This window comes from Grampus griseus, assembly GCF_964374135.1.
Source record: "Grampus griseus genome assembly, chromosome: 19".
Lineage (NCBI taxonomy): Eukaryota > Metazoa > Chordata > Mammalia > Artiodactyla > Delphinidae > Grampus > Grampus griseus.
In genome coordinates, this window is record NC_139013.1 from 44,455,268 (window position 1) to 44,526,202 (window position 70,935).

At 50.6% G+C, this 70,935-nt stretch overlaps 1 protein-coding gene across 3 annotated transcripts; it reads right to left on the reverse strand.

Moving 5' to 3' along the window:
- Positions 1-26,512: 26,512 nt before the first annotated feature.
- CALB2 (calbindin 2) lies at positions 26,513-55,182 on the reverse strand (the record flags this gene model as incomplete). Of its 3 annotated transcripts, none has more annotated exons than XM_082677395.1 (11): positions 26,513-27,089; positions 30,573-30,644; positions 31,422-31,475; positions 31,707-31,746; positions 32,081-32,136; positions 32,671-32,748; positions 33,328-33,384; positions 38,396-38,476; positions 40,819-40,908; positions 44,003-44,079; positions 55,086-55,182. In XM_082677395.1, the coding sequence occupies 11 exons, from the start codon at positions 55,180-55,182 to the stop codon at positions 26,976-26,978; spliced, it is 816 nt and encodes a 271-aa protein (XP_082533521.1). In that variant the 3' UTR covers positions 26,513-26,975. The 3 variants fall into 3 exon arrangements, with proteins under 3 accessions (XP_082533521.1, XP_082533520.1, XP_082533522.1); XM_082677394.1 differs by having other exon boundaries at positions 26,513-27,092; XM_082677396.1 differs by lacking the exon at positions 40,819-40,908 and having other exon boundaries at positions 26,513-27,092.
- Positions 55,183-70,935: the final 15,753 nt, after the last annotated feature.

Consider the following 70,935-nt stretch of genomic DNA (forward strand, 5'->3'; position numbering starts at 1 on the left):
CTGCAGGTGGGCATCGAGGGTGCCCCTGAATGGTGGGAAGGGCCCTGGGGCGCGGGCAGGTGGGGAGAGGAGGAGGAGAGAGGAGGGAGGGGCGCAGAGCAGTTGGGGGCGTGAACTTGCCAGGCCCTGGTCCGGGATTGGGCGTAGAGGTGAGGTAGGAGAAGGGAGAGAAGATTCCAGAAGACTCTTGAATGTGAATTCCGTTGGAAAACGGAGGGAGAAACTATGGTTGTCTTGGACTTGCTATCTTAGTCGTTTATTCAACCTTGTGGTTCTGTTTGTTTCCTTATTACATATAGGGCCTCGCATTTTGAAGGGCAGAGGAGTAGCAGCAAGGTTTTAGATCTTTTCATAAGAATGCAGGGTGGATGGATGAATGGATGAATGGACAGATGAGCAGAACATATAACTATCTCTAAGAAAGCATTCCTTCCTTACTTCTTCAGGGGAATTTCTGTTGCTGATGCCCGGAAGGGATGACTACAAACGAATCAGTACCCGCTCCCATGTGTCCAACGATTATTATGGGGTAGGATTACTACCTTGGACTGGGCAGCTTATTCTTTTTGTGGAATTCTTGTGGAAGTCTGGTTTCCACCGGGGAAACAATGTATTTTCATATCTGGTGGGTCTAGCCCCTTTTCCCCACTTGCCCCTTTCAGGGGTTTGGTGCTCAGTTGGACACCGGTTTCAGGTCATCTCTTGGACAGCTGTTCACACTGATTCCCCCTTCCTGTTCTGATTTCCTAGGGCACTTAGTGATAGTATTGCATCCTGTGGTCAATTGTTCCCTGTATGTCAGTTCTGTCTCCTCTCTTGACTCAGTGCTCTGTGACTCACAGGCAGGATCTGAGCCACCCCTGGAAACACCATTTTCAGAAGCATGCTCGGGAGGTTCTGGACCCCACCCCCAAGCCACTCTCTGCTGACACCTCCTGCCTAGACTCAGTGCTGGAGGGGGCTTGTGCAGTGAGCAAAGAGCACTGCACGGGGTCAGGGCTTGGCATCTCTTCTCTCTCAGCCACTACCCAGCCTTGACCTTGTGGCTTCCCCTCCCGGTCATCCTGGGGTGGTACAAATTCTGCCCTGAGAACTGGAGGAAGAAACTGGCTGCAGGGCAGACAGCTCCCCCAAAGGGACAGGTTCTCAGGGGCTGTGAGAGCTGTGTCGCCAGAGCTCCCTCCTACCACCCCCGCCACCTTGAGAAGCTGCAGAGCAAAGGACACGGTTTGTTCCAGGAGTCTCTGTAAACACACTTTTCAAGGTGTCCCAGTCTTGAGTGGCTCCTCAGTGCCTTTGGGGAAATATTCGGCCGATAAGGCTACCCCTTAGCCTCTCAGCCGGATGAGTCAGGCCATGCGCTGACCTGCAGACCCACCCAGGGCCTTCCTGCCTCCCAGCCTCTGCTGCTGCCTTCCTGCCACCTACCCATGCCTCCTAATCTGATGTCAGTCACCCCCAAAGTCCCTCTGGCCTGGGCTCCCCTTGCACAGCTGCCCAGAACTAGCAGAGAATGTTTCCCTCTCCATCACTTCCTTGCACCTCTACTCTTCCCCTGAGATGATTTCTTTTTCTTTGGGGCAGAGGTTGGTTTGGAATTTTCTGGATCCTCTGCAGCAGGTACACAAGAACTAGTTTTAGCTTATTGATTGATTACCATAGAGATTTCTCTGTAGACAGGCCTACAAAGGACCAGAAGATCTGAGGGTTCAGGCTTGGGATTGAGTGACTGCAGGAGATGTGATCAAGGCCAGGTAGGGGAGGACCTGTGGAAGAGGCAGGTGCAGCAGGGGAGGGCGCTTTGTAAGGAGTCGGACATTGGTGGCTGGGCAGTGAGGGGCTGAGGGGAAGGGCAGGCACCAGGGAACATGCGGCGAGGCCCTGGCCCTGTTTTCCCTCTTTCCCCGGGAATTTTGTACCATCATCTTCAGTCCTGAAATCCTTTCCTCTTCACACTTAACTCAGATGTGATGCCCATGAGTCCCACCCTCCATTCTTTAGTTGGCGTCTGGTCCTCCCCTGCCTCCCCGTCCCATTCCAGCTCTCTGCTCACCACAGATTGTGTCTGAGACACCCAACACATCATAACCTCCATGTGGATAGGCAGGGTCACCTTCTCAGACTCTGTCCCCACGCACCCATCCCAGCGCCTCATATATGAAAAGCCATCTCTATCCGGGTGTTTCTTGAGCCAGTGATTTCAAGGATGCAGTGAGAGGAAAAACTACTTTGTGTATGCTAGACCCCTGATATGACTTCATCAACAGAGTCCTGGGGGGTTCTGCAGAGGGACACTAATAAAGAAGGAGAAACCCTCAGGGAGGTACAGGGTCAGGAAATCCATCATGCAGAGTGAAGCTGCCCAGGGTCTCAGGATAGGGATGCCTGCAGTTTTCCAGTATTTCCTCCAGGGGGCAGCCTTGCCTTGCCTCTAAACTCCTGAATGCCTTGCAGGTGGTTGCAAAGACTCCTGCTTAGAGGACCTGGACTCTGTTCTCAGCTTTGACACTGACTGGCTGTGATCTTGAGAAAGTCTCTTCCTTTTCTGGGTTTGTTTCTCCTTTATGAAACGACAGGGTCAATCCCTTCCTGCCCATTCTAGGATCCAGCATCACGTAACTTCACCCTGGGCTATGGCCATGCAGCGTAGAGAGTGGGACTTAGTGCTGCGCTTTCTACCTCTCATAATGTCATTAGAATCCAAGGTCTTGGAAATAAGGATGCATGGCTGCTGGAGTGACATGCCTCTGTTCACCCCAGGTCTGCCTTGATTGGTTGTCTTAACCTCTCTGTTCCCATAAAATGGTGATCATACCTGAATTTACCTCACTGGGCTGCTGGAAGATTGGAGGGAGATACCATTCTAGAGTTTGCAGAATACACCTAGCTTGGGAAGGCAGCTATGGTGACAGGTACTCATCACTGATGGTTTGACCACTCTCAGCTGGAGGACTCCCCTGGTCTTGCTGAGCCTTCCCTATTCACCGCCTGGTGTGGCGGGTTCAGCTGTTCGCTAGGACCCTGTTAGGGTGTAGGAGCACCCCTGGGGCTGCCAGATCCCTGTCCTGTCTGTTGTATTCCCCTGGTTCCCAAACCCGGCTGCGCATTGGAATAACTGAGAGACTCTTGCTAATCATCCATAGAAAAGGATTTATTTATAGTGTGAAGTTTATCACACTTAGAAATTAAATTCATTCATACTTACAGAGGTGGTAGGAGTTAAACTAAGAAGGTGATTCTGTAAATGATTCTATAGGTGGAAACAGTTTAGGCAGTGGTCTTTATAATGGTCAAACAGTTTTTTTAAACTCCAAGCCTCAGATTATTGTCTGCATATACCCCTTGGGCAAAAGGAAGTTCGTACTTGGGGGGAGCACAGATTGTATCTTCTCTAAGTAGGTCTAAGTGGAACCGTAGGTGGAAGGGTGGCGCAGAAGGTCCTCCTAGATAAGACAGCGGTCTTCCCTAAGACAGTGGTCTTCCCGGTGCGGCGGGCATCTTCGTCTCCATGTGATCATGGAAATCGTGGAAATGACAGGTGACCTGTGACATCGAGCTCTCTAGAAGAGAAGGGTTTCTTGCATCTGTTGGTGGGGCCCCGATGAACCAGCCAGGAGGCAGGCACTGCACTGGAGGGCTCAGGTGACCCCTGGGAATGGTTGTCAGGGCTTCCATTACGGGCCGGGCTCCCAGAAAAGGAAGAGTCTTAAGGCCCCATAGGTTGGCTTATTATTGATACTGGGAGCAAGATTTCACCTGTTTTTGGTGGCTGGGCCAGAGGAACTCTGGTAGTTGAGAGTGTCTTCCAGGAAGTTTCTGGTGGACTGCTTACTTCTTGGAGCTATTTTGTGGGGCACAGTTTGTTGATATTAAAGTTCATATGGAAAATAAACCTGCTAGGATATCCAGGGAAACACTGAAACAAAAGAGCAGGGCAGGGGCTGGAGGTGGTAGGTAGCTACCAGACATTAAAACAAACTGTAGAAGCATCTGTAATTAGGACAGAGTGGCCTTGGCACATGAATAGACAGACCAATGGAACAGAACAGAACATGCAGAAATAGACCTAAGTACAAATGGAAATTTAGTATATGACAAAGATGGGATCTCCAATCTCAGAGGCAGTGATAGACTTTTTTTTTTTTTTTTTCGCGGTACGCGGGTCTCTCGCTCTTGTGGCCTCTCCCATTGCGGAGCACAGGCTCCAGACGCGCAGGCTCAGCGGCCATGGCTCACAGGCCCAGCCACTCCGCGGCATGTGGGATCCTCCCCGAACCGGGGCATGAACCCATGTTCCCCTGCATCAGCAGGCGGACTCTCAACCACTGCGCCACCAGGGAAGCCCTAGACTTTTAAATAAATGGTGCTGGGACAACTGAGTAGTCTTTTCAAAAAAGATAAAAATGAATTCACAGCTCACACCATATAGAAGAATAAACTCAAATGGATCATGAATTTAAATGTAAAAAAATGAAACCATGGAAGTACTAGTGGAAAGAAAAAAGCGTTCCTGTTTTTATTTTAATGTATTTATTTATTTATTTTTGGCTGCTTTGGGTCTTTGTTGCTGTGCGCGGGCTTTCTCTAGTTGGGGCAAGCGGGCTTCTCATTGCGCTGGCTTCTCGTGTTGCCGAGCACGGGCTCTAGGCACGTGGGCTTCAGTAGTTGTGGCACGCAGGCTCAGTAGTTGTGGCTCATGGGCTTAGTTGCTCCGCGGCATGTGGGATCTTCCTGGGCCAGGGATCGAACCCACATCCCCTGCATTGGCAGGCAGATTCTTAACCACTGCACCACCAGGAGAGCCCAATTTCTTGGTTTTGATCATTGCATGACAGTTACCTGAGGGTTAATGTTTGGGGAAGCTGGGTAAAGGGTATTATGGGAACTTTGTTATTTTCAAACTGTTTTATAATTCTGAAAATTACTTTAAAAGGAAAAGTTAAAAGTTAAAAACAAATAAATAAAAGTGGAAGCCCTCAGGCCTTCCTTCAGAGATTCTGATTCAGTAAATTTTAGAAATGGTCTTGAGGATTGTACTTTTCACAAACTTCTTAGGTATTTCCAGTATTCAAGTGTAAATTCTCCCGGATCAGGTGACCATTAACATCTTCATTCATTAGCTCAAGAAGTAGTTGAATGAATAGTCAACAGACATCAGTGGGTGAAAACAGAATAAATGAATGAATCAATAAAAATAGGGCAGGTGTGCATGGCAAGGGGCAGGGTGATATGGGCTGTGGGAGTGGGCAGTTTTTTTTGTTTTTTTTTTTGCGGCACGCGGGCCTCTCACTGCTGTGGCCCCTGCCGCCGCGGAGCACAGGCTCCGGACGTGCAGGCCCGGTGGCCATGGCTCACGGGCCCAGCAGCTCCGCGGCATGTGGGATCTTCCTGGACCGGGGCACAAATTCGTGTTCCCTGCATCGGCAGGCGGACTCCCAACCACTGCGCCACCAGGGAAGCCCAAGTGGGCAGTTTTATAAGTTTCTGTGTTGGGAATACATACAACTTCCATGCTGTTAATTAAAAAAAAAAAAAAAAAAAAGCTCCCTCTGAATCAGACTTTCTGCTTTAACTAAATCCCCAAATTCTTTTACTCAAAATATGTTTATTAGTGGTTTTGTGTGCTAATTTTTGTGAATGGTGTCATGGGGACAAAAAATAAAAAGACACAGCTCCTGCCCCCAGAGAGTTTATGGTTCATTGCGTTAAGGTATACACTGGGAACTAACTCTAATAGGGGCCAGGGTGTGGTCAAGACTCAAGGGGGCTTGGATTTGGCCTGAGCTGGCAGGAGGGCGGGGAGCAGTTGGTCTGTTGGGAAGTGGGGGAAGGGAACAACCTAAGAGGCAGTTGGGAGGCGGTTCTGAGCAGAGAGGATATTGGGGGAATGAGGAAGCTGCTGGAGAGGGATGGTCCAGGGCCAAGTTTCAGGTCTTAAAGGACCAGATGCAGGATACAGTGCTGTGAGCCGAAATAGGAGAGCTAGGAGGGGACGCTGGTTGGAGGGATAGGTAAGTCCTGTATTGATTGTGCTTGGCTCTGCGAGAGGCACCTGAGGACAGATTCCTGCTCTCCAGGACCCCACACTGGGGATGGAGACCAGCATGGCCACCCTTCTGGATAGAATGAACTTAGGAGGTACAAGGCATGAGCTAACAGGCTCAGGCTAGAGGGAGGGGCTGGGAACTTGGGGTGGGTTAGGTTTCAGAGGAAGACAGACATCCATGTGGATCTATATCCCACTGGCCTTTGGAAATATGGTTCTGTTGATCAAAGGAGAAGACCAAGGCCGAAGACAAAAAGTTGAGATTGGTCCCTACAGCTGTCAGAGGAGGAATTGTGGAAGGAGAATGTGTAGCTTGAGGGTCATGGAGGAGCCATGGAGAGTCCTGGGCCATCTCACTTGGAGGCCATATGAAAGCGTGGTTAGGAGAGGGGTGCTTGACATGGTAACCCAATTCAAACCCTTCTTGTGTGCATGTAAAACTCTGTCCTTGAGCTTTCTCATCTTTAAATCAGGGAATGAATAGAACCGATCTCAAAGCATTATTGTAGGATGTAATGGGCTTGTGCTTTTATATGGGTACAGTACTCAACAGATGCTACCATTAATTACGGAAGGAGAAGAGATTGAAGGAGCAACTCAAAGGGATACCAAGGTGGTGCTAACTTTCTGAGGCCTTGGGAAGAGCAGGGGTTAAGAAGTAGAAAGTGTAAGGTCGGATCTTAACAAACGGCACCGCGAAACGGAGGAAAGCTTCAAGTGAGCTTTATTAGGGAGCGCTCCCGGCCGAGGTTCACTGGTCCGAGAGAAAGGGGCCAGAGAAGTCACTTGCCCCCGGGCGAGGGTTGGGCAAGATTTTATAGGGGAAGAAGGGAAAGGGGTGTGGTGAATCTGGGAGGGCGCAGGGTATTCCTTATTTGGTGGTCTTTTCGGGTATCCTGGGGGACCGTTAGTCCCGCCCCTCGAAAGGCAGGAAGGCTGGGCTGGGTTCAAAGTCCCCAGGTCAGTTCCTGGAACTGGGTGGTCCGGAATGTCTCCAGGGCAGTTACTGGAACTGGGTGGTCGGGAGAATTTCGGTCTGATGCAACCTGTGAATCTGATTTTGTTCCCCTGCCTCGGGCCAGTTGGCCTTACAGAAGGGAGTCCTCGTGTTATGGAGCAGCAGGTAGATGCCAGCTATGGAAAGTGCCTTATCACAGATAATTCGTACTAACCTTAAGAGGGAGTTTCTGTTATCATCCTGACTCTGTGGTGGAACAAGCCCAAGGTCACAAGAGCATGACTTAAATTTCCTGTTCTGATCTAGACCTTGAGTCTTAAATGGCCCTTGGGTGGAAGGCTGGCCTCCCATGCATATCGTCAGCTGGAGGAGACCTGCCAAGGCCAAGGCTCTACCAAATGCTGGTGACCTTGAGATGAACGAGCCTCTAGCCGTACCCTCAGTGAGCTCCCAGGATGAGGGTTCCTGTAGCCCCTTCCTCCATTGTACCATGTCCGATACACCCCAGAAGGCCTGTCCAAGGACCAGACTCCACCCTGGCTTCAATGCCTTCTATGGCTCACTGTGGCCTCCAGCCCAGGAACTGAATCAGCTCTACCCCGCAGTCCTCTGTCTGCTTTCAGGGCCTTGTCTGTGTTCTGAGCCACTCCCCCAACCCAGCTTTATTTCTCACTGCTGCCCAATCCTTACCTGGTGCCCTGGTCACACTGATCCCCTTCCTGCCTTATTAATACCCTTCATTCATCTTGGTCTTTTGGCCTGAAAGGCTGCCTCTGCCTCCACCAGCCACTGAAATCTCACCCACCCCCTCTCACAAGTCCAGCCTGCAGGAAACCTTCCCTGGCCACACATCAGTCCACACTGATCTTTTTCCCTTCTCTTTCTTCCTAGATTTAGAGATGGTCCCACAGCGTGACTCAAGGTGAGAGGTTATGCTTGGCTGATATCGTGTGTGTGTTTTGAGTTACATATGAGGATGGAAGTGCCTTGAGCCGGGATGGTAACTTAGCCATCTCTGGGATGCCCACAGTCCGCATGCTGAGAGCTATGGGGAAGTTCCAAAACCTCACCAAACTCGCGCCACTGTTTATGGCCATTTGGTGCCCAGGCCCAGCTCTGGGTGCTGTGGGAGAAAGAGTACTGGACCGGGAGTCAGGGTTTTGAGGTCTGTGCCATCCCACCCAACGCATCGCCAATGTCTGAGCAGATGGACTTCAACCTCTACATCTGTAAACCAGGTTTGGTGTAGGACTAGGATCTCCCCAAGGGCCCTTCTGGTTACTAAAACCAGCATTCCTCAAATCTTAATACGCAAACAAATCCCCTGGAGATCTGGTTGAAATGCAGATTCTGATTCAATAGGTTTGGGGTGGGTCCTGAGATTTTTGCATTTCTAACAAGCTCCCAGGTGATGTTGATGCTGGTAGTCTGTGAACCATGCTTTGAGTTACAGTGGTCTATCTAGCCCCGTGGTTCTCACCCTGGCTGAAATGTAGAATGGTCTGAGAGGTTGCTGCTTCTCCTCGTCTATACTTTCTCTGTTAAACAAAATTAAAGTTCTTGTGGGGAGACCAAAAAGTGTGATGCTGGCTTGCACCCCGGGCCAGTTAAATCAGAATTTCTGGGGGTGGGAACCTGGCGTCAGTGTTGTTTAAATCTCCCCAGGTGAATCTGATTTGCAGCCAAGGTTAGGAACGGCTGCTCTACCTCCTGGGCAGAGAATTTAACAAGTTAGCTGTTTTCAGGTAAAGCTTTGGTCTTCTGCTGCCCCCTGGTGGCAGCACAGATTTCTAGCTCAAGATGATTTCTTCCAAAGGAGACAGGAGTATCAGGATAATGCTGCTGTCCAGGGTGAATGGGTTTCCCTGCACCTTCAGGACCCACTCTGCCATGAGCGAGGGTGTATAACAGTCATAATGGCCTGCAGAGAATGTGCAGAGAAACTTCTCTCGGCACGACACCTTTGCCCCTTTTCTCCTTTCCTGGGATGAATCCTCTTTCTTAGAGACAAAGGATGGTTTCAACTTTGCTGAATCCCCTGCATAAGAAATACTTCCCACGTATTGAATTCTCAAGTGTCCAGATTGTGGATAGGCTTGTGCAGGATTCAGGAAACCAAGTGCTCCTTGGCAGGGTCAAAGTGTGAGGGCTGGGAGAGTCACAGGAATCCATTCAGACACGGACCTTGTCAGAGAGGGGAGCTGCAGCCAGGAAAGGTGGGTGGCTTCTCTAGCTGGACAGTCACTGTGACCCATGGTGAATTAGGAGGGGAGGGAGGAATAGGAAGCAGCTGGGACAAGGGACAAGTGAGGAAGGGTATTGGCTGTGTATGTTCCATCCCCCACAAATGCCTTCCCCTCTCTCCATATCTGTCTTCCTGTGTTTCCTCCTCAAAGCTCAGCTCAAACACCTTGTCTGCCATTAGAGCCCCTCCGACCCATTTCCCTGGTACTTTATCCTCCTTTCTACTCCCCCAGCCCACTGCACTCCATCAAATCTTTGTCTCACTATGTTTCCTTGGTTGTCTGCCTCACTCAAGAAATTCCATGGTGGGTGGAAGAGTGTCTTGTCATTTCCATCCCCAAAGTACTGGACCCAGTGGCTGGCCCGCATAAAGCCATCAATAGATGATGCTGGGTGGACACATTCAGGGAAGCAGTCAGAGAGACAAAGGGTCTTGTACACGGTGGACATGATTTTCTTATCGACTGGGATCTTGAGGGTTCCCCCAGGGGTGATGCAGAGCAAAAGGAGAATCTCCCCAGGAGGGGTTTGCTCTGAACCCAGCCCTCAGCTTTCCTGGGTGGGCACCACAAGAAATCTGACAGGTAGACCTAAGGTTTGGGTTACTTAGCAGTTAGCCACAGGGGGCGCTGTGGCTTCACCTAGATTCCTAGCTCTGGTGCCCTAGGCCTCTCCCTCTTGACCAGAATTGTTGATTTCTGGCTACAGTAGTGTCCCATACCAGTAAGAAATATCCAGAGAAGGGATGCTCTGGTTATATAGTGCTTGTCCCAGAGGGGGAGTGGGTGGCTGAAAGGAATAGCTGGGTAGTGGTCGGTGGGGGAGCTTAGCTTTAGAGTAATGTTTACTCATTTAAAAAACTGGTCTGGCGCTCATACGGCAAAGGGGTAACATCTGTAGAATCTGGTTGGCTGTTGTTTTCTGAAACAAAAATTTTAGATTTGAATATGTGTATTTGCAAAGTAGAAGAAAAAAATGTGCCTCGGAATATAGTTTGCCTGAATGCTGTCTCTTCATTGTCACAGGCCTCTGGATGCAAAGGTGCCCTGCTGGGTGGTTTTCAACAGGAACCTGTGGATCAGACTAAAGTGTGACCACCAGGAAATGAAGACACGGGACGAGCCCTGGGGCATGAATGTCCAAGTCCGGCATCAGTCTCAGCCAGAGGAGGAGAGTGACGTTGGTCCCTGCAGGACCGCTGGCCCGCCTCGTCCACAAGCAGCCTCTTGCTGTGAAACAAAAGCAGAGACAGACTGAGGGAACCGAGGAGCGGTTCAATGGAGGAAAAAATAAGGAAACCTCAGGGACTCGTCATTGCTCCTTGATTTCTAGGTATTGGCTGGCTGCTGGAGGGGCACAGAGAGGCTCCTGACGGATGTTGTGAGCGGGCAAGTTTGGGGGACCCTAAATGCACAGGTGATGGGCCTTGGAAGTGACTTGCTCCATGAACCAGTAGCTCCTACAGGTGCTGCTGGCCACGTTCGCACGTGAGCGTGGTTGCGCAGGAACGGGAGCTGGCCCGCCATACTGGCATCTGCGAGAACCCGCACGGCGCGAGAGGCGGGGCAGGGTCCTCTCTGCGCAGCCGCGGCGGCCCGTGGGAGGAGCTGCCCCTGCCCCACGCTACGTGTCCGCTTCACGTCCCAGGCCCCACCTCTGACCCCGAGAGCCGCCCTCCTTGGTGAGGGCCGTGCTAGAGGGCCGGCCCGGCGCCTTGGATGCCTTCACCTCCCAGCCAGGGAAGGGCAGCGGCTGCGGAGGAGGTGCGAGCCGGATGGAAGCAGGGCTGGGATCAGAACGCCCCCTTCCCCCGTCGGCTGGGACCCCACCGCGCAGTTCCACGGTGGCCTCGGAACCCGGAGGGCCCGGGCCTGCGGCTCTGCCACTCAAGGGCTGTTTCACCTTGGAAAAGTTACCTAAACCTTGTTGTGTACCCCAGTCTCCTCCTCTGTCGCTTGGTGATCCTGAGTCCCGACCCGACTGGATGGCTGTGAAGTTTAAATGAGGTAATAAGTGCTGAAGCTTCTTTTGAGCGGGGTTTCTTTTACTTAGAAGGATTTTTAAAAATTTGGAAGACTCTCTAAAAAGAGTACTTGAACTCAGCATCCCTGGGTGCCTGGCATTGCGGGGCGGGGTGTGGGGGAGAGTTCATGAGTGGGCATCAGGCATCGCTGGCACCCTTCCACCGCCCCTTCAAGGCTGCGAACCTTTGTGTCTGTGTGTATAAACCCCGCCCCCGCCACCAGGGACAGGGCCTACTGAGTGAGGTGCTCAGAGGGACTCAAGAGAGTGGATGCCTAGGGGGGTTCGCGTGACTTTAGGACTGGCACTTCTCAGCCTCAGCAGTACTGACACCTGAGGCTGGATCGTTCTTTGTCATGGTTGGGGTGGGGGGTGCCGCCCTGTGCATCGTAGGATGATTGGCAGCGTCCCCAGCCCTCGCCATGAGATGCCAGGAGCATCCCTTCCGATTTGTGACAATCAAAAACGTTTCCAGACATTGCCAGATGTCCTCGGGGAGGGGAGTTGGGGACAAAACCGTCTCTGGTTGAGAACTACTGCTTTGCGGCGGTCCCTGTGGGGTGAGCCCTCAGAAAGCGGCTGTTAGGTGCTGTGTTGAGTTTAGCGAGATGACTTTTCTGAACCTCGGTGGTCTCTGCCTACTTCTGTGACCATCTGGAGGCTCCCATGAAGCCACGGCAAGACGTTTTTTCAAAGTTGACGGACACAGACTTTTCAAACCCCAGCCCTTTCAGATATGAATTACTGGTTCCTAAAGCTGGTTGGGCAGCTGGATCGGCTGGAACTCGGTTTTTATTGTGTTTCTTTTCACTCAAACCCAAAGTTTTTTTTTTTTTTGCGGTACGCGGGCCTCTCATTGTTGTGGCCTCTCCCGTTGCATAGCACAGGCTCCGGACGCGCAGGCTCAGCGGCCGTGGCTCACAGGCCCAGCCACTCCGCGGCATGTGGGGTCTTCCCGGACCAGGGCACGGACCCGTGTCCCTTGCATCGGCAGGCAGACTCTCAACCACTGCGCCACCAGGGAAGCCCCAAACCCAAAGATTTTTAGAGCATTACACGCAGTGCTGTAAGTCACTCAGCCCTTTACTGTTAATTGACACCTGAGCTGCTATTAAAATTAAAGTTATGTGGCGAACAAGGTCTTGAGGTAATCTTCTTGTGTGGTGAATACATTTTTGTTTTTTTAAATCACAAACTTCAGCAGTGGTAGTTGCTCATTCAGGGGAGAGACCAGAGAAGGGTTTTAAGGAGAAGGCCCAGCAGGGAACGGATGTGGCAGGAGAATTGGAAGCATTTGAGGTCCCCACTGTTTAGGAGGTGGTGTACAAGCACTGCACTTGCTGTGCCCTCAGACCAGGGCATCCTGGATGCAATGAGGGTTTTGGGTCTTTTTTTTTTTTTTTTTTTAATGATGACTCATCCTCCACAGCCGAGTCAGACTCGTCTCTCCTTTCCCTGCTTAATTCCTGGTATACCTGCTCTGACAGCTCCCCAGGAATCCCAAACGACTCGAGGATGTGTTGCTGCTCAGGAGTGAGGAATGTTCCTCCAGACTTAGGAAGCTTTTCGTCTGAATGCTCACGTGGCCTGCTTCGGGCAGTCATTCAGTTGCGGGTCTACCAGCCAGAGATTCCCTCATTGTTGGGACTGTGATGCCTGGTACCAGGCAGCAGAAGCAAGCTTTGGAAATGCTGTGGGTGCAACAAGGAGCACCTCTGGGTGAGGGAACCGAGTGCTGGTTTTTGCCTTGAGTCGCCCCTGCGCTCTGTGGGATTTGGGGATCTTGGCAAAGACCCCAGGCGTCAGCATCAGCGTGAAGTTGGGCTGTGGGAGGTACGTGTCTGTAGCGTTGAGTGTGGCCATTTGAGTCCCCCTTCCCATTTTGTGGACCTGGACGGTCATCTGCCCAGCTGGCCCTGTGAGCTCGGTGATGAAGATTCCATCTAGTGCTTTGTGACACCACGGCTTTGCCACGATACATGTAATGTACGCAGAGGCATCTGGAGTTGGTAAGGTGTGTGCACCCTGGCAACGTTGCTGGCTGCTTTAAAGCATGGTGGTGGTTCTCTGCAGAGCGAATGTGGCCATTATCATGGGAGTCTCTAAACGGTGCCGCTAGGATGTTGAGGGCTGCGTGATATAGACCAAGTTGATGTTGCAGGTCATCATCAATGTGTGGGTTCAGAGATTCTGGTTTTCCATGTAAGTGTGGTAGCCATGGAGCTGGGGCTGTCAGGCTTGCAGTTAATTGCAAATAGCACCTCTTCAAGCTGGTCACACTGCACCAAGGATTGTGGTATGAATTGTCATAAGAGTGTGGAAGCCTCTCATTTGCTATGTAGACAGCAGAGCCGATGCTGGAGTATGTCCAGTCTCCACAGGTGGGGCCACAGTCTTCGAATTCTCACTGGGAAGAGCCAGGGAGGATTGCTGAGGAAGATGATGATTGAGTTGGCCCTGGCTTGGCTGTGTTTGTGGGAATCAAGTTGGTTCTCCTTTGATGCTGTGACACAGTGGCTCTTCTCCACGTATTTGCAGAAGTGAAAGGTTTCAGCAAAGCACAGATATGTGGTCAGGAGAGACCTCAGAGGAGCCCAGGACAAGGTGTAGGGGCTTCCTCTGCAGGCCCAGACCCAAGTCCAGGCTGAACTCCTCCAGTGAGGGATGAGGAGGGGCTTGTAGGCTGACTCATTGTTGGTGGTGGGAAGAGGCAGTTTAGCCAGTGGCCTTCACAGTGGTCAGACGGTTGTTTAAAACGCAAACCTCAGATTGTTCTTACTGGGCAGGCGGGGGAGGGGAGCACAGTTTGTATTTTCTCAGTAGGTCTAAGGCGAACCATAGGTGGAAGGATGCAGGGGGCACAGGAGGTCTTCCCGGGGGGCGGGCATCTTTGTCTCTGTGATCATGGAGATTGTGGAAATGACACGTGGCCTGTGACATCCATCTCTCTAGAAGAGAAGGGTTTCTCGCATCTGTTGGTGGGACTCCACTGAACCAGCCAGGAGGCAGGCACCGCACTGGAGGGCTCAGGTGACCCCTGGGAATGGTTGTCAGGGCTTCCGGTCTGGGCCGGGCTCCTTCAGCAGGAAGAGAAAGGCCCCACAGGTTGGCCTATTATTGATACTGGGAGCAAGACTTCACCTGTTTTGGTGGCTGGGCCAGAGGAACTCTCTGGTCGTTGAGGGCATCTTCCAGGAAGTTTCTGGTGGACGGCTTACTTCTTGGAGCTGTTTCAAGAGACAGGGCTTGTTGAAGAGTCTCTCTGTTTCTTGGAGTGCTTGTCCTAAAACATGTCTCAAGTTGGCAATTCCCACCTTCTCTGTGGCAAGAGCTCTTTTAACATCCTGTTCCCAGAACACGAGTTTGTGGCTTTCCTGCTTAAGAAGGCAGATGTACATTTTAGAGGACCTTTTCTTGTTTTTCTCATTTTTTTCTCCAGGTCTTGGATTTTCTGCTTATTCCTTTTCACTTCCTCAAGCCGCTTCTGCTGTTTCTCCACTCTGATCGGCTGTCTGTGCACCAGCACAGACTCGTGGCTGACGGCCTTCATTAAGGCCTGCGTGGTTTTGCCTTCATTTTCCAGAGGAGCATTGGCCAGATGCAGGGAACACTTGCCCCCTTCACTGTTCCCCTTCCTCTTCCAACACTTGCCTGCTGGACACATATCTCATCTGGGATTGGAAGGCTGCATCTTTTTCAAACCATTCCCTTTCTTCCTGATTTGCTTGTGTTGTAGAGCCATGACTTGCTGCCGGTGGCCTTCTGAAGGCCCATGTGACTCTCCTCTTGCTTTTTCGGCAGAGCGTGGGCTGCGCACCTTCCTTGTCTCTCTGCTGTGGCGCAGCGATGCCTCCTCTCTCCATCTGGATGGGAAGGAGGCTGCCTCCTTCGAACCACTGTGGGCAGTATTTTGTCTTGGGATCGTATTCGTCACGATGGGACTCATCAGACTTCGGATTTTCTCATCCTGGGATTCAACTGCCTTCTGACTTGGGGTGCATTGGACGCTGGGGTGGGGGCACAGGGCAGGGGGTGGGGTGTGAGCCATGGGAAATGGCACCAGGAAGTTGGGGCTTTTACCCACCGACTGCAGTCTCTCAGTTGAGGGATGCTCTGCAGGTGGTAACTCTCCGGGTCTTGTGGCCTCCCTGCCTTTTTGGGTCCATTTCTTTTCCCCTTTATACTTTTGCCTGGGGCTCTTCAGCTCCTTGCCAGTTAATCCGGCTGTGGTTTCAGCTGCTTAGTCTTTGATGCGATAACCTACTTCAGAGGAGTGCCTCCTGACTTCAGTGATTTTCATGAAACCAGAGGCCAAGAAAGGGGAGTCCTGAGCAGCAGCCGTCTTCCTTCGGGACTTAGAAAGGCCACCTTTGGGGTGAGATGAGCCATCCTCCTCTAGGCTGCGGCTCTGGGGACAGCTGGAGCCCCTTCAGTGTCATCTCTCTGTTTGCTGACATGTCCCTGGGGGACGTGCTGCCCTGTCCATACCTGCCCCAAAGCCGGGGCCTGCTATGCAGGCTTTTGTGATTCAGAGCGTAGTTTTGTGGTCACAGAGGACTCTTCACAGCTTCACTTTGGTTTATTAAAATTAATATTCAGGATCCTTGCTTTTCGTTAACCATTGAGTTCCATTTGCAATTTCTGCTCTAACAAGTGTTAGCGATCCCTTTTACGGGGCGTTGATGAGATTCTGGGCCCCGTTGGGGGCCGTTAGCGATGAGAGCCCATCCCCTGCTCATGACAAGCTGATGGGTCACAGACTGGGCTGCGCAGGTGGGCGTCTGTCCTGTTCTGCCCCAGGCTGGTGGTCGATGAGCTCGTTTATGTCTCCGTGTCCCGGGGGCAGGGGCTGGCTTTTGGAGTGTGCAACCTGAGCAGCCACATGGGACCCCACGCTTGGTGTAATGCTCTGCTGTCATTGCCTTGAAATTCTTCATGCTTTTTTGAAGAACGAGGCCCCGCATTTTCTTTTTAGCACTGAGCCCTACAGATCATTTACCTGGTTGGTCCTGAAGAGGGGCAGTTACAGACCACAGCGTGTCCCTGGAATATTACTGAGGGCAGTGAGGGAAGAAGAGGGGACAGGTCACTGGAGAAAGAGTTGTGCAGAGAGCCTGGGACTGCGGAGAGAGAGTGGAGGGTGGGCACAGAGGGACAGGGAGAGGGGCCGCCTTAAAATCAACGGGATGAATAGGATGAGAGGTTAGGCATTTTGTATGGGACTCAAAAAGGCAAGAACACCCCTGTGATTATTTGTCTGCTGGAAGTGTTGGCCATCCCCTCGACCGGGAGCCTTATCCGGGCAGGTCTGTTGTGGTTCTTCATTATATAAACCCCAGCGTGCGTGTAGCTCATAGCCTGTGGTTAATGCTCCAAACAGTAGTCGTCAAACAATGACAAACTTCGTAACCAAGCTGAATGACAGTGAAATCTGTTTCTTTGACAAGCAGCCAGGTCCCCGTTGTCGGCCAGGGCACTGGTTAAGCGGAAACCAGCAGGTCCTCCGGCGTTGATCACTGCTATTTCCATGGTTGGTTTGATGTGATGGAGCACATGCCCTTTGGGACATATCCATGGGATGTGAGCTGGTGGCACTGACCCCATGGATCGCTCTGCACCTTTTGAAGAAGTTTCCTCTCTCAGCTTCTGGCCCTCCAGTCTGGATTCTGTGTGTCTCTCCTGGGTTCCTTTTTCCTCTGCCACCCCTCACCGCAGGCACTGTGGCGCTCCAACTCATGCACCTTTTAAAAACATCCACTTAACAGGATGACAGACAGCGTGGTTGGTCCCTCCAGCCACTTTTGTCACTTCCTGCCTATTTCCGTGTTAGGTACAGGCTTCCCACCCGGCCAGCACTCCCACCCTTATCCCTGCAACTGAACAACCCCTTTGGTCCATGTAGGTGGTCTGTACATGATAAATATGCTTGCATTGCCTCTCTGGTATCTACCCAGTCCTACCTGCCTTCCCTCCCCTGGGGGCTCCTCCCTCCAAGGCCAGCTCTCCCTTGCTCCTCTCCATGTGTGGATGTGCTGGAGAAAATCCTCCAGGATGAGGCCCCTCCGGGAAGATGACGATGCTAGGAGCCAGGACAGGGTCTCTGTGTGGTGTCAGCTGTGTCCTGGGCAGCTGCAGCTTCCTGTGGGAGGGGACATGGGAGCCTCTGGGGCCTAGGGTGAATTTCAGCGCCCTTCTCGGTTTGTGGCAGTTTATTGTCTGTGCAAGGCCCCTGCCTTGTTTCAGGCCCTCTGAATGAGGTTTCCCACTCCCATGCCTCCCTCTCCCACCGTAGGCCACCCTTCTGGAACACTCAGTGGATGTCTTTTGGTTGTCTTAGTGCTCTAACAGAGCATCGATGCTGTCTTGTAAGTACTTTTAATTCGCATAGGTGGTATTGTTACGCCATTTCTTAATCTGTTTCCTTTTGCACTCAACACTGTTTTTGGATGTGGTTTTCCCCTCTACATTCTTAAAACTCATTTGAGATTACCCAGAGAGCTTTTGTTTATGTGGGTTAAAACTCTCGATACTACTTACCGCATTTGAAATCAGAATGGAGACATTAAAAAAATTACTTATTTATTGAGTCATTTGAAAATAGCAATGATGAACACATTGTATGTTAACATAAATAACATTTTATCATTATTATGAAAATAATTTTGACCCCGCAAACTCTCTGTCCTACAGTAAAGTATCAGTCTGTTCCAGAAAGTGAAAGGGCACCGTGAAGGACAAGGTCTGGAAAGTGAAAGTGAATTTCATTTGTATTACTTTATAATACCTTTGTCTGAAAAGAAAGGATGAAATATATTCTGTTTTAGCAAAGTTCGCTCAGGTTGGGTGGGCTTGCCTCCTTGGTTCACTGATTAATACCATTGCCTACAATACAGAAGGTTGTTCTCGATAGCAGAGATTCTGTATCCCACCAGAAAACTTTCTGGTGCTTTACGTTGAATTCGCTGTGTCCTAGAATAGACCATTTTACACCACAAGAAATAGAAACTCCTCACTTACGAACAAGCTATGTGTATAATTCTGTTTTTTCTGCTTAATTTTTTCACAATCAATGCCTGCATAGGCATTTTAAAAGAAAGTTAAGATATTATTCACCTTTGTATAGAGTGTAGGTCAGTGGGTTTTAGTATGTTATTAGGTTGTGCGACCGTCACCACTATCACCACTATCTAATTCTGCCTAATTCCAGAACATTTTCTTTTTTTTTTTTTAAAGACTTTTTTCGATGTGGACCATTTTTTAAAAAGTCTTTATAGGGCTTTCCTGGTGGCGCAGTGGTTGAGAGTCCGCCTGTCGATTCAGGGGACAAGGGTTCATGCCCCGGTCCGGGAAGATCCCACATGCTGTGGAGCGGCTGGGCCCGTGACCCATGGCTGCTGAGCCTGCACGTCCGGAGCCTGTGCTCCGCAATGGGAGAGGCCACAACAGTGAGAGGCCGGCGTACCGCAAAAAAAAAAAAAAAGGTCTTTATAGAATTTGTTACAATATTGCTCCTGTTTTGTTTTGGTTTTTTGGTCACGAGGCATGTGCGATCTTAGCTCCCTGACCAGGAATCCAACCTGCACCCCCTGCACTGGAAGGCGAAGTCTTAACCACTGGACCTCCAGGGAAGTCCCTCCAGAACATTTTCAGAATGAAACCTCGTTTGCATTAGCAGTCACTCCTCAATACCACCCCCCGCCACCCCGGCCCCCGAACCACTGCCCCAGCCCCTGACAACCATTAGTCTACTTTTGGTCTCAATGGATTTGTCTGTTCTGGACGTTTCATGTGAGTAGAATTACACGGTATGGGGCCTTTTTTGTGTAACTTCTTAGTATGATGTTTTTGAGGTTCATGCGTGTTGTAGCATGTATCAGTACTTCGTTCCGTTTTATGAGTGATTAATATTCCAGTGTATGGATACACCACATTTTATTTATCCATTCATCAGTTGATGGGCATTTGGTTTGTTTCCACTTTTTGGCTATTATGAACAATGCTGCTGTGAACATTTGTGTGCAAATTTTTATGTGGATGTATGCCTTCAGTACTCTTGGGTCCGTTTACTTTTATTTTATTTATTTTTTAATTTATTTTTGCGGTACGCAGGCCTCTCACTGCTGTGGCCTCTCCCGCTGTGGAGCACAGGCTCTGGACGCGCAGGCTCAGCGGCCATGGCTCACGGGCCCAGCCGCTCCGCGGCATGTGGGATCCTCCCGGACCGGGGCACGAACCCGTGTCCCCTGCATCGGCAGGCGGACTCTCAACCACTGCGCCACCAGGGAAGCCCGCATCTGTTTACTTTTAAATGTTGTTAATTAAGTGGGTAACCAAGGATTAAATTCTCAGGCACCCATGATCATATATTAATCAAGTGTCTATATCCCTTCTGGTAACTCTTTAGATTCTCCCTTTTCAAATAATTTAATAAATATAGAAAAAAAGAGAACACTTTCAAGGTATCTTTTACACCTACTATGTTCTTTGAGATTTCTCAGAGGAGCCCTGGGAAATCACAAAGATTTGTTTTTGCATCTTATCAAAAGAGAGTGCCAGAAAGAATTAGGTTTGTTTGATGTGTTACTCTTATAAGATTTGCACAAGAAGACTTGTCAGATCAGAGAACGTTTTTGGCCTTCCTGAGGTTATGCTTATACAGATGAAATGTTAATGTAAGTAGTTTAGAAATCGTGTGGTTTATGGAAGCTCCTCGTGATTTGTCAGGGCCTCACTGCCCATATATTTTTACCCTCAGGGGAAAGCCTCACCTAAAGTCTCATGAAATCATTCCGTACGATAGCCTGAGAGAGAAGTTTACTCTCCTCCATTTTGATCTTATTGGTTAGAGTAATCCATTAACCACAGCCATGAAGTCTGTGTCATCGTAGAGATGTTTTCGTTTAGTCTGGTGTGTGCCTGAAGGCTCTGCTTTAAGCTGCAGGGTGCGGCGTGTGTCATCAATTTAAAAGGACAGTCTTAGAGCCTTGTGATAAAAGACTGTACCAGGTGCTTCAAACCATTCATACTTTATATAAAGAAAAGACTCTTGGGTGCAGGCTTCTGAGCTGACGTCAGTTAAGCAGCTCTCAGACTATAAACGTGGATCGAGTCAGGATTTCCAGGACTCTTTTTGGTCCAGAAGCAGATGGCTTCATGAAAGCAGACTGCTAATCCAAGATCCAGTGGAACAAGAATGAATTACAGAGCACTGCATGGAGGGATGTGGGAATTTCATTGTGGTTATTTTTTAAAACTGTCGGTAATGTTGTTTTAACACTCAGCTTACTGGCTCTATGAGGAAGCCTTTTTTCTTCTTCCGCTCCCTGTCATCCGCAACAATTTAGTAGATTCTGCTTTTGTAAGCGGGGGTAAGACATGTAAAAATGATACTCAGTCTACACTGGTGTGCAGTGGGATCTCACAGTGGCATTTCCCTAATGGCTGATGATGTCAGTCGTCTTCGATGTGTTTGTTTGCCATTTATAAACGCTATTCAGTGAGATGTCAGGGGGTAAGATTTTGAAGGAGGCTTGCACACCGTTCGCTCCAAGCTTCCCATTCTACAGATGGGGAACTTGAGACCAACAAAGGGGCTGTCTGGCCAAGTTCTCCCGGTTGACTGTGATCTCTGAGTGGAAACAAAGGACAGGCGTAAGGAGGACGGAGCACCCTGATCCAGGCTTCTGGGTGGTTTCTAGGACCCCCCTCGTGGGCCTGGTGTGTGAGGTCAGCTCCTGGGCCCTGGCAGACAGAACTGTCCCTTGGGGTGTCTGCCAGGTTTGGAGGACTCCCATCCCCGAAGGAGGATGCGGTGCACCAGGTGGGCGCCTGGTGGGCGACTTCCCAAATTTGGAACCAGCTGGGTCCCCGTGAGTCCTGGGGCAGCCACAGAACACACAGCAGAAAGCGGAGGAAGCCTCCTGCGCTACGGCCACAACAAACATCATCCTCACGGCTGCCAGTTAGTGAGACCCCGTGCCGGGCACCGTGCGAAGCGTGTGTGTGACTAGCATCCGCTGGCTCCTCACAGAAACACTCGCAGGAAGATATATTCTTACCCATATTTCATAATGTGACAGGAGCACAAATACCGAGTAGGTGGGCCTCTGTTTTATGTTTTGTTTTGTATTCACTTCCTGTTGGCTGCTGTAGCCACTTACCACAAACTTGGTGGCTTAAAACGACACAAATTTATTACCTTACAGCTCTGGAGGTCAGAAGTCCAAAATGGGTTAAAATTGAGGTGTCGGCAGGCCTGCGGGGCTTCTGCAGGCTCTAAGGGAGAATGTTTTCCCGCCTTTCCTAGTTTCTAAACGCTTCCCGCTTACTGCATCCTTCTGACTCTGGGTTCTGCCTGCCTCTTTCACATCCAAGGACCTTTGTGATTACTCTGGGCCCACCTGGATAATCTGAGATAGTCTCCCTGAAGTCAGCTGACTAGCAACCTTAATTCCTTCTACAGTCCCAATTCCCCTTTGCCATGGAAAATAACGTATTCGCTACATCCGAGGATTTAGGGCTCAGACATCTTTGGGGCCACTATTCTGGGGAGCTGAGGGGTGCCAGGTGAGGAGGAGGCTGGAAGGAATGGTGCCCCCAGGTGTGTGGGTTGGGCAGGTGTGGGCAGGACAGTAGAGTGTGAGCACCGCCCTGGAGGACCTACCTTCTAGCTGGGGGAGCATCTGAACGCACGTCAGGGCATGTCGTCATGTGCTATGGGGAAAAACATTCCTAGTGGGGAGGGGTTATGGGGCATCGGGTGGGGGGTGAGTGGGTTGCAGTTTAATCAGGGTGGGCCTCACTGAGGAGGTGACGGTTGAGCCAGGACCAGAAGGAGAAGAAAGGAGTTGCAAAGCAGCCTGGGAAAAGAGAGTGATGTCCAGCCTTGCACAAGCTGGTCCTGTCTGGTCCTTGAGCTTTACCCTCTGAGCTTCTCCCCTCTGAGCTTCAGCTCTCAAGAGACTTGCAGTCCCCCCAGTTGAGCATGGCTTCCTCTGGCTCTGGTGCCACTGTGGACGCTGACGTTTTAACTGCCAGGCATTCTCACCAAGGAATTCACCCCCACCCCCAATCTAGGGACCTCTTCCTGTGCTTTCTTCTGACCTACCACTTACCGTGCGGACTTGCTAGTTTCCTCATCTCTCAGGCCCAGGAGCCTTTAAGTTCTCGGCAGCCAGGGACTCTCCTCTTCACTGCTGTGTCCCCAGCACCTAGCGTCTGTCTGTCTCATGGATGTTTGTTGAAGGTCCACAATGTGAATGTGCAGTCTGGTTTCCGTTGGTGTCCTGACAGACACCAAATGCCAGGCAGCGTGTCCCAAATCCCAGTTACCCCCCCGACCCATCCCCAAACCTGCTCCTCTCCTGTCTCGGTTAATGGCACCTACCACGCACCCAGTCGCTCCAGCTAGCAGCCTCGGAGTCATTTCTTGACTCCTGTTTTTCTCGCGTGTCACATATCTAGTCCTTAGCAAGCCCTTTTGATTCAATCCTAGAAACAGGTCCAGAATCTGCTATTGCTGTCACCTCCCCCAATTCCTTGGTCCAAGTCATCAGCGTTTCTCAGTGGCCCTGGTGCGTCAGCCTCCTAACTGGCGCCTCTGCTTTCTCCCTTGCCTCCTATAGTTTAGTGTTGACACAGGAGCCAGAGTGACCTTGAAAATAAATCATGTCACTTCTCTGATGATCTCCCCCCTCAGTGGCTTCCTTTGACACAGTAAGATCCGAAGTCCTTTTTGTTGTGGCCTCCACCTGGCCTCACCTGTTTCCCCAGCCCCATCAACTGTTCACCCCCTTCCCTCATTCTGCCCAGCCCCAGTGACCACATTTCTGAGCATGCCAGGAACTCTCCCACCTCAGGGCCTTTGCACTGGCTGTTTCCTCCATCTGGACTCCCTTCCCCAAGATGGCAGCAAGGTCCACTCCCTCACCTCATTCACATCTCTTCTTGAATTTCACCTATTCAGAGAACCTAAAATAGTGCCTCCCTCCCCTCTTCCTACCTCTTTCCCTTGTTGAACTTTAGAGCACGTATCACAACTTTATGAACATTTTAATCTATGTATTGTCTTTTTCACCTTAGAGTATAAGCTCCATGAAGGTACTCAACAAATACTTATTATTGAACGAAGGTGCCCATGGGAGTGGCACCCAAACTGGGAAGCCAGGGAGGGATTCCCAGAGGAAGGGGCAGTCCCTTTGTTGCTGCTGCCAAAGGGGGCGTGTGGGCCACACGTTCAAGGGTGCACCAGATACACAAAAGGGAGGCTCCTTGTGGGATCATGTGTTCCCCGAGGGTCAGGGCCATGCCCTCTCAGTGCCACCGAGCCTATCCGCTATGTCTTTGTCTTCCTTCTGTCTCCCCATGCAACCTGTGGTAGAAAGTAGTTGTCAGGAAAATTACATTATTGACAGTTTGCTTGGGGAAAGAACTGCAGTGGTCCAAACCATTTTGGGTTCTTCCCAGTGACCTGGCACCTTGTGGATTTGACCAGCCTGCTCTCTCGGCCCTGAGATGCAACTAATTCCAGCTAATCGAGTTAGCTGTGTGACACTGCTCTCTTCCTCGGGACTTACTAACTGGACTTGGTGTTCCTGGGCATTTTCCTTTTTCTTCATAGCCTGTTTCTGCTGGCCTTTGTGTTAGAAGGTGAGGCTGTTGATAGAGTTGCCTGGAGAAACTCAAGACAAGAGAAAGGTGCTGGACCTCACAGGGGTGGGGCCGTTCCTGGGGTGGTCCTGGGAGGCTAGGGTAGAAGACAGGTGTCCCCCTCCAAAATACAGAGTTAGATGGGTTTGTGCCTGGCTTTCGGTAATCTTTCCAAAGGGAATTTTGTGAATGGAGAATGTACCCGGGAGACAGTTGCCTTTAAGTTTGAAATCTCTGCGTCTGCCTGGGACTGCTCTATTTTGGACTTTGGTCTCAGGTCCCAAGGCTCTATGTGGAATGGGAAATTCCACTCAAGGGCATGGAGCTGGGCTAGGATCTTCCGCTGAAGGGTTGTGTTTAGAGCTCACCAGCTCCTAACGCACCTGTGAGTCAGGCAGCAACAAAGTCTGGTGTCCACAAGAGAGAAAGAAGAGGGTGAAATGAATCCCAGATGCCACCCCACGCTCCCTGTCACCCCAGCCCCTGTTCCCCTGGCGTGGGCTCCTAACACAGGAGAGAGTCAGCACAGCCCTGAGGACAGCACGGCACTGTGATGGCCTTAGCATCACCCTCCCCTCTCCCTTTGTCTCAATAGACAGATACCTGCATTCACAATGAACTAAACGGGCTTCTGAAAGACCAGGTGTCCCTGACGGCATGAGTTTCCCCTTCTGCTGAATAGAGATCGTGCCTGGGAGAAAGGGCTCCCAGGCCCTTTCCCTTTCCAGCAAATCTGGGTCCCGGAGTTGCAACCAGGTAGAAAAGGACCCACCTCTGCCCCTGCATGGATCCCAGGCTGTGGCAACCGCTCCACCCCATCTTGCCTCGGGGGCTTTGAGGGGAAGCCCAGGCAGAGCAGTGTGTGTCGGGAGGGCAAGTGTGAAGCTATAGACTGGGCTACAGCGCCTCATCCTGGGGGATGCTGGCCGAGGACACCTAGGGATGATAGGGTGGGGGGCTGCGCTTAGTGGACAGGAGATCCCCTGGTAGGATACATAGGGGTGGCAGGGAAGTCGGTATTAGGCAGTGCAACAGGGCCTCGTGGGAGCTGGTGGCTGGTTCCCCTTCCCCTCACTCCGTTTCTGTCTCTTTCTCTCTCTCTCAGTCTCTGTCCTTCCTCCCTTCCTTCTTTCCTGTGTTTTTCTCTGCATCTTCTCTCCACTACTCTCTGACTCTCCCGGGCTCTTGGTTCCTACTCTTCTCAGTATCACTTCGGGCTTGGTTTTGGATTGCTGCCGTGCCACCTCTCGCCCCCAAAGCTGTATCACCACCCAGCTTCAATGCCACACATACTGCCTGACAGCCCTGGCTCTCAACCTCAGATTCCAGGAGACTCTTAGGGGCCCCGCCTGGACCAGATGTCCACTCTCGGCCCCGTCAGCTGTGGGCAGGCAGACAGAGGTCAGGTGGCTCTCCGGCTGCAGCATCCAGGGGGTGAACAGGACAGGCTCTCTCAGAAAGGGGCGTGGCTGGGAAAGAAAGGAGGCGTAGAGTCGACCCACAGGGCTCTATTGCTCCAGGTGAGTTCCTGGTTATTGAATGGACACTTCCAAAGTGACTTAACGTCTTTGAGCTTTAGTTTCTTCATCTGAAAATCGTATCCATCGCAAGGATTGTTGCGACGTTAAATGAGGTAATGTCAAAACAGTCAGTATCTGATAGCATTAAAAAAAAAATCAGGTATCTCTCTGTTCTAGGATCCCAAAGAGTTCTGTGCACCCAAAGGCCATGCTGGCCCTATACCAAGGGGCATCTGATATGTGGCTGTGGGGCAAATTGCATTTCGAGGGGGAGAAGTTAAGTTCGTGGTGCCTGGAACTCCTGGGTGGAGGTCCCCCCTGCTGGGTGGAGATCACCTCGTCCCACTGTTGCCACAGGCCATTGGTAGCCCTACTGTAAAGAATGTGGATCCAGGGAATTCCCTGGCGGTCCAGTGGTTAGAACTCCGAGCTTCCACTGCAGGGGGCTCGGGTTCAATCCCCAGTCAAGGAACTAAGGTCCTGCGAGCCATGCGGTGCAGCCAATTAAAAAAAAAAATGTGGATCCAATCCTCGGGATTCATACCCTGGCTTTGCGCCGCCAACTGGCCCTAAGACATGGGGCTCGTTACTTGACCTCTTTAATCTTGAGTTTCCTCATCTGTACGCTGGAGACAATCACAGCACCCCTCTCAAGGGACTAAGAGAGATACGGCAGGCAAACTGTTTTGCATAATACCTGGCATTTAGTAAACTTTCAATGAACTGATAACTGCTGTTATGATTTCAGAAACGTGGAAACAAACATGGAGCAGAGAAGTGACAGGCTGATGGAGAGAAGGCAGTGAGTGGCAAGGGAAAGTACAGCGTCCCGGGGTCCCACACCCTTGCTTCTAGCGGTTATGCCCCAGTTGGGTGGTCCCCTCACTCTCCCCACTCACTCGAGAACAGGCTCTCTCTTTGTCAGGGACTAGCGGCAGAGAGAAAGTTGACCACTCAGCCAGAACTGGGAGAGCTTCCACAGGAGAACATTTCCTTTTTATTGTCTGTAAACTCTTCTTTGGTAAACAAGAAACCCAAAGGGAAAGGGAGCACGCTGAGTCAAGGACAGGGCCGGTGCCCGCCACGAACAAGGAGCTCTGAGAAGACAGCTACACCACTAGCGAGGTGGGGCATGGAACCCGGGGGTTCGGGGTGGCTGGTGGCATGGGGGAGAGGCAGAGGGGAGGGTGCACTCTGTTGGACATAGAAGCCTAAATCATACAGCGAATGAGCTCATGCATCACAGCGAAGAGAAGGAGGGACTCCCCACCTGTGCCCCCGCCCACCTTCTGTGCGGTTGGTGCCCCTCTGCATGCAGAGCGCTGTGACTGGTCATCCAGGGTTGGGTTGGAGGGGGCCCCAGGGGGCCCGTCAGCAGCCCCTTCTCCGTCTCTTCTTTCCTGCTCTGCAGGCTGGGGTGTGTGCAGATGGCAGGGGCAGTGGGAGGGATGCTCAGGATCTCCGGGTCTGGGTGGAAGTGGCAGGGCAGCAGGGGCAGGTTTGAGGGGAGGTGGAGAAGCAGCCCCCATCCCCCCTTTTACATGGGTGGCTCACTGCAGAGGACAATCTCCAGGTCCTTGCGGTAGAGCCTCCCCGCCTCGGCCAAGGACATGACGCTCTTTTTGTAGCTGGTGAGCTGTTGGATGTTCATTTCCTAGGAGACAGAGAGGGAGAGGGTAAGAGGCTCAGAGGACGGCCCCACCTACACGGCCCAGCTGTTCATTCAGCCAGAACCTTTCCCTTATCCCATCTCGGTGCAAGTAGCTTAGAGGCACACAAAGCATGGGCCTTGGGAGTCAGAAAGCCCTGGATGAAAAACACTCTCCCTTTCACTTAGTGGCTGCATTGCTTTGGGGAAAGTATTCAACCTTTGCTGAGTCTCAGCTGCCTCATCTGTAAAATGGGTACGGTAACGAGCCTGCCTCATTGAGGTGTTATGATGATTCCGTGAGGAAATGAATGTAAACAATACTTAGCACAGTACCTGACACACAGCACGCACTCCAAACAGTAGCTGTTGATGACAGTCATTACCTATGCACAGCTTCTCTAAATTCCTCTACCTCAGTGAGCCTCCCTTTACTCGAGCTGCTGGGTCCCTGCAGGTGAGGAGGAGAATGCCAGGGGAGCTCCCTGGTTTCGTCTTCAGGCCCCTTGGATCATGCTTCCCTAAAAGCCTCACCCAGCGAAACAAGGGATTCTAACTCCTTTCTCCTCCAGCGGCAAGCCTACCAGCCTACTGCTTGTTCACTGGCTCCTTGTGGCCTTGAGGGGCACTAAGACAGGTGACCCACAGACATATGCCCAGAGGCTCATACAAAATGGAGACCAACATGTGCAGAACACCAACAGCCCACATGCCTTGTGTTGCCTTGGATGGAAATAGCCGAAAGTTCTGAAATAGAGCAAAGTCATCATCAACGTTGGAAACTCACTAAACAAGTGTCTTTTTCTTTCCCTCCTCCTGCCTCTTCCTCCTCCTTTTGTATGGAACATGTCGGCAGATCTTTTCTTTTTTTTTTAAATAGTTCCCCTTCCAGGCTGATGGGTCATTATCTCCATTCAGCTAATGAGAAAAGTGAGGTGTAGAGACTAAGGTATTGGCTAAAGGATGGGACCAGCTCTACAGCCATAAGGAGTCTTGGTCCCCTGAGTAATTCTTCACGTGGCTCACCTGCCCTCGGTGCTCCAAGGTCAGTCTTTTATTGCATCGTTTGGTGACATCCCCTCACGTTACTGATTCCTGGGTTTGTGCCACCACCCAGCCCCAAGGCACTTTGCAGGCATCTCTAGCTTTGAGGGGCATCTTCACTAAAGTTGTGAAGTTCCTGGAAAAAATGTCACCTAGTCCATAACACCAGGGTGTGCCTGAGCGACCTACCACTCAATTAGGAGCTAAGGAAGTGACCCCATATATCAAGCCTGAGCTTGACAAAACCCTCCAGTTCAGTGTGGCATCAAGAGTTTTAGCAGAATGGACAGACGGGGCTGCTTACTTTCTGTGTCTAGAAGTATTGCTTGAAGCTGAGGATGGCTTTAGCAAGTTGCAACTGTCTTAGGACTGCTAGGAAATGTCGAAGTTTGAGCCCATCAGCCTGTCCCTCAGGAGCCTCAAACATAAATCTGCTCAGAAACCGAATCACCGTCCGTGAAGGCACCATCAAAATGGCATACGCGGACTTCCCTGGTGGCGCAGTGGTAAAGAATCCGCCTGCCAATGCAGGGGACACGGGTTTGAGCCCTGGTCTGGGAAGATCCCACATGCCACGGAGCAACGAAGCCCATGCGCCACAACTACTGAGCCTGCGCTCTAGAGCCTGCGAGCCACAACTACTGAGCCCGCGTGCCACAACTACTGAAGCCTGCGTGCCTAGATCCTGTGCTCTGCAACAAGAGAAGCCATCGAAATGAGAAGCCTGCACGCGGCAATGAAGAGTAGCCCCCGCTCGCCGCAACTAGAGAAAGCCTGCATGCAGCAACGAAGACCCAACACAGCCAAAAATAAATAAATAAAAAATAAATTTATTAAAAAAAAAGGCATATGCATCTGCCATGTGGGCTCACCTAAAAATGGCCATTCCCCTCCCAACTCAGGGGCTGTTATTTACAAGCATGCAGCTCTCTCTACTGATTCATTCACTCAATCCCCATGTGCTAAATCTGGAGCTTAGTACAGGTGGAAGGCTCCCAGGTAAACAATTTTATTAATATCCTTGTTCTCTAATCTTCAGAGTTGTTTCCTAGCCCCAACACCTGACTCTTTTTTGTTTCCACATCTCGAGTCAAGCTGTGTAGCCATATGAGTTGTCTTTTGTGGTAATCAAGAAAGAGCCTAGTTAGGTGATGACCAGGAAATTCGGGTCTCTCCCAAGATTTAATGCCTGCCTTCAAGGCCCATCAGCCTCAGGCATAAAGCAGGGTGATGTGGAGAATAATCATGCCTCATTAATACAATTACAGTTAAAGATATTTTCCATTACGATGCGCAACATTCCTTGGACACATAAGGATGCACAAATAATTTTCTCCTAGAGTTTGGTGCCAGGAAAACGTCTGCTGAGTTCAAACACTTGGTGAGTACTTCCTTTCTTCCTAGGAAGTATTCGCTTATAATTTGTTTTCTGCCTCTTTCAAAAAGCAACTGTAGGTAGTGTAAAGCAAAAAAATAAATTTAGGGTGAAAGAAATGAAGGATGATATTCAGGATAAAGAAGTCGGAAGGCAGTTGGAAAGGGAGACAGATAGACTCAGAGGCTGTGATGAATTTTTTGCCCTGAAATTGAGCATTATATTTAGCTCTAGCCCGATCGCCCAGGCAGTTAGACGACGCAAGGAATTATAGAGCGTTCCTCATCTAATTAAAGAAAGCAGCAAAACCATTTTCTCAGAGAAAGACATTTTGCAGGAGGTGGAGGAAAATGCCGCCAAGACTCATCTCCCGGTTCCTGTAAAAAAGTCTTTTGTTGGCCATGTGGCTGACACTTCCAAGAACTGGGCCACATCAAAACTGCCATGGCCTCATAGCTGCGTTATTTCCATCAGCCAGCAGGCAGAAGAAACCCAAGTGTCTGCCTGTGAATGGACAGATAAAATGTGGGATAGACACACCACGGAATGTTACTGAGCCTTAAAAAGGAAGGAATTTCTGACATGTGCTACAACATGGATGAACCTTGAAGACGGTTACGCTGAGTGAAATGAGCCAGACACAGAAAGATAAATACTGTATGATCTCACTTATATGAAGTATCTAGAGCAGTGAGATGCACAGAGAAAGTAGAATGATGAGTGCCAGTGGCCGGGGGCAGGCAGCAAGGGGGAGTTATTGTTTAATGGCTACAGAGTTTCAGTCTGGAAAGATGAAAAAGAGTGCTGGATGGTGGTGACAGTTGCACAACATCGTGAATGTAGTTAATGCCACTGAACTGTACTTAAAAATGGTTAAGATGGCAAACTTTTTTATGTGTATTAAAAAAAAAAAATCAGTCAATTCAACCAGAAGAAAACCAAACCAAAAAACTGCCGTTGCCTTGTTAGGGGGTGATCAGAGAGGAGCAAAACGCACTCCTCGGCCTTCCTTCCCACCCCCATCCCGCCTCCAGGACAGCACCCCACCTCCGGGCTCAGCCACTCACCTTCTTGTTTTTCTCATACAAATCCTTCAGGAGGGCGTCCAGCTCATTCTCATCAATGTAGCCACTTCCATCCTGGCGGGGAGCAGAGGGTCAGCACAGAGCCTCAGAACTCAGGCCCCATGACCCCCGACCACAGTCTAGCTTTGCTAACGGTCTTTACTCTGAGCAAAAGAGGTGCCCAAATAACGTGTCACTTCTGACTTTACCAGTCACTGCAGGAATGGGAGGGTCCAGGGAAAACTGTTGGTAACCTTCCCTTCTGGTGTTTTTCATTCGCACTGAAATTGTAAGTGAGGTTCAAGAAGCATTTTGCTAACTCCCTGGGTGTCGAATCCCACAACAAGATGTCAGGATGAACACAGGCTATTTAAAGTTTACCCCCACGCCTACAGTTCTAAGGAAAACCATTGGAGTCACCTACACAGGGGCAGCTAAGGGAGGGGCGACATTGGTACGGAGGGCCTCTCACTCCCCACTTCCTAGGAAGACAGCAAGATTATGACCTGGCACCAGGGGAGCAGTACTGAGCACCTCCTCTCTTTGGGTACCAACAATGTAATCACACCCTAGTTCCAGGCATAACCCTCTTCCATGAGCTGTTCTCTCCTATACTTTTAAGGAACCAAAACCTTGGGTCCCACAGGCCACACACTGAAGGACATTTATCTTCTCACAGCAGAAGATGCTGCAGGGAATCCAAAGGGACAGGAAGAAAGTGCATGGCTCAGATTGCTGCTCCGACAGCTCCTTTACGCCTAAGGACCAAGGCGAGCCATTCTGGTGGGGTGGGGGGGAGGGGGGGCTGGAACGGGCCTCCTGCTTTTCCATCCACACCGTCCTCTGTCTTACCTTGTCGTAAAATGTGAAGATTGCGTTGAACTCCTCCGAGGTCAGCTTCATGCCCTGGAAGGCCCAAGGTATTAAAGACAGAAGCCAAAGCCCTGCAGAGAGTGAGTGTGTGTGGGGGGTGTGTGTGTGTGTGTGCGCGCGTGCGTGCGCTGAGGAGGGGTGAGCTCAGAGGGGGGAGGGGAAGGGGGGAGGAATTGAAGAAAAGCGTGTGTGTGTGAGGAAGGGTGAGCTCAGGGGTGAGGGGAAGGGAGGAGGAATTGAAGAAAAGCGAAGAGGCTATTTTACCTGAAATTTAAGCAGGAAGTTTTCCTGTACAGGCAAGAGTCTGGAAAGAGAATGTTAGAGCAGCGATTAGGAGACAGAGCAGAAGCAAGAACAACTCGGACCGGGGGGAGGGGATGCAGAAGGAGCATCTGTAGTTATGGAAACGATCTCTGAGCACTTAATAATCAGGTGTCAGTGGAAAGTTCTAAAAAGAGGGAGACGGAACGTTGAGGTGATGATGATCATGATTTGACCTAACTTTGATTTGTGCTTCAGGACACCTGACCTGTCGCCTTCCCCACTGATTGATCTTGGCGATAGGGACGGTAGCACAGGGATGATCTGCAGGGATCTTGTGAAAAGTGATGCTGGGGTGAGTGAGGGCAGGCACTTACCGGGACATCTCCGAGAGGCCCAGTTTGCCGTCCCCGTTCAAGTCAAACATCCGTAGCTGTTGGGGACAGAAAGCGGTGCCTGGGTTATTTGCTTTGACTTTCTCTCATGTCGGACCTTGGCCCGCCATCCCCTGTACTGGAGAGGAAGGAGGATGGGGGAGTATGCGCATGCGTCCTCTGAGGTCACCTGGTGGCAGGGACCAGCATGGACTGAATCGGTCACTGGGGAGACAGCAGGGACTTGGTCATGGCTCCCCTCCCCCTTTCTCAGGGACAGGGCCGCAGAAGACAGCAGACCAGCACCGAAGGCCCACCCTCTCCAAGTTTATCTTCTCCTGGAGCTGTGGAGGCTGTCATGGAAACAGATGCTCCCGTCTTACGCTGTCCCAGGAGCATCTGGCTGAGTGGGGACCTCAAGAGAGAGGGTGCAGGGCCCGTGAACTAGCATCCCTCTTGCTGGCTGCCACTGGGAGTCACCTCTCCTGGACCTGAAGAATCAGCCAACTAGCAACCCCCCAAACCCCGAATCCCACCGATTTGGGGCCCGTGTCCTGCACCCCTGGGGAGGAGGGATACTTCCAGCCACTCACTATGGTTTGGGTGTACTCTTGGAGCTTAGGTTCATCATATGGTCGGTTCGCCTTTTTCAGCAGGTCAGACAGGAATCCCTGGAATACCAAAGTCCTCTTCAGAGCTCCCAGTTCAGGCTGTCTGTCCCTGACTCACCTGCTCCTTCAGACGGTCACTCAGCACTGTTTTCCGGGGCACATCATTTGCGTAGCTTGCAGCCCTCACAATTCCCTCACCCCTTAATGCTTGTGGAGTAACCCTGAAGGGGGAGGGAGCTGCTGGATGCAACCTCACCCCATAGGCCAGGCAGTAGAAACTGGCTCTGGCTCCTCAGAGAGCCCAGGACACATGCTAAGCAGTGCCTGGGACTCCTTGGGTCCAGAGGAGTTTAGGGGTAGACGTGCAAGTAAGGAGGCCAGACTGCTGGAATGCCTGTCCTGGGCACTGACGTGCAGAGGAATGTGGACTGGTTGAACTCCTGCAGCTCTGTGTTGCTGATTTCACATGGCTGAACATGTCTAACCATTCAGAGCCGGGCCTGAGTATCCCAAAGCAGACCACACACCTACTTTCCTCACCCACCCTCTCCTCCCTCCCCAGGTTCCTTGAACCCACCACCACTTTGGTCTCAGGCCCATTCTCTGCGCCCTCCATGCCCTCTCCAAGGCTCATCTTACCTTGAGTTCGTTGGCTTCGATGTAGCCGCTTCTGTCTGTGTCATACTTCCGCCAAGTCTGCAATGGGAATGTCAACCTAGTCACAAAGATTTATCCACACCTATAAGCTTCCCTCCATCTTCCTTTAACGGGCCAGGCTGGGTCTTGATATTCAAGAATATTACAATGAGATGGGGACACGGAGATGGTCGCAGTTGAAGAGATAAGGGAAGGTGTCTTGGCCAAGGTCACAGAGAAGAAAACAACCCTGCTGGGACAAGGTCTCCTTACTGTAACCGGCTTCAGGATCATCTTGTAACCAGGGTTATGGTTTTCTAAGGTGTTAACCAGGCAGATTTTTACCAGGGCCAGCACTATGATCTGTTGGATCCCATTTTTGCTGTGGGTATATTGGGTGTCCTTTTACTGTTCTGGAAGCTTCTCATTCTCCACGTGGGAGTTGGGAGCAAGGGTAGGAACCCTCTGGAAGGGGCAGAAGCAGGCTTTGGTTACTCCTCATTGTACTGCGTCCTCAACCCCTCCACCACGACGCATATGGCAGCCACGTCTGAAGGTGGAACAGAATTGGTAGTGGAATCAGTTTGTTTAGACTATCCCAAGGCCACTCCCCCACCTTTCTGATAAAAAACATCGCCCCATTTATTTTTAGGAAACCACCCCTCTCTCATGCTCAGTCCACATGGTTCCGGAGGGGCTGATCCATCTCCAGAGGGAGGCATGTGATCTAGGCCTAGACAATCGGTCCATCACTGGATCTTGCTCCATACTGGTTCTGGGCTCTGATCTGAGTCCCAGTTATTCAGTACATGCATTGGGTCCCTGTGAGGGACCAGGGAACTGCCTGCTGACCACAGCATCTGGGGGATCAAAGAGAAGCAGAGCTTCAGCAGGTGATATGGGTCTGACCACCTCCTTCCTCTCTGTTCTGGCCATCTGAGCAGGAGCAGACATCACACAGGAGAAACAAGGAAAAACAGTTGGAATGGTTTAAAAATGTCCACCAATTCTTCACCTCCCTAGTTTCCCTCTCCTTGAATGTGGACTGAACTTAGTGACTCACTTCTAATGAATAGAACACGGCAGATATGGCAGTGTGTGGCTTCCAAGCCTAGGTCATAAAGACATTGAGGCTTCCTTCTTGTTCTGCCTCTTTGATCACTCACTCTGGAGGAAGCCAGGTGCCACGTCGTAAGGACACTCAAGCAGCCCTATAGAACGGCTCATGTAGTGAGAAACTGAGGCCCCTTGCCAACAGCCACGTGAGTGCACCACCTTGGAAGTGCATCTTCCAGCTCCAGTCAAGCCTTCAGATGACTGCAGCCCAGCTGACATCTTGACTCTGAACCAGAGCCACTTGGCTGAGCTGTTACCAAATTTCCAACCACAGAAACTGAGAGATAATAAATGTTCGTTGCCTTAGGCTGGTAAATTTTGGGGGGTAATTTGTCACACAGCGATAGTTAACTAATAACAATGGTCCTGAAAAAATCTGGTCCTGAATGCAGCTGTCCTGAAACCCCAGTGTTTAACCCAGTCTATCTTGTGGGGAGGCGGGAATACCATGGTGGGGGATGAGAGTGGGTGTATCTGTGACAAACGGCCCAGAGAACCCTGTTTCCCTAATCTTTGGTCTATTTTGGTGCCTGATCACAGTTCTTAGATTTTCTTCCAAGTTTTCTTCCCTTGATTTTTATTCCCTTCTCCCTCAGCTCCAAACAGCACAGCTAGACACCAGCAACTCTTGATTTTCTGAAAGTCAGCAGGCGCTAATTCTTTTCCCAAATTTGATCTCCTGTCTCCTCAGCTTCTCCACATCATGTCCCCCACTTTAAAACAAGTTTTTATTGTGGTTGATTTACAATGTTGCGTTAGTTTCTGGTGTACAGCAAAGTGATTCAGAAATATATATATATATATACACACACACACACACACACGCGTGCATATATATATATATTTTCCATTATGGTTTATCACAGGATATTGAATATAGTTCCCTGTGCTATACAGCAGGACCTTGTTGTTTATCCATTCTCTATATAATAGTTTGCATCTGCTAGTCCCAAACTTCCAATCCATCCTTCCCCCACCCCACCTCCCCCTTGGCAGCCACAAGTCTGTTCCCTATATCTGTGAATCCATTTCTATTTCGTAGATAAGTTCATTTGTGTCATATTTTAGATTCCACATATCAGTGATGTCATATGGTATTTGTCTTTCTCTTTCTGACTTAGTATGATAATCTCTAGCTCCATCCATGTAGCTGCAAATGGCATTATTTCATTCCTCCTTTATGGCTGAGTAATATTTCATTATATGTATGTACCACACATTCGTCTGTTGATGGCATGTCCCCCTTTTATTGTGAGGAGTGTGAGAATGTATAGATATTTTAGGATCTTTCTTCCATACCAGCAAACTAGGCTGTGTAGTTCTCATGGTATAGTAGTGGCTCAAAAAATTTGATCCTGATTTTTTAAAAAGTTATGAGATATGAGCAAGTCCCAATAAAAAGGTAGATTTATTCTACGTACAACTTGGGTAAATGATTTTTGATTAGGGGAGAGTTCTTTCTTTGGGGAAAGAAAATGCCCGGCTCCATCAACATATCCCTTCCCATGCTCTGAAAGCCCGCCCTCGAGTAAGCACAAAGAAATATGTGCAGATTTTCAAATATGACGTCACCAACCACCTGCATGCCTTTAGTGTATAGGAATTTAGTTCATCTAGGTTGAGTCTTGACTGGGAGAAAAAGGCAGACACCCCCTAAATTGCCTCAGGGGAGGATAACCCGAAGGGACCCCAGTCCTCCCAGAAAGCAAAGCAGCCAGCTGCTTTCGGAGTGAGATCATCCTAGCAGTTCTGACCTCCCTCCCTCCCTCTCTCCCTCCCTCCCTGGATCCACCCCCAGCTCCATGCTCTCACGCTGGACTTCTCTTTCCATCCCGTACTTTGTGCTCAGCCATCACAAAGTATGGTCATTATTCTCTTCCCATTCAAGGAAAAGAGTTCAAGAAACCTGGGCTTTGTGAAATCTCAAAGAAACCCTGAGGTGTCACTTACGTTAGAAATTAAAATGTTGGGATGAGCGGTGGGATGGAAGCATCTGGCAGCACAAACCTTTCAGGGCTACAGAGGGGCCATTTCATGTTTCCAGCTGATAAAGATGGAATGAATGGACAACCCCAGGAGGGGATGGTCCTGTAGGATGATGGGGTCCCAGGAAACCTTTGGGATGGGGGTGGCGTTGGCTCAGTAGTTATGCTGGGGCTTAAAGGATAAAGGCAGGTAAAATATGGAACCATGTCAACTACACAGAGAGAAACCACTGATGATTTAGAGAGAGAGGGTTTCCTTCCCCTCCTCTTTAAGCATCTCTGCCCCCTGCAAGCTGTCATCCCCATTCTCCTGATCATAGGTGGAAGGGAGGCCAATCTCTGGCCGCCTCCCTATCAGGAAAGGAGTAATCAAGTATAAACGCTCCCTTTTCTACAGACAGAAAAACGGACACTCACAAAAGCAGCACCCTGACAAGTTCTATGTATAGGCGGACTTTTCCTCCTAGACAGGCAACGGGGGAACTAAGAACAGAATCCAGCCTGTCAATGACCAGCTTATGGAATTTTGCCATCGTGAAAAAACTGGAGAAAATCCTTTAAAGCACAATAAAATTAAATCCATATCTGATGCTTAGGCAAGCTACCACTTAAAAAAATGAGTCTTCTGCCCTAAGAATCCATTATTTCTAACTGACTTTCTATCTATATGGGGAACTCACTGCCATGTGTGTTTCTGGACTAACTCTCCAGTCATGTTTAAGCAGTGAATCAGCGACAGGGGATTACCGGTGGCTAGAAATGGATTTAACATGACAAATGGCGACTGGAGTTGTGTTGAAGGCTCGTCATTATTTATCACAGCAGGCACTGTGTGTGCGTGTGTGTGTGGGTGCTATGAGTTGAATTTCACCTTGAGGGACACATACATTGAATGGCTAGGGTGCAGAGCCCCAGAAAAATAGCAAAAATAACTGGTAGTTCGCCGGACATCAGGATTAGTAATATATTTGGTTAAACCGCATGGAATTTCCAATTTTTGTAAATAAAGAATGGTTAAATATGAGCAATTTCACATGGTTCAATCTGTCAATTGCATATTACTCAAAAGACACTTGAGTTTGGATGTCCTATTTCCCATGAGGATCTCAAAGAATTGCTACTGCAAAGATGGCAACATCTATTTTAAAGATGGACAGTGAAGCCCAGACCACAGTCAAACACCAAACCTGGAAGATACTGGAAACTGGAATTCTCACTGGGCTTTTCCAGTTTTAGAATGGTACCTAAATCCATCCTTCTCAAGAATGCTCCTTGGAACTCTGAATTCCAGGAACACTAATGCTATTGAGTGAGAAGGAACTATGAAAGATTCTGGAGGCAAACCAAATGAAACAGGTCTCTTTACTGCAGGATTTCTCAGAGCTTGTAATATGCAAATATCTATGGCAAATACCCAAATGGGAAATGGTGTGTACACATTATTTTCCAAAGGTACTTTACCCAAGCTTACCTCTCACCTTATTCCCCACACTTTAACGTGCACACACGTCACCTGGGGATCTTGCTAAAATGTAGATTCTGATTCAGTGGGTCAGGGACTTTGCATTTCTTTTTTTTTTTTTTTTTTTTTGGTACGCGGGCCTCTCACTGTTGTGGCCTCTCCCATTGCGGAGCGCAGGCTCAGCGGCCATGGCTCACGGGGCCAGCCACTCTGCGGCATGTGGGATCTTCCCAGACCGGGACACGAACCGGTGTTCCCTGCCTCGGCAGGCGGACTCTCAACCACTGCGCCACCGGGGAAGCCCGGGACTCTGTGTTTCTAACAAGCACCCAGGTGGTGGCGACATTGATGCTCCTGGTCCATGGACCACCTTTTGAGTAGTTGAGCTACTCAAAAGGGGTTTAGTGTCTTCCAGGGACCATTCCCAGGCATTGGGTGGGCCTGGCTCTGAACACGAGAGAAAGGCAGGCCCCGATGTACAAAAGAGAAGGCAGTGCCTTGGTCTCACCTCCATAAACTCGGTGCTGGAGCCCACATGCTGCCTGAAGCACAGAAGGAAGTTCTCCTCGGTCGGCAAGATCTGCGCCAGCTGTGGGGATCAGAGAGCAACAGTAACATTACGGAGAGCCCTGCCAGGAAGCAAACAGACTTTCATGCAGGAAGGATGGAAACCAGCCAGTGGCAAGGCAGCATGGGAGTCACATTTTGCTCCATTTTGCTTCCTTTCTTGAGAACAGGGAACAGCCCTTTCTTGAGAACAGCCCTTCAAAGGGGAAGAAGGGTGTTCTGAGAAGCGCTTCTGGGTCACCCCCAAACCTTCAGGTATGAGCAGCTGGAGGGACAGAAAGTGGTGCCACTTTAAAACGCGAGTATCCAGACTCAATACTTACTAGATGGTTCCACATATATAATTCTAGAAAATGCAAACTAATCTGAGTGCAGGAGGGCCTGACCAGACAGAGGAACATTTTGGGGGTGATGGAGATGCCGTATTTTGACTGTGGTGGTGACCACATGGCTGTATACAACTGTCTAAACTCATGGAATTTTACACTTCAAATCAATACTGCTTATTATATGTAAATTATACCACAACAAATCCGATTTTTAAAAAACTGCAAGTACTCTTGTGCCGCAAACACTGTTGGCTGCCACCCTCCCCCCCCAATGGCCTTCCCCTCTTCTCTGCTCCCAGCATGCTTGAGTCACAGGCAAATCCTAATTAGTCTCAGCTAGATGTGATAATCCCATTTCCCTGGCCAGTGATTGGCTTATGGCTAGACATGTGACCTACTCCTGGCCAATGAAATGTGAGGGGCGGTCTACTGCGGGTACCCCTGGGAAAGGTTTCCTTATTCTTATCAGGGACCAAATGAGATGGGCCCCTTCTGCATCTGGATGTGATGCCTGGAACTGCTCTAGCCAGCTTGCTACCAGCCTGAGGATGAAGCCGTTTTAGGGGTGGAGAACAGAACCAAGAGAACTGCCGAGAAGCAGGGCTGGAGACCTTGTCTCCTTCACCAGGAGTCAGTCCTTCTCATGGCCTTTCTCATTAGGAGCCTCTCATAGTTTAAGCTAAGAGTCAGTATATTATGGCCCATGAGCCAAATCTGGCTCAATGCCTGTTTCTGTAAATAAACTTGTATTGGAACATGGCAGGGCCCTTTCGTTTACATACTGTTTGTGGTTGTTCTGTGCCACAGGGCAGAGTTGTTGAAGGCAGGGTTTACAGCTTCCAAACCCTGACCATAGTCTGGAACTTTACAGAAAAAGCCTGCCAACCCCTGGTTTAAGCCCATTTGAGTGGGGCCAACCCCGTGGCGCAATCCACACTCCAGAGCCCCCCATGAGATCAGGCCAAGACGAGGCTCCAGCTGAGACCACGCGCTTGCTTAGCTTCTTGCTCTGCCCTTTCCTGTTGCTCTCGCCTCCCTTCTCTTGAAATCCTACCCACGAATCTCTGTCTCAGTCTCTCCTTCCAGGGCGCTGACCTAAGGCACCATGGCAACCAATTCACCCCGGGAGGAGTTCTGCCCTCCTTTATGTGCTGCTGTCATCGTTCTGGACCACTTGACCATGGGTTGCAGACTGATTTCCAGAGGTGTCTGGTTAGGCCTGCACACACAGGCACATGTAGATGTGTCTGTATAAGTGTGTGTGTGTATATATAAATTGTTACACAAGGAGGCCATTAGACTGAGGTAGCCTTAATGCCTTCGTAGCCTACGTTAGCAAACCAAAGTCTAAACACACAGCCAAAGCAGCCAACTAGGCTTTCCTGAATGATGCGGCCAACCAAACAACTTCCTTGCTTTGTAACTGGCTCTTCCATATACACGTCTTTCCCGTAGCTCCCATTGGTAGAGTGTTCCTAACTATTTTAGGTTCAGCGCTGGCCCATTTGAATTGATTTCTGCTCCAATAAACTCTTAAAATTTTTAACATGCCTCAGTTTATCTTTTAACAATATGTATATATCTATGCACATCAATACACACGTATGAATGTATGTGTGTGTATATATTAATATATATAAATTATACATGCTACATATATAAATTATATATACACACACACACACACACCCCTTTGGATGCCTTTAGGTGGGGCATGAACTCTCCTGTTCTGCAAACTTCAACCTCTCTTCTGTCTTAAACTGAGCTCATCACACATTTATAGTACCTGTTGGACCCTGAGAGCATTAAAAGTCTTCATCCCTGTCTTAGGCCAATGTGTGTTGCTTTCTCGTTCCTTGTGAGTCAAAGGAAAAGCTCCATCTGTTCTCTTTCATCAGCCTAAGTGCTGGGAGGGGTGGTGGGGCTTCAAGACCACCACCTCACTTGGATCCCTAGAAGGACTCCTGTGCGAGGGAGAGGCACAGGCAACCGACGGTCCTTCCCGTGTAGCTCTTAGCAGGATACTAGGACTCACCTCTGCCATCTCGATTTTCCCATCTGCGTTCTTGTCATACTTCTGCATGAATTCCTTCATCTTCTCCCCAAGGTTGTCACTCTTCGACATCTGCAGAAAGACAAAGGGCACCGATTTTGCTGCTGGGTCCCCTGCGAACCGTGGATCTCTCACCCTCTTGGTGCAGCAATGGTGGGGAATCATTCTGCACCCCAAATATGCAGGCATGGAACCAGGTTGAACCAATGCTCTGAGTAATCAGGGCTGCACCCTTTCCCTTTTTAGGGTTCCTCCAAATCTAAGTGTTCTGTCTTTTTAAAAATATATTATTGGGCTTCCCTGGTGGCGCAGTGGTTGAGAGTCCGCCTGCCGATGCAGGGGACACGGGTTCGTGCCCCGGTCCGGGAAGATCCCACATGCCGCGCAGCGGCTGGGCCCGTGAGCCATGGCCGCTGAGCCTGCGCGTCTGGAGTCTGTGCTCCGCAACGGAGAGGCCACAACAGTGAGAGGCCCGCGTACCACAAAAAAAAAAAAAAAAAAAAAAATATATATATATATATATATATATAAAATTTATTTATTAATGTCTGCGTTGGGTCTTCGTTGCTGCGTGTGAGCCCTCTCCAGTTGCAACGAGCGGGGGGCCGCTCTTTGCCGCGGTGCACGGGCCTCCCATTGCAGTGGCCTCTCCTGCTGTGGAGCACAGGCCCCAGGAGCACGGGCTTCAGTAGTTGTGGCACGTGGGCTCAGTAGTTGTGGCTCGCGGGCTCTAGAGCGCAGGCTCAGTACCTGTGGCGCACGGGCTTAGTTGCTCCACAGCATGTGGGATCCTCCTGGACCAGGGCTCAGACCCATGTCTCCTGCATTGGCAGGCGACTCTTAACCACTGCGCCACCAGGGAAGCCCTAAGTGTTCTCTTCTTTGAGGCTCAATCACATTATTTTCAGAGGGAAACAGAACATATGGATGTGCTCTGTACCACATAAGTAAACATGCCCGTCTGCCTTTGAGATGGATTAAACCATAAGTCTACCAGAAGGGTGAGGACTTATTTCCATCACTCAGATGTGAGAACTCAGGCCCCAACATTTCATTGAGGCAGCTTCTAATAAGCCCAACCTATTGCAGGGGCCCCCAGTAAGTTCTAGACATTCCACCACAGCAAAGGTGATCGCTCATTTTCTTCTTTAAAGACTAACTGGAAATTCTACAATGCTTTTCACTCTGATTTTAGGCTAGGAAGAATGTGACCAGAAAGTCTGTATAGTTGAGGGGTCATTTAAATAGTCCACTAGATGAATGTGACTACTAAAAAGGCAAAGAGCTTCCAAAGTTCTATTGCGCCATCACCGCCTAACTTAAGTCTAAGGTCCTCTTGAAGTTCTCAGAGCTTCTCTTCGCTTGGGGTGCTGCTTGTTAAGTGTTGGCATTCGTGAGCTCTTCTTTATCCCTAATCAGTGATGAATCATCTTGGCATCTGAAGCCTCTTCGCCTCTCCAATGGCTTTCTGCTGGGTTGTGTATTTCCTAGGATTGGGCCAAGGAAAATTCTACCAATTCTTAGAGTCTTTCGTTTTTTACCTTTTGGACTGGTCTCAATTTGCCCATATGTATTTTTTTTATCAATATTTATTGCGTTACATCTACAAATGTGCCTGGAATGAGCCTAGGCCCTTATCAGAAATGTGGCCATCCTGTTTGCTTTCCACAACAGTCCCCATGATGTTAGTAGCCTGTCCATTTTACACACAAACGGAGGCTGAGATGACGTGACTTCTCCTGAGGTCACCAGCTAGTATCGTCAGAATTTGAACTCATGACTCTTGTTTCCAAGGCCAGTGTTTTTTCTACCACAGAACAGCTGCTCTGAGATCCAGTCCGGGGTGATGTTAGTTGAGAATGTTGTTGACAGACTTGAAAATCACCCCTGATGCCATCTGAGGAAGGGAATGACTAAGAGAACCAGTTGTGAAGCCTGTGTTTTCTGTGATCCGGGCTTCATTATCCTAGTAATGAGGGGTGACGGGGGACTGTTGATAAACAAACCCATGAATCACCTCCATCACTTAAGCCCATCGCCTGGACATCTTCCTCACCAGGGCGTGCTGACGAGCTCTGAACCAGGTGTTCACCAGTGGATTTGTGACTCATCTCCCAAAGCGCTCCATGAAGACTTGCTAATAAGCAGTGGATTGGCCAACAGACACGCAGCAGGGGAGAGTAGAGAGACCACCCCCCACCCCCCAACCAAAGGACCTGCAGGAGCTGGTGGGGAGGGAGTTGGTCTGACTCCATATATTCGAGAACCAGACATGGGAATCACAACAGACTAGCTCCAATCACCTTACCTTTTCAGTATTTCAGACGGTCCCCCAAAAGGCTTTAGTGAAGTCAGTCATGCCAGGTTGGCACGTGGGGAAACAATGTGCCTGCCGTTAAGGGCGTGGGACATGATTTGCAGTCGCTTCAGGCCATGAAGGGCAGTCTGACACCTACACACATGAGCCAGTACGATCTGGCTCAGATGCTGGTTTGGAGCAATCCTCCACTTTCCTCTAGGTCCTTGCCGAGGTTCCAGCCTTGGTTGGTCTGGAACAGTGGTTCTCTAGTGGGGACGATTCTGCATCCCTTGCAGGGGACACTTAGCGATGTCCAGAGACATTTTTGATTGTCACAATTTGGAGGGGTGCTACTAGCATCTCATGGGTAGAGGCCAGGGATGCTGCTAATCATCGTACAATGCCAGGGACAGCCCCCCGTGACAAAGAGTCACCACCCCAAACGTCATTAGTGCCGAGGCTGAGAAACTCCAGTCTTGAACAAAGGCACTTGAAACCCCCAAGGCCTCCAATCTTGAGTCATGACCCCTCTGAGCATATTAGGTAGGCTATGGACTCTTCCCTAGGAAAAAATACTTTTTATACACACAGACGCAGACACAAACGTTTGCAGTTTTGGGCAGTTTATCAACCCCCGGTACCCATGAACACCCCTCAATCCCAGACACCCAGAGATAGTGAGGTAAGGTACTCTTTTAAGGGAGTATTTCAATTTTTAAAATCCTTCCAGATAAAAGAAAAACTCTAAGGGTCAAGACCAGAGATGTCAGGCTGCTGATGGAATGTATGACCTAGGACAGACAATGCTCAAAGCCATGGTCAGGACGACAGAAAATTCCAAACAATGGGAGAGGGGTCTGGGCTTACCATGCCAGAGCCTTTTCTTGCCTTCTCCAGTTCTTGGAAAAAGTTTTCTAGCTCTTTACCTTCAATATACCCATTTCCTGCAAAGATAGCAAAGAAAAAAAGCAATGAACCTCAGAGCTAAGTAGTAAAACTTATGGTGGATGGGTGGGGTGGGGAAATGGGGGTCTTCATTGAGAACTTGTTCTCCTCAGTGGTCAAGCAGGTGTCTGGGCCAGCCCTGGACTGTTAGGGATGTGGGTCCTGCCCTGTGGCCATTTGCAACCATAGAGATCCAAGATTAATAACGGTGTTGCCTTTGTGATATACATTCAGTAGTCAGAGACTGGGAGGGACCAGCGTGTGGGCCATGCTGGCAGAGGGAGCTGGGAGCTGTCTGTCCATAGCCAGCTGGGCAGGCAGCAGGAGCTGCAGATCTGACAGGGGACAACAGGTCATCAGCCTCGAGATTTGTCAGCAGGTGGCAAGCCCTGGTCAGTAGGGCGAATGAGGTCAGAGGCAGAACTTGGGTCTTTGGGGTAGGAGGGGGTACTGAGTTGAAGAGTGTCCCCCAGGGACTTCCCTTGTGGTCCAGCGGTTCGGACTCCATACTTCCACTGCAGGGGGCACGGGTTCAATCACTGGTTGGGGAACCAAGATCCCGCGAGCCGCTCAGTGCAGCCAAAAAATAAATAAATAAATAAAGTAGACTTTCTAATAAAAAAAAAAGAGTGTCCCCCCAGAATCCATGTCCACCCGGAACTCAGGATGTGACCTTATTTGGAAATAGGGTCTTTGCATATGTAATTAGTTAAGATGAGGTCATACTAGATTAGGGTGGGCCCTAAATCCAATGACTGGTGTCCTTATAAGAAGGCCAAGTGAAGACACAAAGACACACCGGGAAGAAGGCCACATGAAGACAGAGGCAGAGATTGGAGTGATGCGTCTCCAAGCTAAGGAGCTCTGTGAATTGCTCGCAACTACCAGAGGCCAGGAGAGGGACATGGAACACATTACCCCTCAGAACCTGGAACCAACCCTGCCAACACCTGGATTTTGGACTCTAGCCTCCAGAACTGTGAGAGAACCAATTGCTTTTGTTTTAAGCCACCCAGTTTGTCGTACTTTGTCACGGCAGCTCCAGGAAACTAATGCATAAGGGAAGAGTGGCAAGAGAAAAGCAGGGATGGGGGCACCTGAGAGGTGGTTGCAGGGATCAAACATATGGGAGGCAACCTACTCCACAGCAATGAAGAGAGGGGGTGCTGAGGTCTGTGGAGGTAGATTCAAATCCTGGTTCTGCTGTACTTACGAGCTGTGTGGCTTTGGGAAAGATATTTAACCCATGTCATCTGCAAAATGGGTAATTAAATGGGATTTTTGCATGTAAAGTCCGTTACGGGTGCAGTGTAAATGTTACTATTGTTTGAGTTCAATTACCAGAACTTGTATAAAAAACGGGAATGAATTTGGGTGAAAAGTGCTGTTATCGGGACCGGGTCCCAAGGTCAAGGCCTGACTTGCAAGATCACGGACGTAGTAAGAAGTCCTTTAGGTTCTTCACCACTGAACCCAAAAGACCTAGAGACCAGGGCGAGCTGAGTCCATGGTCAAGCTCCCTGGTCTGTCTGTGACCGGGAGGAATCATTTGTGGGTGGGAAATCAGATAGGTCTAAGGCAGTGCTCCCCAGACTGCTGTGAATGGGAATCTCCTAGAATCTTAAAAAAAATATGGATGTCTGGCTCCCATCCCCAGACATTCTGATGTAATTGGTTTGGGGTATGAGCTAAGCATTGTGATTTTTAAAAAAGCTCCCCAGGTAATTTCCATGTATATAGCAAGGTTTGGAAACCACTGACCAAAAGTCAAGTTCCAAATCTGATCTAAAGCAGTGAGCAAGGTTCCCATAGAGACTTGAACAGGAAAGGGAGATGGTAGCTTGCTTCAGGGGCAAATGGAGTTACAAACTAAACAAAGAGAATAAAAATAAGTATTTAGCCTGGCCTTGGTGGGGACTTTGGGAGGCTGGAGGGCGATGTGGGAGTCGGGATGTGTGTGTTCTTCCTAGCCTCCCCCACTAGTGTCCCCTGAGAATTTAGATTTGGAATGAATAATCCTAGTGGCGCCCTCTAGTGGAGAAGGTGCCACAATACATAGTGTATGGAGGAATCATGTGAGATAAATTAAGGTTTTTTGTTTTGTTTTTGCGGTACGCGGGTCTCTCACTGTTGTGGCCGGCCTCTCCCGTTGCGGAGCACAGGCTCCGGACGCGCAGGCTCAGCGGCCATGGCTCACGGGCCCAGCCGCTCCGCGGTATGTGGGATCTTACCGGACCGGGGCACGAACCCGCGTCCCCTGCATCGGCAGGCGGACCCCCAACTACTGCGCCACCAGGGAAGCCCCTAAATTAAGTATCTTTATCTGCAGGGAAAAGATATGATTGTAATTGCACGCCGGGAGTGGGCATGGTGGGGAGAGATGAGACTTGAGTTCCCTTTTTTCCCCTAGGCTAGAGTGGTCATCTTTCTTCTAGGATGTTCTGAAAGCTTCTTGGGAGAGCTGGACAGCTGCAGCAGGGGGAGTGAGGAGGGGAGGGAGGGAGGGAGGGAGGAAGGGCTTTCTAGACAAAAAGGCAGTGGTCCAGTTGACAGTGCCACTGAGTTGGAGGAACGAGTACTCTTTCTCTCGCTGGTCGCTCCCTGCCGTGATCTGTCTATTCTTCCATTTCTCAGGCAGGAAGCTGAGCTCAGCTCTGGGTCCAGGAGCAGGGGCTGGGGTTGGAGGGGCCGGGGGGCGGGGGGCAGGGGTGGAGCTCACATTGTGAGCATGCGCTGGGGTTCGAAGTACCAGAGGCCTCAGAGCTGGGCCCGGGCCAGGGCTGGGTGGACACCTGAGTCAGTGAGTATGAGTCTGTTTTGTGAGTGTATTAGGAGGTGGCTGAAGTATCTATGATGGCTGCTTGGACAGGGTGGGCAGGGAAGGCCTCGCTGAGAAGCCCCAGCTACTAGCAAAGGCACGGAGTGGGGCCCAGTGCCCCTGTGGAAAGAAACCCCTCTTGCCATGCTGGGAATTACAGTACCACCTCGCTCTGTGCAAAGGGACAGAAATGTTGTTCAATTCCACAAGCCTTTATTTATTTATTTATTTCTGTATGCGGGCCTCTCACTGTTGTGGCCTCTCCCGTTGCGGAGCACAGGCTCCGGACGCACAGGCTCAGCGGCCATGGCTCACGGGCCCAGCCGCTCCGCGGCATGTGGGATCTTCCCGGACCGGGGCACGAACCTGTGTCCCCTGCATCGGCAGGCAGACTCTCAACCACTGCGCCACCAGGAAGCCCGCCTTTATTTTTTTGAACTGAACAACAGTTCAACGTTGTGGGAACTATAGCCAAGTTTAGATATGGGCCTGTTCCCCAAGAGCATTTAATGGTCTACGGGGGTGAGGCAGCCAGACAAGAATAGCAGGAATCTACCAGTTGAAGGGAGAGGGTGAGCAGAGATTAGATAGGCAGGCAGGGGCTGCAGGGCCCAGATGGGGCATCCTCCAGCACTGGGGGAAAAGGTCTTTGCTACTTTGGCTTCCCTCAGAGCAACTTCCTAACCATCACGTGGTAGGCACCTATTATAGGAGGTGGGAGTAGAGGACAGGTTGGCCTACCTCCTTGCAGGGAGGACTTCAGCACTGGGCAAGTGGTTTGCTTTTTCTATGACCGTCTTATAGGGGGGTGGGGTGACTGGCCACCACGCAAATCTCATGTGGATGGGCATGGATAAGGATGTGGTTACCATAGCAACCATCATTCCTAACTTCCCCATATCAAACTGCAACCTGTGAATATTAGGGAGGGGGATGGGAGGAGCCGGGGACCCTGCATCCATCCTTATTCTGGGCTTGCTACCATTCTTCACCACCATGGTGCCTCAGTTTCCCCAAATTTTGAAGTGAGACAACACTTCTTTACAATTAATCTGACCACAGACACTTGGAAAAATTGACCAAAGAACGCCCTGCCTCACAGTGGAAAGGGGCTTGTTTCTCACTGAGATTTGTGCATACAGATTTTCTGAGAGTTGAACAGGTAAGAGGAGCCCGATTAAGGGTCATAAGTCTACCACCAGCTCTGTGACTGTCCATGCAATGTCGAGCAAGTCAATCTCTCTAAACCTCAGTTTCTTGATCTCTAAAATGGGTATAACTATGCTTTTTTTTTTTTTTTTTTACTTTATAGAACCATTGTGACAGCCATACAAGATAAGGCTGTGAAAGCATTCTGGAAAATGTAAAATCTCACATAAATGGAAAGCATCATTTTTATGCTCTGTGCTCTTAAGGTCTTCCGAACCAATCCATGGCTGTAAACCCTTCAGCCCAAAGAGTGCCACCATGACTGCAGCCTCAGAGTCCTGATTCTCAGCCCAGGCTATGTATTAGAATCACCTGGGAAGCTTTTCCAAGTGTACCACTGCCTGGGCCTCACCCCCGGAGCTCCTGATTTAATTGATGGGGTGAGGGTGTCTCGTGGGCATGTTTTCAAAGCTCGCCAGATGATTCTGATGTGCAGTCAGGATTAAGGACTGCTTCAGTGCGACCTGTCTCAAATTTTAAGGTATGCAAGAATTACCTGGGGAGCGTATTAAAATGGAGATTTTAATTTGATGGGTCTGGAGTATGAGGGCTTGTCATTCAAAGTGTGGTCTGTGGAACGGGAACTTTGGAATTACCTGGGAGCTTGTTAGAAAGGCAGAATCCCAGGCCCCACCCCAGACCTGCTGACTAGAATCTGCATTTTAACAACATAGGAGCATGAACATCTCAAAGCAGAACCACTGCTTTTGAACGTGAGCATCTTCTCCCTAGAGAGACAGCACCTTTGGCTTCACATTCAAGGTTGAGGTGGGGGGTTGGTGTGAAGCCCGAGATGGTAGACAAGAGGGGCCTAGACCAGCACTATTCAAAGAGTGGTTGCGGCCTGACGGTGTCAGTATCACCTGGGAGCTTGTTATAGATGCAAATTCTCGGACCAACCCCAGCCCAACTGAATCAGAATTGTTAGGAGTGAGGCCCAGAAATCCGCGCTTGAACCAGTCTCCCGCGCGCTCAAGTTCGAGAAGCACGGCCCTAGGGCGTGGTGCTCACCAATCTGTATTATTCTGTGTTGCGGAGTTTAAGGAAATCAAGGAGGGGAGTTATGCAGTTCTAGACTCCTCGTTACCTGCACAAGAAAGCATTCATGAAGCCAGACCTCCTGGCTGTCTGTCCGGAGTTCAAATTTATGGAAGGGCAAATAGCCCTCTACCCTCCAGCCTGAGTTCCTCTGGGACAAACGCCACCCTTTGCGGCAAGAAATTGACTTCCTCAGGCTCTGCTCCAATATAAATATTACTTTGCACGGTGCTCACCATTTACAAAGAGCTCTCCCCTCCCTGCCCCAGCTGGTCTTCAGGACACTACCAGGTAAACAGACGGGTGTTATCGACCTCGTGTTCCAGAGGAGTTTGAGAGGAAAGAAATTGAACCACAGCTAACAGCCTGTTTTCCTTCTGTTCACCCCAGGGACGATCTCTGTGCATATCTTTATCTTGTTTTGATTTCTCTCTTTGTCAGACACACACACACACACACACACACACACACACACACAGACACACACAGACACACACACACACACACACACACACACACACATGTCTCCCAGAGGCTCCTGGGGGGGAAAAACCCAGTGCAAACAGCTACTGGATGAATGTTTAGACACTTGACTTTTAATCTGTGTTTCTGGGCAGAGCTGCTTCTGGAACAGAGGCTCTGGAGCTGGGCTGGGTCCCCTGCACCTGTGGACATCTGGCAGCCTAATGCTGGGCCAATTCCTGGTGTGGAGGAGGCCAGAAGGATGGGGCAGATTGGGCTAGAGAGGAGGTGAGGCAGCCGAGAGCCAGAGAGGAGGGGGAGAGGGCCAGAGCCAGAGGCCCCAGCTGGGACCCGCGGGGCAAAGGCGGGATCTGATGCAGTCCTCCAGGACAGCCGCCAGGTCCAGAGCCGGAGAGGCGCAGTTCTTGAAGTGTCTCACGCCTGCTCTGTTAATTCTGGCTCCCTGGGTATCGGGAGGGATTTCCCTGAGGGGTCTCCTTAGCCCCGGAAACCTCCCCCAGGGGCTCAGGTGGTGAAACTACTGAAGTCAAAGGGGAATAAACAAGGAGCGAGGGCAGGGACGCGGGATCGCTGGTGGCCGCCCACGCGAGGCGAGGCGAGGCTGAAGTGTCCTGTTTGTGAAAACGCCCCCGCAGCTGCCTCCCTGGGGAGCCCCAGCTCTCAGACACAGCTGCATCCCCCATCGGCTGGCTGGGCCATGGGGCATGAGGGCCTCACAGAGGATGTCCGCAGCTGGCATGCCGCGGACATCCACACCAAAGGGCACAGTTGGCAAAACAAGTGGGGAATTCGGGGGTGAAAGTGGAGGTGGGATGGGGTACTTATTCCTAGGGCTTACCCCAGGTGGGGCAGGAGGCTGCTCCCAAAGGACCCCAAATCCTGACATCAGGCCTAAACGGGACACACGGACCCCACAGAGAAATGCCGACAGGGTTAAAAGCAAGCTGCCCTCAGACAACTTTGGCTCCCTCCCAGCACCAGACCCCTTTGCCTTTAATGCTCCAAGAAGCAATCATTTTTATAAATCCTGTAATTAGCTTATGAACAGCACAGCTGTATTGCATAGTAATGGCCATAGGATTTGTGTAAATGCTTAATATATACCAGATATTCTCTAACCCTTTTGAGGCAGGTCTTTTATTATTATTAATTTTTATTGTTGTGTTAGTTTCTTCTGTGCAGCAAAGTGAATCAGTTATATGTATACATATATCCCCTCTCTTTTAGATTTCCTTCCCATTTAGGTCACCACAGAGCATTGTGTAGAGTTCCCTGTGCTATACAGTAGGTTCTCATTAGTTATCTATTTTATACATAGAGGTCTTCTCTTCAGTATTCCAGAAGACTTCGTCATTTAGAATTCCAGGGCAAGGTGCCCAGGCCTCTCTCCACCTGCGAGAGGCGCTGTTGTTCAGCGTTCTTCTGCTTCCGCTCCCAGGGACACAAGCTCCTCGGTGCCTGAGAACCTGCCTGAGCACTCTCTGTCTGGCCAGTGTCCCCCATGGGGGATGGGTTTGGAGGATGCTTCCGTTACTACTACTGGGTGTAGGAGGAGAGAGGAGGGAAGACTGCACAGGGCCTTCCTCAGTTCTTGGTGGTCCTTCCTGTCATTCATTTTCGAAGTCCTCAGGGCCACACCCATATGGAACAAGGGTCAGTCCCTGTGCAAGGCTTTGAGAACCTCCTGCATCACTAGGGCCATCTGGAGGCAGACAAAGGCCTAGAAAACTCTGGGCAGATTCCCACACCTGGAGATATATATGCATTTCTTTTGGGGGGAGGGGGGGTGCCCATAAAATTATTTTCTTCTTGAATATTTATTGTTTTGCTGATTACACAAGAAACACATGCTCTTGTAAAACACTACAGAAATTTACTTATAAAGTTAAAGAAAATACCTTTTAATTTTACGTCATCTACTCTGTAGAGGACTACTGTTGTTATTGTCTTTCAGATATTTTCCAGCATACTTGTTTCATTAATAGTAAAGATGGGCTCATACTGTAATAGTGTCCTGCCATAATTTAAAAAAATCTCCGTAATACATCTTGGACACTTTTCCATGTCAGTACAAAAGCCCCATCTCAATCCCATTGGTTGCATAATATTCCGCTGTAGAGATTAGCAGGATTTATTTTTCTGTTCCCTAGGGAAGCACATTCTTAAAATTTCAGTATCCCAAAGAACTTGACACTAGGCCCCCTTGTTCACATAACTTTATGTACATGTACAAGTATATCCATGTAGGTTGATTCTTGGAGTGAGTGGGATTCCCTGCATTGTCCTGTGAATGTCTGCTGGCCTCTGGGAGAGGAAATATCCCTACACTTGCAGTTGCTCCCAAAGGGTAGCAAAGGCCAAGGGCAGAACTTGGCTCCCCACGGACCTCGTACTGATCGTCAGCAGAATAGGAGCCTGGTGGCCGTGTGGTCAGAACCACAAAGAGAGGCCAGCGTGAGCTCTGAGCTGGGCATCCCTCTGAAGCCTGGATCTTGCAGAGTGAGAACGTTTCTGACCAAGAAGTGACCAGGAAACAACAGAACGGGGGACTCAGTAATGTAGGGCATGTAAGGGTCACTCAGAGCATGGGGATGTTATGTGGAAGAGCTCCAGCCCCAACCTGGCTCATAGGGTGCACTCGGCTGCCGTCTTCCCTTCCTCTGCTTTTGAGAGATGACACCTGAACGTTTCCAAGGGCATGACCTTGGCTGACCACTGAGGAGGAGTGGGGGGGGGGCTAGGAGAGGATTCCTGGGTCCCCCTACCCTCTCACTTTGCTGTGTGATCTTGTGAAAAGAACGTTGCCTCTTTGAGTCCCAGTTTCCCCCTCTTCAGACACCTGCTCCTTCATTAGAAATGGGCTGAGTTAGGAGGGTCAGATTCCCTGCGTCATCCCCACTGTCCTCGGAATCCAGCTTCTCTGCGGACTCCTAGTCTCTGTTTACTGGAGTCCAGGACGGGTGGGGTGGGTCAGTGCTCCCCCTGCTTGGTGGCTGGGACTAACTGGGCTCCAGAGAGCTCACCCCAGGGACCTGGTGAGCCGTGGAGAGTCCTCCCAGAGCTCTTTAACTCTGTGAGCGGCAGGGGGACACTTAGAGTCGGGGGAAAACCCCCAAGATAAAAACAGAAGCCAGAGTTAGTAAGAGGAGGCCCAGCCAGGGCAGGGAGCGCCTCGGGGGGGAGGGAGAAGCTCCCTGGCAGCCATGGGAGTTCGGAAGGGGACAGGTACGGAAGGTCCAGAGCAAGTGACCCACAGCTTAATTCTGGGTCCTTTAGTCGAATTTCAGTTTGGCTCTAGCCTCATTTTCCTAAATCGCCTTCTGCGCCATCTCTGGTATTCTGATCCTTTTTGCTTTCCTTCTCTGTTAGGTCCATGGTCCCTCCTTGGGACTTCCCTGAAGTGGTGACCAGAGAGGGCGATGGGATGCCGAGGGGGACAAGGAGCCAAGAAGCAGTCTAGCTCCCCTTTCACATGGTACCAGAGGTACGATGGTTCTGGGGGTCTTTAAAGACTCTTTGGCTTCATGCTAGCTTAGCTATGCTCCAGCCATAGGACCCCTTTCTAGTATTAAAGGGACTGCCCATCACCTCCGAGGCTGGATCAGGAGGGAAAGTAGGTGTCCAGAAACCAGAGTTGGGGAATTAAGCGCTGGCCAGGAACCAGTGCCGCCATCACCTCGCTACATGACCTCAGAGAAGTCACACTTTGTGTCTGTTCCCTCATCTGCACAAGGAGAATCATGGTCTGCCCACAGCCTCACTGTGCAGGACTCAAGGTGCGACTGTGTTTTGAAAAGTACAAAGTCTCAGACAAATGTGAGGATTTGCATGGTTATCAAGAGCGCTCGTGGTTGACCCCGTGAGAACTGGGGGAGAACAGAACTGTGGAGTCCTCTGTTTATAGCTGACTCATCTGGCAGGAGGCCTGTGGTATAACCTTGGCCGCTTGATAACTTTCCTTGAATCATGCAAGTCTCTGGTGCAGATAAACTGGCAGGAGAAGCCTTAGGGAGTGCGCGTGTCACCCAGAATACAGAGAGGCTGCAATCTTTTTATAGCCCTTTCCCCCAAGGGAGTTTTATGGTACCAGCCAGGGATTGGAAATACAACCCCTCCTTAGCCCCATTTTACAGATTTAACAATCTACCCACCTCCTTTAGTAATTCATAGGCAGATCACCATCCTAATCCAGGTGTCACATGCCCAGTCCTCTGCACCCCGAGATTCTCAGTTTGCTCCAAGGGAACAAAACTTCATTGGTTATCATACCCATTAACCCCTGCCTCTGCGCAGCACTCTGGGCCGAGGGCCTCTGTTTAGCCACCTTTATGCCCGCCCTGCCGAGGTGAGGAAGGGAAGGGAGAAGCATGGAGGGAGCCTCCACCTGCTCCTCCCTCTGGTTCCCATGCCCCTCGCTCTCAATCCTAGGATGAACACCCTGGGCCACCACCCTGCCAGTGGTCTGAGATGCCAGAACGTTTCGGATGCCCACCCCGGCCAGGACCTCAGAAGGAAATCAGATCACTTAATTTTTTGGAGTGGTGGAGAAAAATTTGTCTCTAATGATATCAGAAGCCTCTAAAACGAGGTGGGGGGGGCTCCCTTTATGCCTGAGTCAGGCCATCATAGACCCTTGTAATACCAGTCCTTAGAGCCAACTTCCAAAGGTTGTTCAGTCCAGCCCTCGATTTTTGGGTGAGTAAATGTCAAGACCACACAGAGCAGAGGGTGGGTCACTGAGGCATTTAAGATTGTGCCTCCCCCGACCCAGAGAAGGAAGGAGTCACCCAAAGCACCCAGGATTATCACCATGAGGGAACATGTCAGGCTGGCACCCCAAGCTTGCCTCCCACCACACCCTGTGAGTGGGACCTGAATGCCCGTGAGGGATGGAACGTGGGCAGAGGAAGCCTAGGGGATGCTCACTGCCTGGATGCCCTCTCCACTCCTGCTCCCACCGGACAGGCTGGGGAGGCCAAGAGTGTCCCTTCAGGACCCCCCAGTTTGCACCAGTCCCCAGGACCCCACGGGGCTAACCTGGTATTCAACAAAAGGGGAACTTGAGGGAAAAAATGAGTGGGTGTCTGAGACCTGTGGCTGCCGCAGCTGAAGGCAGGATGTTACCTTGAAGAGAAAGGCGGGGAAGATAAGACGGCAGGGGGAGTCATGGGGAGCCTTGCCAGCCCAGGCCTCCCCTCTGGGAAAGCCCCAACTTGCCCAGAATGAGGCTGCAAAAGCCGGTGGGCTCTGTCGTCTCTGTCAGGGAAGAAAACTTCCGGGCGGTTGTCACCAGGGCACCCAGGTGTCTCCCAAACTCGAGACCCCTACCTCATTAGGCTCTGCACCCAAAACACCCACTGGGGCAATCTTACCCCTGCCCGCAACTTCCTTGCCCTCTTTTCTCCACCGCAGGTCCCCTGGGGGCGAGCGGGCACACAAGTTAGGAGCTTTACTTACCGTCTGCGTCAAAGTGCTTCCAGATCTCCAGGAACTGGGACGCCGTCAGCTCCGCCAGGTGCAGGTAAGGGGGTTGCTGCTGCTGCGGCCCAGCCATGGCGAGCCGCTCGGAGACCTCAGGCAGCACTGCGCTCTCCCTGCGCGCCGGCTCCTCTACCGCACTCGGCCAGGTCTCGCGCGCCACGCTGCCTTTATATACAATCCGGAGGCTGCGCCCGCGCCCCGCTGCCAGCAGGAGGCGCGCGCGCTCAGAGAATCGGCTTGGGTCTCAGCGGGGCGGCGGCCGACCCGGGGCTCCGCAGGGGTTCGCAGGGTGGGGGCGCCCGTCTGTGCTGAGACCACTCCTCGCCTGGCCAGGGAAACAGAGGCTCTCGGGTGCAAAGGGGAGAGAGGCTGCCCTTGCCTTCCTTCTCCCTCTCTCTGATCATCTTGAGTGCAGCCACCACGTATCATCACTAGCAGCAGCAATAATACTAACAGTAGTAACAGCAACACCACCAGTAGTAATAATAATAAAAGTTTGACAAGTCTTTAGCACCTGGACTTCGGAGTTCTCTAGGACTTTCTCATGCCTCCTCTCGTCTGACCCTTTCACAGCAGGAAGACCAGGGACCACTTTTCCGATGAGGGGACTTGAGACTTCAAAGGACCAAATGACTTGCCCAGCCCGGCTCTGTTTCCTCCTTCTCACAGCTCCTTAATGGGGCCCAGTCTTGTGGAGAAGCCCAGGGTTCTCTAGGCTTTACTGGGGGTGGCTGGAATCAGCGACCCCCAGGAAGGATCCAGATGGGAGGGAGTGGAGGAGGGGCTTCCACTGATTGCCCTTGCCTGGGTACCTCCCTCCACCCTCTGGTGCCTGCCGCACCCTGGACAGGCTCTGGGGGCTTTCAGACACTCGTCGGAGAGCTGCAGAACTATATCCTCCTCTACCAGGTCTTAGCCACGCCCACCCATGGACATCGTGGGAATTTGCTTAGGCTGGTGGGCAGAGAAGGTCTCACGGCTGACCTAGGAATATTCTGCGCTGGTCTCAGAAAAGACAGAAGCAGCTGCTGAGGGTACAACCCGAGAATATAGACAGGACTCCCCAGCTGGGGGCTAGGCTCCCTCCCCATTCTCCCTGGGGGCCTGTCCTGGCCTTGTGGACCATAACCCCCAGAGTGGCAGCTTTGTCCCCACTTTCTCCCCTCTCCTGCTGAGTGACTGAGAAATGAATTGATGCTCATTAGCATGTGCTAATGAGTGTTAGCTGAACTGCCTTCCAAAAGGAGTGCAAAGGCAAGGAGGTGAGAATGAAAAGGAGGTCACCAGGGGAGAGAGGAAAACCAGGAGACAGAGGGGGTAGGTTGTTCCTTAGGGGGAGGGACGAGCCCACAGTGAGCCCAAAAGAGGCAATACAGAGTGAAGGTTCCAAAACCACTTGTTTTTTTCCTGCCCAGAGCAAAAGTGTTTAGAGTTCCTTGCAGGAACAGACTAGGAGAGAGGAGGTGTCATTAAGAAGCTAGCTTTCCAGGCCTGTATGCATCCCCCTCCCCCATGCTGCTGGTGAAGGGTCCAAGGGCTGAGGAATTCACCAAAACCGCTGGGTCTAGGGAGGCAGGATTGCTCAGTGGTTAAGAGCAGGCACTCTAGAATCAGGCTGCTTGGATTTGAATCCCAGAGTAAGCTGTGTGACCTTGGGCAAATTACATAACCTATCTGTGCTTCAATTGTTCTCTTCTACAAAATGCGAATGTGGGTATTTACCTCTTAGTATTGTTCCGAGGATTAAATGAGCTCATGCTCCGGCTGCCCTTTGTGGAGAAAGAGCAGCGGTGGTTGGCAGTTGGCGGTTGGCCGTTGAAGGTTGGCGTGGCAAGAAATTCCTTGGCCAGCATCCCTCCCCTGAGGTAACTAATAGTTTCTAGAGGGGCTAACCCCAGAGTGAGGCCAAGGGGAAAGGCTAAACACAAGCTCTTAACCGGTGTGCTGCCAGCCCCTCAGGGGCCAGGCTCAGCCCCTTCCAGCTCTGACACTGTCATCTGGGCTCTTCTGGCTCACTTCCTGCGCCCTCCCCTGGCCCAGATCTGGGGTGAGGGATCTCATCGCTGGCTCTCTAAAGACCCAAACCAGTACCCCCCTTGCTGCTTTGGTTTTCCTGGCGAGGAAGAGAGAGTGGAGCTCATGCTTCCTACTTTCCTGAGCTGCTGAGATGGGGGAAGATGTTGGCTTGACTAGGAGAGGTCCTGAGTAGGACAGCAGGGTGACCACAGTGGTCTCCAAAGCCTGCACTGGGATAGCCCTGCATCGTTCATTTTAGATGCATGCTTGGAGTCTCTTTGTGGGAGGCACATCCCTGACTCCCAGGTACAGGCCCAGGGAGGGCTGCAGAGCCCAAGCACATCCCTTTGTTCCCAGGCTGAGTCCTGCAGAAGCAGCCATGTTTAGGATTACAAGCCCGTGCTGTGCGGTTGGAGAGATGCGGGTACAAAACCTACTTTGAGACCTTGGCCAAGCTACTTAACCTCTTTGAACCTTAGTAAAAATACAGGTAATAGGGCTTCCCTGGTGGCGCAGTGGTTGAGAGTCCGCCTGCCGATGCAGGGGACACGGGTTCGTGCCCCGGTCCGGGAGGATCCCTCGTGCCACGGAGCGGCTGGGCCGGTGAGCCATGGCCGCTGAGCCTGCGCATCCGGAGCCTGTGCTCCGCAACGGGAGAGGCCACAACAGTGAGAGGCCCGCGTACCACACACGCACACACACAAATACAGGTAATAATAATACTGGTGGCACAAAGTCAGTGTAAGGCAACCCAAAATAATGTAGTCGAGGAGTTAGTTAGCAAGAATCCTGGCAGCTGTAAGTGCTTAATTAAAAGGTGGATATTGTTATTAATATAGAATGTTAGGAATTTTCTTGTTGTTCTGAAAGAGTAGCACAAAAGGGGCTTAGTACCCCACTTGTTAAACTTCTCCGCGGGAGCCGGGTACCTCCTGTCTGCTGGGCTGCCCTGTAGCTCCAGCCAAGGCCATGGGCTATGAAAGGAGAAGCTGCATGGGGGAGAGGAAGGAGCCTTAGTCTTTGGGGAGTGCAGCGTGTGGGGCTCCTCTGAAGCCACACTTTGCTGGGGAGACTCCAGAAGACCTTGCCAGGTCTTGGGGGGTGCCTGCTGTAAGGGACACTGGCAGGCCCGCCTGCTCCCGGAGCAGAATTCTGGAGTCTGGGCCCCTTGTGAAGACAGAACTGGTGCTTGTGTCTGACTCAGAGCTGTCTGAAGGCCCAGGCTGTCCTGTCCTGGGCCTAGAAGGAAGGTGGGGGCGATGGCACCCCGTTCCTGTTCTCTGCAGCCCTTCCTTGGAGGTTGCTGTGGCTTCTGGGAAGGTGCACAGAGTTGAAAGGAGGAGCAAAAGCTAGATACTGCTGGTCGATCCTTGGTGTTGAAGGAGGCCGGGGTAGACCTGAAAATGGCTCCAAGAAAGCCTTCACTCTACCGTGCAAGGTGCCCTCGAACCCCCCAGAGACCAGCTGCAGTTCCCGCACCCCGAGGTGACCAGATGGGTAGGAAGATCTCCTCCCTGCCCCGGCCCCTGCCCACCGAGGGAGGAGATGTCTCAGAGCCAGCCCCCTGCTCGTCTCCACGCTCAGTCCCCAGCCAAGACTCCAGGCTGCAGTGGGGGGAGGAGGAGAGCTTTGAATAGCAGAAGAAACTGGAGTTGTCAGCTGGCCCTGACCAAGTTTAAATACCCGAATGTGAGAAGAAAAACATGGATGCAGACGTCGCTCAGGGATGGGAAAGAGTTTCAGAGATCTGAGGTTCTGCTACTCCTCCAGGATCTCCCTACATGTTTATAACGATGACAACAATGATAATGACCGCAAGGATACCTTTAGTTGACTTTAAAAAGAGGGCTTTTACTGTGTCTTGCTTGGTGAGGTCCTCACAGCTAGCCTATCAGTGCGAGAGTTGGGCCTGTTTTGAAGATAAGGAAACCAAAGCTCGGAGAGATGAACACCCAAGACCTGGCAGTGGTGCGAGATAGGGAACATTTTGGCTCCTCTGGTCTATGGAGTCCTTGTGGACCAGATGCTAAGGCCCTGGACAATATGTACAAAGTTCTTCCCATGTCCTGACCACTGGAACTACAGGGAACCTCCTAGTGGCAAGGGATGACACCACGTCTGCTGTTTCTGAGATGCCTAGGAGTTCGGCTGATGGCTGCTTCCTCCTTCTCCAGAAGGGGCAGACTGGGTGCCATCCTTCCTTTCGCACCTCCAGGCCACCAGCTGCATCATGAGGGCTGCAGTCCAGTACCAAGCATTGGCAAGAAAACTTGCCCTCGGCCTCAGCCCCAGACTTGCTCCCCCCAAGAAGGGAGGGAAGCCTGCTGACTGTCAGGTGGTGAGATGGAGAACAGATGACAACTTGTTAGCCGGTATCCACTGTGTCGAGGTAATTGGCAGAGCTGCTCAGAGCACCTGGTGTTATTTTGGAGAGCATCAAAGAAAAAAACCAGAAACCCTGCTTGGTTCCTCCCTCTGCCTGGAAATATTTCTTTCAGATATTGCCTCTTTGGTCTTTTTTTTTAATATATATAAATCTATTTATGTATTTATTTATTTTGGCTGTGTTGGATCTTCGTTTCTGTGTGAGGGCTTTCTCTAGTTGCAGCGAGCGGGGGCCACTGTTCATCGTGGTGCACGGGCCTCTCACTGTCGCGGCCTCTCCCGTTGCGGAGCACAGGCTCCAGACGCGCAGGCTCAGTAGTTGTGGCTCACGGGCCTAGCCACTCCGCGGCATATGGGATCTCACCAGAACAGGGCTCGAACTCACGTCCCCTGCATTGGCAGGCAGATTCTTAACCACTGCACCACCAGGGAAGCCCCTGCCTCTTTGGTTTTTAAAATGGTTAGGCCTGGCTACTGGGGTGCCGGAGAGCTGGCCTTGCTTCCCAGAAAGAAGGATGAAAAGGATGCAGGAGCCCAGCAGTTTCCATGGAAACGAATCAGGTGGAGGGAGAATAGAGTCCAGAGGAACCCAGAGGTGGGAGCAGGACTATTGAATAAACTCAGTCTGAAGCCTGAGAATCTGTGGACAAAATACTCCTCTCTGAGCAAAGGATTTGGGTCACCAGGATAGCAGTAGGAGGTGGAATGACAGTAACTGGGGGCTGTTGAGTGACACCCTCCCCTAATAGGCAGGGACACAGAAGAGGCTGAGAGCTCAGGCTTCAGGATCCCACAGGCCCCTTTTGGCTCTTGGTTTTGCTGCTAATCAGCAGTTCTGCCGTGTGATGGCTGTGTGACCCTTGGCAAGGCTTCCAACCTCTCTGAGCTTTCCTTTCCTCGTTGGTAAGATCTAGTAACTTCCTCATATGACCTTTGTGAGCATTAAGACTTGGAAAGCATGTAAAGAGTGATGTAGGACCTGGAACATATGAAGCACTCAAATGTTGTTATTATAGGTGAGGAAACTGAAGGCAGATGCTAAGGGGTCTCATTGAGTCAGTGCAGCCCACCCCCCGGCCAAAGTGCAGTCAAGGATAGGAAGTAAGAGATCGCATTCCAGAATGGGAAGGAGCTGCTGGAAGGGAAGCCCTCTCTACGGCAAACAGATTGGTATGCAGCTGTGAGGTCTGGAATCGCTGCAGCCACCTTGACACCATGAGGGAGAGTCTAGAGTGGCCCAAGATGGAGAAGGGCACGGAGTGGAGACTGAGGATGCAGTCCAATCACAAAAGGCAAGACAGAGAGACTGCAAGAAATTGGGTCACGCGTAACATCATTTGAGCTGCTGGATCAAGCTGAGTCTGAAGTACCTTGGACTTTTCAGTTACATGAGTTGATATATAACCATTGGTGTTTAAGCCCATTTATATTAGATTTTCTTTCATTTGTAACCAAAAAGTCCTAACTAATAATCCAAGAAGAGGACAGTTGTTCTCGTGAGACCTGGGCTTGGGAAACCTTCAGGGACCAAGGCTCCTCTCTTTCCTTTTTTCTTAGGGCAGCAAGCCACTCCTGCTCAGATTCTGTCTCCATCTGCACAGTTTGTCCAGTTTCTTCTCTCCCACAGCACCTGTCCTCACGACTTTGCCTTTCCTTGCCTGTCATAGCCACCTCGCCTTGACTTGTCCCCAAGAGTCCCAGCTTCCATTTCCCCTCTGTTTGTTTCCCTTTCCCAAATCCCAAGAGAAGGATCTAGTTCATCTCTTTGTGTCAGGCTATTCAAGTCATAAGTTGCTGCCCAGCTGTGGATGGCACCCGCTCCTGGATCCCATCAGCTGTGGATCCAGTCAGAAGCGGGTGAGGGGAGTGGAGGGGGGGGGCGCAGTGCAGAGAAGCGGCTGTTTCCCTTAGAGGGAGTTGTGGGCACAGTGGCATTAATGAACACCTCTAGTCTTGGGTGCTCAACATGGAAAACTCAAATAGGCGGTGGGACATGTAAACCTGGGTAAAAAAGCACTCTGACCAGTGAGTCCAAATGTAAAGGAACAGGGGGAGGGGGTGTTACCTAGAACAGGGGTTGGCAAACTTGCTTTTTGGAAAGGGCCGTGTAGTAAATTTTTTTAGCTTTTCGGGCCAGAGTGTCAGTCTCAGCTACGCAACTCTGCCATTGTAGCACAAAAGCAGCCAAGGACAATATGTAAAAAAACATGGCTCTGTTTCAATAAAACTTTATTTACAAAAACATGCACTGGGCCAGATTTGGCCTGGGACATAGTTTGCTGATTCCTGATCAAGTAGAGTGAATTTTTAGTCTCTCTCTAACCTCTTAAAGCCTCCGTTTCTTCTCCTATGAAACAGGAACACTAATAGAACCTACGCAGAAGAACTGTAATGATTCAGTAAAATGATGCATGTAAATTACTCTGCACAGTGTCTGGCACAGAGTAGATAGATATTGACTGCTTTTATTCTTTTTATCACTGGGTTGGATCTCAGAATACCTGGATTCTAGGTCCACCAGAATTTATGAATCTACAAGAGTCTCTTCATCTTCTCTGAGCTGAGCTGGGAGCTGATACTTCCTCTCTCCAGAAGGTTAGAGAAGATCACTAAAGGACCGGGGTGAAGGAGGTCCAGTAAGATAAGGCTCAGGCAAGGCCGGCAGAGGGAAATATCACTGCAAACCAATCCAAACCTGCAGGGCCTCTGTGTGAGGCTGGCTTGGCCTCTGCTTGGGGCCTGGCAGGGAGCCCTGGGCTCGATTTGCAAACAAACCTGCTCCATTTCCTGCCAGAATGGGACTTCCTGGTGGCTGAGAATTCAGATCCTTTCACCAAGGATAGGTAAAGTGTCCCTAGAGGAGCAGTGTCCCACTTCCAGGATTTTCCAGGATGTACCAGGGATGTTGGAGTGAGGTGTTCAAAGGTCAGGGTTGCATTCCATTCATTCATAAGCTCGTTTAAAACTGAATTATTCATGCCCTCAAAAAAATATTTAATAACCATCAGCTTTGTGCCAGGCACTGTAGTAGGCCTTAGGGAGTCACTGGTTAGACAAACAGAACTAGTCCCTCCCCTCAGGAGTTTAAAGTCGAGTGGGGAAGACAGATATTGATCAAACCACATAATGGAACATAGAAGGGCAAACAGTTTTTAACAAGAGTGCCGTAAATATCTAGTGTTTAAGGGAGGTCATTCTGAGGGGGAATTAACCAGGAGAAGGGAGGAGGGGAGCATTCCTCCTATTTGAACCCCATGCTCCGTGATGGAGGAACTGTAAGAAGACTAGTGGGATTGGAGCATAGGGCGGGAGGGGTGTGTGGTGGGATGGTGACCCTGGAGAGGTAGGCGTTGGCCAGGGTCCATCTCCAGGGGTGGTGGCCACCTTCCTTCCGTCAAGGGCAATCCCTGGAGAAGGGTGCAGGTGTGACAGGTAGCAGCCAACACCTGCAGCAGCTGTGAGGTGGGAGCCCTGGTTAGGGAAGGGGATGGAGTGGGGCCCCAGGAGCAGCTGCTGTGCCCCAGACGGGACAGGTGCATCGCAGCAGTGCAGCCAGCAAGAGAACAGGCCAGCCACTCTGGAGCAGCGGCCAGCAGGGAGGACCCAGTGTTCCTCCAAGTGACCTCCATCCTCCCACCATTAGTTATCCCGTTGTCACTGCCCTCCCTCACGCTCAGACACCATGCTGGAGAAGGAGGTGAGGAGAGGATGGAAAAGACTGAACATTTCTCCAAAGGAAACCAGATTCTTCAAGAGTGCCCTTCTGAGCAAAACAGCATAGTGGTACCATAAATTGGCAATTCTTTTTTAAAGTCTTTATTGAATTTGGTACCATATTGCTTCTGTTTTCTGTTTTGGTTTTTTGGCCACGAGGCATGTAGGATCTTAGCTCCCTGAGCAGGGATCGAACCCACACCCCCTGCATTGGAAGGCGAAGTCCTAACCACTGGACCGCCAGGGAAGTCCCATAAATTGGCAATTTTCAAGTGTGTTCCCCCATTCCCACCCCCCTACTGCCTGGCAGGGTGGAGGCATTTGAGGAAGACAGGCCCAAGAAACTGTATCTTCGTTGTGCATCTCTCTGAGTGATTTGTGACGCCACCATACTCAGTTCTTCTCTGTCGCCCCCACTAGAATGGAGGTAGGGACCTTGTCTATTTTGTTCATCACTTTTTCCTGGCTCTCAGCACAGTTTGTGGCCCATATGTGCCCAATGAATAATTGCTAAGTGAATGAATGAATGAATAAAGGGCAGCAGAGAGGAAGAGGATGTTTCTACTTAGAGAATTACGACCCTCTGAAAGCTCTAGAAATGAGCCCTTGCATGGACCTCGCCAGCTCAACTCCTGGCAGTCAAGTGCGAGGCAACGGGCCCCCAGGATCACCCTCGGGAGGGCAGCTGCTTGCCCTGCTGGCGGCTGAAGCACCGTCTGGCGAGGAGGAGCTGCCTGGCTCTCGTCCTCTCCCTCATTCATTAATTCCCAGGCCTGGCTCATAGCTGCTTCCCTGCCCTGCTTTCCCCATCACGTCAGTGGGGATCCCCTCACAGGCAGAACACAGGATGGGGCTGGGCAGTGGTGGGCAGGGAGCAGGCCCAGGCCGGAAGGAGCCACACTGGGGCGCTTCCTGGAACCTTCAGCTCTGGCTGTGATTGCTGGTGGTCTGATACAGGAGCCAGAAGCCCGGGCCAAGCCCAGCCCAGCCAGTGCTGGAGGGTGACAAAGGAGGAGGTCCAAAAGCAAGAGAGGAACAGGGGGAGAAAGGGGAGGGGAGGGAAGGGAATGTGGTTTTCCAGGAGTCACAGAGACAGATAGTGAGGTCTGCGCCTACAGGATCACCTGCCCATAGTAGATGCCAATTGCGCCCTGCTGAGGACCCTTCAAACGATGGTACTGTGCCCACCAGCTGCTGTGAGGGTTGACTGCTAGGGCTCAAAGCTGTACCATTCTCTGGAGAGTTGCCGCCTTGCCCAGAGATGCTCCCCTACCCCACCGTGGGACAGCCCACGGCCAATGACTGACAGATACAGCGTATCTCAGCCTGGTTCCTTGCCTCAGGGCGAGAGGACCCTGTGTCCCATTCATGCTCCAGAGCTCCCCAGAGATCAGGCTGAGGCCAGACTCCAGCTGAACCTGTACCTTCTCAGGGTTCCTCCCAGGTGCCCTCACCTCAGTAATTCACCTGTGCAGAATCCCTGTCGTGGGCTCTGCTTTTAGATCAGACCTAAGACACGCTCTCAGGCTAAGGTTCCTCTCTCGCCACTTGTTGGAAAGCCCCACTCTCGGTCTAGGACTCTGGTTTCTGACACTATCTAGAAATGTTGTGTTTTCACAAGAGGGCAGGATATTTCCAGCATGTCAGTGGTTCTAACAAAGGGTTCTAGCACCGCCATTTATTAGCTACGTGAACTTGAACCAAGACGTGAACTTCTCAGGGGTTCTATTTCTACATCTGAGGAATTGGGATACCATGTTGGAGTGTGGCTGTGAGATAGAGAGGGCTGGGGGAGCCGGTGACAGAGAACCTGGCTTTAGAGTCAGATAGATCCGACCGGCTGTGTGTCTTGGGTGTGTCGTTAACCCCTCTCGACTCAGTTTTCTCATCCGTAAGATGAAAATAACGCTGGTACTGAAGCCGTGGGTTCCCGAGAGCCCCAAGTGCATGCAAAGCACCTGCAACAGAGCCTGGCTCATTCTGGGAACATTAGCCACAGAAGGTTCACATGGCACCTGCACAGACCGACTACCCAGTACGAAGTGAGTGTTGTTTTATTAGTGGGAATGGTTCGCCTAAAGTCAGATGTCATAATAATGATAATAATAATAATAAATACCTTTGGTAATTTGGGAGAGGTGCCTAAAGAGTGGCCCAGAAGTGTGACGGATGGAACCCTCAGGGACTGATACATCCCTAGTGGGCTGGGGAGGGGTAGTCAGATGCGAGCCACCCTCAGTCAGCTGGCGTGAACCCGAGGCCACTGCTCCGCAGCAGCTTGCTGGTAGCTAGCCTGCATGCCAGCCCATTTGTCACCCTGTCTCCTCCACATTTGAAAGCAGATCCCCAGGGATCGTGGACAGAGCACACAGAACAAGGAGCCACTTTTTTCTCTTGAGGGCTGGAGAGGCGAGCAGCAAAGAATGACCAAGGGCTTGTCCTTGAGGAGAGGACGGTTTGACAAGATGGGAAAGGTGCAAATTCTGTCTCATGAAGGACGGGGAGCTGCGAGCTGCGGATCTCAGGCAAAATCCAGCCACCTCCTATGTTTGCATAGTCTGCAAACTAAGAATGGCTTTTACGTTGTAAGTGGTTGGGAAAAGATTAGAAGAAGAATATTCTATGAAAATGATAAATTTCAGTGTCCGTAAGTAAGGTTTTAGTGGGACACAGCCACACCTATTCATTTACTTGGTGTCTACGGCTGCCCTCGTGCTACGACGGCAGAGTCCAGGGATTGCAACAGAGACTCTATGGCCAGAAAAGCCAAAAATGTTTACTGTCTGACCCTTTTCAGAAAAAGTTGGCTGACTTCTGACTCAGAGCATCAGGCTGACCAAGACTGGGTAGAAGGAACGTTGCTTCTCCCCGCTTACATTTGCTTTTCCTCCACAATGCCATCTCTTTTTAATAACCCTCCCCTTCAAATGCTTGGTACTTTCTTAACACCTGGGTAAGGCAGAGGGAAGAATCTGATTAATAAATTCACCCTAAGGTGTTGGTGACTTAATGTCTTGTGCCCTCCTTCTCCCAGGAGATTGAACTGAAGGAATAAGTCTTTGAGTGGTGGAATTTTAGGAACTGTGGATCGTGTGTGTGTGTGTGTGTGTGTGTGTGTGTGTGTGTGTGTGTGTGTGTGTGTGTGTGAGAGAGAGAGAGAGAGAGAGAGAGAGAGAGAGAGAGAGAGAGAGAGAGAGAGAGACATAAAGAGAGAAAAATGTTTAATCACAAAGGAAGCTGTAGAGCCCTGGCCCTAAAGATATAATAGATCAGTAGCTTCCTTGGGAAGGACTCACCTGGGAATGAGCAGTGTGGGTCCCCCTTAGTGGCCCCCGGAGCTTCCGAGGGCGGGTTAGAGAAGGTGTGACGCTTCCTGATGTGAACTCTCAGCCTGGATGGTACAAGGCTTCTCTGATGACCAGATAGTGCTGGGAGGACATGGAGTATGTGAACAAGTCAGGACAATGGGGGCACCCCCCCCCAGGTGCTGCCCAGGAGGTCAAGCCCCCATGGCGTGGCCAGGGGACAGGTGACAGCTGGCTTTGTGCCTGTGTTGGCCTTGACACTTGCTCTGCAGGCTCTGGTGCTCTGGGTACCAGCTGCTTGCCTTTATGCAGAAGCATACCTTTGTCCTCCTCTTCTCTCTGCTGCCTGGATCTGAAGGTCAGTCGCAGCCAGAGGGCAGGGAGAGTGCAGCTTGGCCCCCGCTGCTCAGCCGTCCCCCAGACTGCAGACTCAGCCATCCTGACTTCAGGCTCTAAGTGGCTGGAGAGCTACAATGGGTTTCATCCAGCCTGCCGCCTCTGGTTTCTCCAGGCTGCCCTCTCTACCAGAACCAGGGAGAGCTTTCTGAAATGCCTGCTGGTACGGGCTGAACTGTGTCTCCCCCATCTCCACCCCGTCCCCCATCCATATGTTGAAGTCCTAACCTCAGTACCTCAGACTGTGACTGTATTTGGGAATAGGACCTTTAAAGAGGTAATTAAGTTAAAGTGAGGTCCTTAGGGTGAGCTCTAATCCAATCTGACTGGTGTCTTTCTAAGAAGAGACACCAGAAAGACACACACACACACACACACACACACACACACACACACACACACACACACACACACACACACACACACACACACACACACACCAGGGGTGCTCAGAGGAAAGACCACGTGAGGACATAGCAAGAGGGCAGCCACCTACAAGCCACAGAGAGGTCAGAATGAAACCAAGCCTGCCAACACCTGGATCTTGGACTTCTGACTTCCAGAACTATGAGAAAATAAATTTCTCTTGTGTAAGCCATGCAGTCTGTGATGTTTTGTTATGGCAGCCCCAGAAAACTAACACTCCAGCCGAACCACAGAACTCCCGATTTGGAATCTACATGGACTCTCCATCATCCAGGATCTGCTTCCTGCGTGGCCTCCATGCCCCCCAGTCTCATCTCCCACCGCCCCCCACGCAGCCTTCATCCACCCCCACCAAACTCCTTGCAGTTGCCAGAGTGTGTGTTGTTCCCCGGGGCCAAGCCCTTGCATATGTTGTGTTCTGTGTCGGAAAGGTCACTCCCCCACCTGGCAACTGCTATCTCTCCTTCAAGACTCCTTCCCAGCGTCACCTCCTCCGACCTCCCTGATAGGAGCACTAAGTAGGGCTCTGGTGGAAGTTACGTGCTAGATTCCCCATGAGCAGTCATGTTGATCCTAGGCTTGTTTTATTTATCTCTGCGGCCCCAGAATTCAGCACAAGAACAGACCCAGGATACAGTAACACCTCTTCCTCTGTGGTGGGTGATGGGCTGAGCATCCCACACGGATTACCTCCTTTAACTCTCAGCTGTGACGTGGGCATCACGTACTTCCCACCTCCTATCACTGCGGCGAGGAGGCAATGTTATAATGTACCCAAAGTGCTTGACACAGTGCCCTGTGCCTCGGATAGCTTCTGTGGGCTTTGCTTCTAGTACCTCACACCTGTTCTCTTCCTCAGGGACTGCCTGAACCACTTCACCTGCAAGGGAACTGCTCGTGCGGGGTCAAGTCAGACTGAGGCTTTAATAATTTTATTTATTTATTTTAAAATATTTATTTATTTATTTATTTTGGCTGCATCGGGTCTTAGTTGCGGCATGCGGGATCTTCTTTGCGGCATGCGTGGTCTTTCGTTGCAGTGCACAGGCTTCTCTCTAGTTGTGGCGTGTGGGTTTTCTCTCTCTAGTTGTGGCGTGGGCTCCAGAGCACGTGAACTCTGTAGTTGGTGGCACGCGGGCTTTCTCCTTGAGGTGCGCGGGTTCAGTAGTTGTGGCACGTGGGCTTAATTGCCCCGAGGCATGTGGGATCTTAGTTCCCTGACCAGGGATCGAACCTTCACCCCCTGCATTGGAAGGCAGATTCTTTACCGCTGGACCACCAGGGAAGTCCACAGGCTGAGGCTTTACCTGACGTCATGCCCTGGCTTGGCCTCCTCCCTTTCCCCATCCTGCTGCCTTCACCCCCTTACTGGTTCCTCCTGGCAGCCTTTCCTTGATAAATCGCTGCCCCTAAATCCTTGTTCCACTTCTGGGAGACTCTAACCTAAGCTGGGGTCGGCAATAACAGGGCCAGATAATAAATATTTAATACATATTTTAGACTCTGTGGGCCTTATAGTCTGTCATAGCCACTCACCTCTGCCATCCTAGTTCGACAGCACCCATAGGCATTCTGTGAATGATGTGCCTGGCTGTGTTCCAATAAAACTTTATTTAAAGAAGCAGGAGGTGGGCTGTATTTAGCCTGGGGGCCATAGTTTTCTGGCTTTAGACTAAAGACAACAGCCCTGGACGCTTGGTGCTCTGTCATATCCTCAGTTTTATAAACAAAGAACCTGAGGTACAGAGAGGTTGAGTAGCCCGCCCAAGGTAACATGCTGGTGAGTGGCAGGGCCGCAGCCTGGCTCTGAAGCCTCTGTGCTGAACTGTTCACCGAAGCCAGGGCCTAATAAACGAATGGCTCCAGGTGTCTTGCAGGGTGAACGCAAACACAGTGCAGGTGAGAAAGTTCTGGTTGGCTCAACTCCCCTCCATCTCCAGAAAGAAGAGTAGCAAACGAATCCCTGGGGTGGGGCTGGGGTGAGGCATCTCCTCTAAAGTTCTGGGTGATTACTGCTAAATCATTAATAGGTTCATTTGCCTTCCTAAAGCACTGGGTGGACTGAGAAGGACTCCTGGAATCCTTTGTGAAACTATGCGGTGGAATGATTTTAAAAATAGCACCAGATTTTTTGACAAGTGAAGTGTTAATTACCCTGCCGCTCCGGCACCCTGGCCGTGTGCTGCCGCCACTGTCCGCCCTCCGGCTTGGAGCCCTCCCCCAGCTTTGGATCCTGAAGGCTTCCTTGAGGAGTGAGGTGAGGCTGTCAGTACGCCCCCGAATTTTCCAGCTCAGGCCAGGGAGCTGCTTCATGATGAGGGTCTCTAACCTGAACGTGATTCTGATGGGGACCTGGCGGATCCTTGCTTTCTGCACACCTCAGGGAGTGGGGTGGGGCGTAGAGGAGCCCAGGTTGGTGCCACCCCGTGGCCGCCAACCCAGGAAGCTTTCTGGCCAGCTTTCTGTGTGTTTGTGTACGTGTAAACTTTTTCTGAGCAAAAATAATTTATATTCATTGTAGTGAATGCTGCTGAACAAAAAGAAAAACCACCCACAATCCTACCCCCTGGGTTAGTGATTTATCAACATTTTGATTTAATTCCTTCCAGCCTTTTGCCTATGCGTATATTCACACATTATTTATTTGCTACAAAAATGGGATCCTACTGTGCATATGACTTCATTTCAATGACATAGTTTGACCATCTTTCCGTGTCATTGCATAATCTTCCACGTCTTTTAAAATGGCAATGCATGAGACACTCTTTACATGCATGTATCGTAACTTCTTTATTCACCAATTCCTTCTTATTAGGGCAAAGGTATTGTTTCCAGTTATTTTGCCATTATAAAAAAGTAGCTAAATCTTTGTTCAAGTCCTTGATGATCCCCTACAATTTTAGGTGTGGAATCGCTGGGGCTTTGGGTAACTTTGGCGGGTTGGAGTCTTATTGATCTGTTCTAGTTACCTACAGCTTCTTGACAAGATATTCTAAGGGAGCAATAAAGGGCACATGTTCTAAAGATGGAGCGGCTGGGTTTGCTTCCCAGCTCTGTCTAGAAAACGTCTGTGCATATTTCTTACCCTCAGTTTATTTGTCTGTAATGTTGGAACAACAAGAGTGCTTGACTTTTTCATGTTATAGTGATAATAACAATCTGATTCTCTTCCATTGATCTGGCCTGGTCCCCTCCTGCTCCCCCAGCCTCACTGATGGAATGTGTCAGTGACATGTCCACTACAGGACCTTTGCACTTGTTATTCCCTCAGTGTGATACGTTATTCCTCCAGATTTCCATATGATTTACTTCCTCAGTTCCCTCAGGTCTTGGTTCTGATGGTCAGGTCCCTTTCTGACCATCCCCTGTCTGTCACTCTCTGTCACTTTACTGGGTTTTATTTTTCTTAGACCACTGTGTCTTCCTGACGTAAGACATGTCTATTTGCTTTTGTTTCTCTTCCAGCCCCACCCCATCCTGAGAATATAAGTTCCTGGAGGGCTAGGAGTTTATTTTGTTCATGACCATGTCCCCAGTATCTGAATTATATTGTCTGTTGCATAGAAGGAACACAAACATTATTT